The sequence below is a fragment of the Crinia signifera genome, chromosome 9 (assembly GCF_055691185.1).
Source record: "Crinia signifera chromosome 9, ASM5569118v1, whole genome shotgun sequence".
In the NCBI taxonomy this organism is placed as follows: Eukaryota; Metazoa; Chordata; class Amphibia; order Anura; family Myobatrachidae; genus Crinia; species Crinia signifera.
The window spans coordinates 24,014,875-24,086,963 of NC_139225.1; the positions used below are offsets into that span (position 1 = coordinate 24,014,875).

General features: G+C 46.6%; 2 protein-coding genes and 1 non-coding gene across 3 annotated transcripts in view; 2 read left to right on the plus strand and 1 right to left on the minus strand.

Moving 5' to 3' along the window:
* Window positions 1–438, plus strand: part of WDR5 (WD repeat domain 5) — an 18,543-nt gene extending 18,105 nt beyond the window's left edge. The window contains exon 14 of the mRNA XM_083158586.1: window positions 1–438. This exon is cut by the window's left edge and continues 1,109 nt beyond it. The gene's annotated coding sequence lies outside the window, so the exon portion shown is untranslated.
* Window positions 439–7,132: 6,694 nt separating this feature from the next.
* On the minus strand, window positions 7,133–7,261 carry LOC146040040 (U6atac minor spliceosomal RNA). The gene has a single exon (XR_014463212.1). It is a non-coding gene; the product is annotated as a U6atac minor spliceosomal RNA (small nuclear RNA).
* A 1,452-nt stretch (window positions 7,262–8,713) lies between these two features.
* Window positions 8,714–33,013, plus strand: LOC146036528 (uncharacterized). The gene is made up of 3 exons (XM_083160506.1): window positions 8,714–9,336; window positions 28,982–29,122; window positions 31,818–33,013. Exons 1-3 carry the CDS (start codon window positions 9,270–9,272, stop codon window positions 31,994–31,996), a joined length of 387 nt encoding a protein of 128 aa, XP_083016632.1. The 5' UTR covers window positions 8,714–9,269; the 3' UTR covers window positions 31,997–33,013.
* The last annotated feature ends 39,076 nt before the right edge of the window (window positions 33,014–72,089 follow it).

A 72,089-nucleotide genomic window follows, 5' to 3' on the forward strand; every position in this document is an offset into this window, starting at 1 on the left:
AGCAATTAAGTAGAAGTTGGCCCAGATTGAACACTGTAACCCGAATCTGTGTGCCCTGTATGAGCGATGCGCTAACACTTGTTCCCAATGCACCCGGTGCCACACTACACAGGAGGGCAGAAATAATTCTACCATGTGCTATTCTTCTGGTCTTACCTCTTTTCCTGGTCTCGTCCATTCTTTTCTTTTTCCAGGTTACCTGTGGGAACGGGAAGGCGACATTTTCAGCATCAAATTGTAAAGATTTCAGTGTAAAAAGCAACTGCTGTTTTTTTGTATTTTGGAAATTCATAGTATTGTGCTGCTTATGGCATGAGTCTGTATTTACTTCAGAATTTTTTTTTTTTATATATATATTTTTGTGTTTTTTTATTTCTATTTTTTTTTCTGACAACATACAGAACCATAAGCTGTAATAAAGAGGTGGGTTTTTACGTGTCTAGGTCCTACTGTGATATTGCGTTATTTCCTGTCCGGTTCCCCGCGCCGTCATTGTACTCTCCTGTAAAGACGTTTCCCATGATTCTGTGCAGCTCCAGGTTTGCAGCCAATGATCTTCATTTCAACTCTTCTGGTTCCTTTGGATGGTGTTTAATTAAAATGTACCTTTTTTGTATTGGTGCTTCAGCTGATATTTGTGTGTGATGGGATGCTTTACCCAACACCCCTGCAATGGAACCTGAGGAAGAACCTAATGCTGCCCATACACTTACGCAATGTCCCATCCCATCCGATCGCATCTTGTAGTTCCTAAAGTACCCTCTTCTAGCACCCGATGTTGCACGCCATCTACAATGGGAAGTCGGGTGCTGGAAGAGGGGTAGGTGTCGTCTGTCTGAGTAGCTTAGATCTGTGAAGGAGCGCTAGTGGGGGGGAGGGGTCAGCACCGGCGGGAGAATTTGAAAAAACTAAAACAGTTTAAAACTGTGCGACCCTCTGATTGGAGATAGTACAATGCTAAGCTACGCAGATGAAAGCCACCAGTGGTCACCCCCAGCACCCTCTCCCCAAACCCGCCACTGAAAATGCTCCCTCCGCCCCAAACCCCCCCCCCCCCCCCCCCCCCCACACACGTGGATTGCATTGGAGCGATTGCATGTGGTTAAAACCACATACGATCGCACCTGCAATTCGATACATATTATGTACAGCACATACAATCTCGACCGGTGGGCCCGCGCGTCGTGTCGCATGGGCCCTAAAATGTGCATGCAATCTAATAGATGTGGTCGAAATCAAATGATTGTATACAATATCTCATAAGGCTACATAACTACAATCCTGGGTGGAAGCCTCGTTTGTTACATCTATTCTTTGCCACATACAGGAAATCGCTATTGTACTGGCCTATGAATACACTGGACATGAATGTGTCAGTTACAATAATTCTAGACCAGGTATAATAATATGATTACACTTTATATTCGTGTAACGAGGGTTCTGCTGCACCTACCAAAGTACATGAATGGACAAAACAAATGGCAACACAATACAGGACGATGTAGGACAAGTATATGGTATGTAAACATTACTGCATCTGTAAGCATGGCACTGACATAAGCAGCAGGGCGGCAGGAACAAGACTAGGTGCCAATTTATGGAGTAGAAGATAGGCTAAGGCTAAGCAATACCCCTTTTCCACTCGCAAAAATAACCCGGGATTTTGCGCAGGGAAACGCACTCCCTCCAAAAAATCCCAGGGCCAAGTGTCCCGTCAATCCAACCCAGGATGCTTAGGTTCCAGGGCAGTGGAACCTGGTAACCCGCGTCCCATTCTCTGCAATGTAAAAGCCGCCGCTGGTAGATGCTCTCATTTCCTGACCGCGCCTCTCGATGATGCTACCTGTCTGGCAATATGCTGGGCTGGGACACTGGTTGGAAAGGGTTTGTAAGCTGTGTCGCACCTGGGCACAAAATCCCAGGTGTGACCCAGTTTGTGTAGTGGAAAAGGGAATATTAGATCACAAAAGCCCCTAGAGGGGAGAGGGCTCTGCTTGTGTGAGTGTAGAGCCTAAATGAGACTGGTAGACCGATGCATGATGCACACTGGGTAGTCCGTGTGCAGGTAACAGTGTTGGTATAAGAGACAGCTGGGTTTGATGAAGAAGTGGGTCTTGAGAGACCATTTGAAGTTCTGTAAAGAGGTGGAAAGTTCCATTGTTCCTCCCACAAATGTTGGTTGTGAGAGGAAGTAACCAGTTGGCAGTAGAGGCAGCAGTTATTAGCAGAGTGAAGAGGACGGGTGGGAGTGTAAAGGGAGATAAAGATAAGCTGTGTACACATGGCGATTTTAGCACATATCACTGGGAATATGGTCGCTGAGTGACCATATTGCCAGTGATTTGTTTGTGCGGTCGGCGATAAATCGCCGGGTGCGGGCTCCCGTGTGCAGCCCCTGATGGTCGCAGGAGCTTGCTCCTGTGATCAGCTGTTTCCCTGCTTCTTTCCCCGGTAGAGTCTCCTGTTCCATCTCTGGTCGCTGATGAACAGGAGACACTGAGCACTATATCTCCCCCGTTTGTACACAGCTTTAGAGAAGCAAGTGAGTGCAAGAAGCTTAAATTGTGTTTGGAAGGGGAGACACTGTAGGGCTGGTAGAAGAGGGGATGTGGACATAGTGTGTTTGGAGAGGAAGATGAATGCGGTAGCAGCATTGAGGACAGATTGGAGTGGAGAGTGGTGGATGTAGTGGAGGAGGTTACGTTGGTCCAGTCTGGAGATGACCATTGAGTGGATGAGGGTCTTTACAATTGCAAACATTTTAGCGGTATCCAAGTTGATCTGGTTCATACATAATATTAACCATAAACCAAACCGGCAACACTCAATAAATGAGATCAGTATGTACTAACCAAATTGACTTAATTTAAAGTTTATAGTTGTCATGTAAAAAAAACAAAAACGATGGGATCCTATTACCAGTGATAACCCGCTTTTGCAGAAATCCGCACGATCTGATTTATCACAGCTATCCAATTGCTTGCACCCGATAATTCTCCAGAAGGTTTTATTGTGAATTTATTTTTTGGGTAAAAATATCACGACTTGGTTCAAGAACCCCCTAGCCAATAATGAGGTCAAACTGATGTACAAGGTATGTGACAGCTATATGCCTTTAATTGACATGTGTATGTATGTATATATATATATATATACCGTGTTTCCCCGATAATAAGACACTGTCTTATTATTTTTTTTTTTTTTAAAAGCACCATAGGTCTTATTTTCGGGGTAGGGCTTATTTTAAGTCCTCCTTTAATTACATGTCCCCAGTCCTCCTTTAATTACATGCGCCCAGCCCACCTTTAATTACAGTACATGCCCCCAGTCCTCCTTAAATACGGTAACATGCCCCCATTCCTCCTTTGATAACATGCCCCCATTCCTCCTTTCAATAACATACAGTAGGGTAATGCTCACCAACAATAAAGAATTCTTATATGGTAACTACACCAGAGCTTCTTCTTGGCTGCGCGTCACTGCTCCCCTGGCTCCCTCTGGCTGATGCAACCGCGTGATGTGCACGGTGATGTCACACGCTGCACGCAGTGCATCCCTGGGACCGGGAGCTGTCCGGGAGTGGAAGCCAGAACGGTACCTTACAAGCAACGGGTGGAGGGGGGCTGAGGAGGGGGTTAGCGGGGGTGGAAATGGACTAGAATTTACAGTAAGGACCTCACTATGGAATTTTTAATAGGGCTTATTTTCGGGGTAGGGCTTATTTTAGACCAGTGTCCAAAATCAAGGGTAGGGCTTAATTTCGGGGTAGGGCTTATTATCGGGGAAACACGGTATATATATATATGTGTGTGTGTGTGTGTGTAAATATATATATATATATATATATATATATAAGGAAAAGATCCGGGGGGAGAGCCTTGAAGGGGTTACCCCAGGAAAGGAGGTGGCACTCAGACGTCTTTTTTTAGAAGATTTTTATAGAAGGTTGCAAAGTCAAAACATAGCATATATATATATATATATATATATATATATATATATATATATATGTAGAGATAGTTCAGAACATAGCTCTAGAACACGGGCGCATCCACCCCTATATGTGCAGAATAATGATCGCAGGGAACCTTGGTTCCTGGGACAAAGCTAGTCCTCGACTTGGTAAATCGGGTTGGTGCTTTTATGGAAAATGGGAGAGAAAACAGGCGCCGGACCGTATTCATAAGCAACACTATAGTGCGGTATATATTGTACCATGGAATCACAATACATTCAATATATATATAAGATAAACACAGTTTATTTACTAAGGTTCAAGTAACAATAAAATACAATATAATTATTAAAAATGGTATAAGGGACACAATGGGGGGGGGGGGGGTTTAGCAACAAGAGGGAGACACATTGTAAAATTCAGGCTAGCTTATTAAAAGTTTTTATAGGTACTTATGTATTATCTGGGCTCCCATGTTAAATGCACCCCATTTTTTCATACCCCTACTATCCAACTACGCATGGAGTTGATTTTATATAGTGTGGCGAGCCACCGTGCCCGAAGCGTGGCGAGGGGACGCGGTCTCATAAGAAAAACAGGAGCCCAGATATTACATAAGTACAGTTTTTTGTGATGTTAGAAAGCTCGCTGTAAGGTTTTATAACCCAAGTGGGAAACTGGGGGAACAAAGTAACAGTCCAGTGGCTCAATAGCAGAGGTTTGTGGAGGGCTCCGGCGCGTTTCGTCCAGCTGTGGACTTCTTCAATGGGAGCAGAGTAGACTACTCACACAGCTGGACGAAATGCGCCAGACCCTCCACAAACCTCTATGCTAATAGCCTTCACATGTAATCCACTGCCAGACGCTGTGGGGTGGCAGTGATACACACATACAGGGGGTCCAGGCTAGCCTTCAGCTGTGTGCAGTGGAGGGTGCGGGATTCGTGTGCTGCAAGCTCTCGCTGTCAGGGATAATACTAGAACTGCATGGCTTTGTGTTCTGACTGATGAAGATGAGAGCTCCACTCCTGAGGTCCCTGCATCAGAGTGCTGCAAGGCAGTTGGTACCGGGAGCCTGGCACCCCAGCACTTCAGAAGTGAAGCCCTAGCACTCTGTGCAGGGGAATGCAGCATAACAGCGATGTTGCCACGGGACTGGGGATACCGGCCATCAGAACAATGCACTGACTGCTGGAGTAACGCCGGAGGCTGCGGTGAGGTGACATTATAGCACCACATACATGGGGATTGCACTAGCTGGCTCCCTGTGCATCACAATTCCAGGCCCACCAGCACTGGTAACCCCCAGATTTGCTACACACTGCCAGGGCAGCAGAGAGGGGGGGATACTAATTACCTGGACTTGCTGGAGGGTCCCGTCCCTCCCGGGCAGCAGGAGCAGCACACACCTAAAGTCGAGGGGGATGAATTTTTCAAAAAATATATGCACTTGGTTGCCCGTCTCTGGAGCTCAGTTTCAAGCAGAGATGGCGATTGTGGTCCCTTAAGGCACAAAAACACCCAGTGTTTGCGCACCTTTATCCGATCCATGGAAGTGGTTTTTGGAGGAAAAACGGGTGCTGGACACGATCCCGACAGTCGGGATCCGACAGTCATTTACCCGATGTCGGGATCCTGACTGTTAAAACGCAGAAAGACGGGTGCCCAATGGCCACCTGCTATTTTCCCTCGTGGGGGTCCACGACCCCCATAGAGGGAGAAAAGAATAGGTAGCGAGCCACCGTGCCCGCAGCGTGGCGAGCCCCTAAGCGACTTTGTTGCGCACACCATGCTGTCTGAGTCCGGGCATTCGGGATCTCGACTGTCGGAACCCTATACCACACCCAGGAAAAACTTACCCCATCCCTAAACAAACCAACAACAGGCGACTCCTAACACCTGGAGGCCCAGAGGAGACCATGTTAAATGTGAATGTGGACAGCTACCATTGCAGAGTTGTGGTCTATGGCCAGTGACCAGTGTCGAACCTGCCGACACCAGTCAGGAGGTGTGTCAGCAAACGCGTCGAAGCACACGCAACAGTAAGCGTTGGGCTCGGCGCCTTGCTGCACTATTATATTCTCCCTCCACGCCGAAGAGGATAGTAGGGTATGAAATATGGCCTGTCAGCACGTCGGCTCAAAATTTTGAAGAAAAAAAAAAGCATGTCGACCTTTTTCATGTCGAACTTTTGACCATGACGATAAAAAGGCTGTCGAACTTTTGACCCTGTCGACCTTTTGACTGTCGACCTTTGGACTCTGTCGTCCTTTTGACTGTCAACCTTTTGACCCTGTTCACCTTTTGACTGTCGACCAATAGTGGTCAACCTTATGACTGTCGACTTAGAGTCAATCTATCATGAGTACGTTTTTGTGTTGATGTTAGTAGTTTTACCATTCGATGGCGGCATTCCCCCATCGAATGGTAAACATTTCATTGTGTTTGTGTTAGCATGGTGCCACCCCCCAGCCAGCCATGCTGCAGTGCTTCTGTGCAGGCGTGGCCATGCTGCAGTGCTTCTGTGCAGGCGTGGCCATGCTGCAGTGCTTCTGTGCAGGCGTGGCCATGCTGCAGTGCTTCTGTGCATGTGTGGCCATGCTGCAGTGCTTCTGTGCAGGTGTGACCATGCTGCAGTGCTTCTGTGCAGGTGTGCCCATGCTGCAGTGCTTCTGTGCAGGCGTGGCCATGCTGCAGTGCTTCTGTGCAGGCGTGGCCATGCTGCAGTGCTTCTGTGCAGGCGTGGCCATGCTGCAGTGCTTCTGTGCAGGCGTGGCCATGCTGCAGTGCTTCTGTGCAGGCGTGGCCATGCTGAAGATGTTTGCGCATGCAAAAATCATATGAATATATATATATTTTTTTAAACAAATTCTTCAGCCATCATTTGATGGTGGGCTTGCGATGTCCATCCCTATGCGCCAATTATAAAGCGCAATGGAATATGCTGGTGCTATATCAGTAACTGTTGATAAATATATTGCGGATGGTTCCAAAAGGACACCGCAGCATCGGACACAAGGAATAAAACGTGCGGCTATATTGCCTGAGTACAGTATGAAAGGATATGTTCAAATTGGCAAATGTATCAATATAAAAGTATTATATACTGGTGTGGTATATAGTGACTCTGATGATGGCGACATTCCACTGCGCTTCATGTCACCAAGATATATATTAAAAAAAAATTTGGTTAGAGATGCCACTAAGTAGGTGGCAATGCCTTAACCGTATATGTGTTGAAAGGCCACTGGGACCTCTTCCATCCTTGTCAAGGGGAGTGCTAACCTTCTCTCCTTTCATACAACACGGTCTTATAGTACGCATCTCCGGTATATATCGCTCAACCAATTTACCTCCTACTCACTTACGGCGACTCCATTATAACGTCTCATATGCCCTTATTCCCTCTAGTTGCATACCCCAACACAGCCTGTACCGATGTATTTACATATATTTGCGAGTATCACCCCAAAATATCTCCTAAAGCTGAAAAATTAAATATGCACAGAACTAACCAATGGCCTTTCAGAGGCGTGGATTTAGGTTGATGCACCCGAGCCCCGTCTCTCTTTCTCTGTGATTGTCTGGGCGGAAGCGACGCCATCTTTCGATTGGCAGGTAAGGGGCCGTGTGGACACGCGGAAGTGCGACCTCTAGTGGACACTCCAGGGTACTGATCCCTATCTGTGTGAAGGCGATTAGGCGCAGCGCGTATCTATGTTCAGACGAATTACAGACTAATACAAATCTTTGCAGGGATAACGGGGAAGAGCAGAGGATTAGGAATTGGCTTAGAGCAGAGTCTTGTGCACGGTTGCAGAATAGTAAGAGGGATTTAGGAAGGATCAGCCCTATTCAGAAGAGGGGTACTTCTGCTGGGAATATCAGTCTATCTGCTGAGTATGCACTAAAGGTCTTGAAAAGGCCTCTGACAACCATGCTGTTATTAACTTTTATAATGGACTGCGCAAAATAACCCTAAATATGTATGTGGGTTACTCACTGAACCTTGCCATACTTCTCATGTTGGTCCTGCACACACTCATATTTCAGCTCAGCTCCACCATTTATTCTTCTCTTCTGTAGCCAAATTTACTTCAGCCGCTGCTTACATTTCTCATAATACACAACCAGGGTCGCTGAGATATGGCCAGGCCTGGGTATACGTTGGGTGTGGCTGCCTGAGGATGGGGGAATGCTGGGGCTAACAGCAGTCATCCCTCCCCGCAGCCCCTAGTACTTCACTATAGATGTATCGGACCCAGAGCCTTGGCTGGGATTGCATGTGATATATCACAAGCAAAATGACCACATGCCATATATTACATGCAATCCTCCCGCCCAGAAAGCTGCCGGGGCGGTCGAAGGGTGGTCTCTCGGAGAAGTTGCAGTAGTGTATGGGGGCCATTACCCTGCACCCAGCCACCTTAACTTAACTGCTGACCCGCAGCCTAACCCTAACACCCCCCCCCCCCCCCTCTTGTAAGGGCAAAAACCTAACCAAGTGCTTATTCTAGCTCCCTGCATCCAAGGCCCGTGCAGTTCCTCTTCCCTGCCTGCGGTGTCACTCTCTGTTGTGGTGCTTCAGTGTGGTCTGTATTTCAGCACTGATATACATACCATACCCGTGCTTTTGAAAGATGCAGGTCGGGGATTGCAAAAGAAATGTGTTTGGTCATATGACGCTGAGTTGAGTTGGTTCACGTATATTTTCCGGCGCCGACGCGGAGATTCCTGGTTCCAGATATCCAGATAACAGACGGATCTCTCTCTCTCTCTCTCTCTCCGACGCAGAAATGAAAAGCATGTGGCAATGTGAAACCTTCCTAATCCCCCTAAATCGGGGATGGATTGTGTCTTGAGCTGTCATTAAGAGGAGGGGTGCAATACGCACAGCCTATTACCCTTCTGGGGGTCTGTTGTGTCCCCTCCATTGCATATATGGCTCTGAAACATTTATGTGCTTATAAAGCTATTTGCTTCTGCGATTCATACAGGCCAGGTTTTCAGGATATCCTCAGTTCATGTCATTCTGTCCCTAGCACCTGTGCGACACATCAGCTTTCTGCAGATGGCATGTAGAAATATGCAGAGAAAAAAAAAGAAAACAAATCACCAAAAACATGATGCGGCGGGAGGTTCACGCGAAAGATGATTTCCTCCCAGTCCCTCTAATCCACATGTCTTTGTAAGAAGGTTTACGTGACCTTCCAGCGCAGCCAGATTGGGCTTTATTGTGAACGCAGTCAGATGCTATGAGTGCGGAGTCCCAATCTTCTATTCCGAGGCAAATAGGGTCTCCGACTGTGTAGCCCATGGGACCCCTGATGTCACTCTCTGCAGTCCTGCTGTCCCTCACCCTTGTGCTCTCCTCCTGGGTAGGTGAGTAGGTAAATTACTTTTAATAATAAATAATGGGAGGTGTTCATCATAGGGGTGAGGGGCGCACAGGAGGGTTACGCCTTAATATGAGGGAATTACTTGACACTGTCCAGGTCACAATTTTATTTATTTTTTTAAATACCGTACAAGAGAAAAATTTCTTTGGCGCATATTTTAGCTTGTCACAAATGTACGGTTTATATATGTCCCTGCTTGGACAATGTTTGCTGTCTTTCACCATAGTGCAAGGTGAAATGGTATTCCTTTGTTAATTTGGATTATCCTTTGTGATGCTTTACTATTCATTGTGTAAAATCTAAATACATCTGTGTCGTATTTTTGGCTCGGTTCTGTTTGTGTGCTTGCTAAGCTTAGCCGTCAGGTAGGATGGCCAATCCCAGCTGGGGAAAACGGTCAATTCTGGGATTCCCGGGATTGGCCTCCTTATGGTGGAGTGGGCAGGAAGACACAGGGAAACAGGGCGGGAGGTGGTGGAGGGGGCGGCTGGCCGTGTGTGTGTGGGGGCATGCAACGGAGAGGGTGTGTGAGGGGACAGCAGATGCGGCGCAGAGGGCAGGAGGTGGCGGCTGGCCATGGGGAGGGATGCAACAGAGAGGGTGTGCGGTGACCGGTGGACAGGGTGTGCAGAGGGTGGTGGACACAGAGCACCCCTAAAATCACGCTGCTCAGCCATACAGCATGTTTTATGGGCAACGCCTGAGCGGAGCGCTGCTAGTGCTCAGTGCTACCCGGCAGGGCTGCCATCAAAAATTGTGGAGTCTGGGACTGACAAAATAGTCCGGGCCCCCCTTCCCTTTCTCGAACAGTTGGAATGACTGGTGAGACCTGTCTGCTGCACTGGTCGCACAACTCAACCTCTACATTGCTTCAAGGGAAATGTAAACTTTGTTTATGACAAGTTATACATTATAAACTCCAGTCCTGGGCCCCCTTTCTGGCTGGGCCCAGGACTGGATTTCCTGCAGTCCCCCTTTGATGGCGGCCCTGCTCCCTGGCAGTAAGGGATCAAATGTGCGTTTCAATCATATGATTCAAATCCCAGCCGAAATTCCCGAGATCCTGCCGATCCCTACTGTCACTATTATTACCATAACCCAAAGAGAGGTTTAAGTCAGTGGAGGCAAGTCATGGCGATTGTAGTGCTGTGGACAGCTGAGGCATGCTGGAGGTTCTAGAAGGGAGGGGGGGGCTTTGTATTTTGTCAGTCCAAGGCCCCACAATTTCTGACAACAGCCTTGATTGTGGATGTGCATTGTAAAATGCTTTCATTCTGCGCCCGTGTTCCTCAGTGTCCTTATCGGCTCGGGTGCAGAACGGGGTCCCGACAGTCATTTACCTGACGTCGGGATCCCGACTTTTAAAACACCGGCAGACGGGTTCCCGACGGCCACCGGCTATTTTTCCTTTGTGGGGGTCCACAACCCCCATAGAGGGAGAATAGAATAGGTGGAGAGCGTAGTGAGCCACCGTGCCCGCAAGGGGCTTTGTTGCGCTCGCCATGCTGTCTGAGTCCGGCCAGTCGGGATCCCGATGACAGGCTAATGACTGTCAGGATCCCGACTGTCGGAACCCTTTACCACACCCATCTACTCTCACCCTCAGGAGACTAGGGGTGCGTCTAGGTATGCGGAAGTGGGGGGGGGGGAGTGGCACAGTGCCCACTGGTGTAGATGCTACATCACAATCTGCCCCCAAAGGCCCCCATACACTTGTTGAACTTGTCTGAGGGACAAGTTGGACCCGATTGACCCGGAACTTCCTCCGCAGTTTCCCTGGAGTGCTGCATGAGATTTGTCACTTGATGTGCCATTTTTTACATGCAATTTGGTCCAATAAATTGAATAGATTTATCTGGCCAAATTGCATGTGTACAGATGGGAGGTCCTAGGGGATGCCAAGCGTGCTGGGAGGGTGTGGCCAAAACTGTGACATAAAAAGGTCAGGACTGTTGTCTTTGTCTGTGATGTAAACAAATGTTGGAATTAATGATAATAATAGTATGTCGTTGCCTGTACATTTCTGGTTTTAGCTAAAAATCTTTAGTTATGGTAAAATAAATTGTTTATTTTATGGTGCTGAAATCCTTATTAAATCATAAAAAAATAAATAAATATAGAACAACCACAATATACTTACCGACTGCTCCGCTCGCTGTGCTCTGACATGGCTGCGGCCTGCGGCTGGGGGAATGGGATCATTTGGTCTACAGTAAGTTGGTTGACAAGCATTAGGTCGACACCATTAGGTCGACATGGGGATAGGTCAACATGGGTCAAGGTCAACATGGTTCTAGCAGCGAGCACAGCGAGCGATGCGGTGCACTTGAAGCTGTGTCCATGTCGACTGTGTCGACATTCAGGTAAAAAAAACAGTGAAAAACCCCATGTCGACCCTTTGACTGTGGACCCAGACATTGTCGAACTAATGACCTGTCGAACTAATGACCTTTCGAACTATAACCAAGTCGACCTTTTCCCATGTCGACCTAGACCCATGTTGACCTCCTCCCATGTCGATCTAATGGTGTCGACCTCATGACTGTCGACCATCATGCTGTAGGCCAAATGATCCCAATTTCGGTGTTTTATTGTTTCTGTGTAGGGTAAATACTGGCTGCTTTATTTTAACACTGCAATATAGATATCAGTTTGAAGTACACCCCTACCCAAATCTAAAGGGCCCCCCACAATTTTGAGCCATTTTCTGAGCGATTTTAACAAATCCCTCAGAAAATGCCAGAAAAGGCATGTAAATCGCTGTGTATATATAGCCCACACAGCGATTTCCATGCGCGCCCCCGCCGTTCTGAATCTGCACAAGATTCAGAACGGCTCTGTCGGTTAATTCAGTGCAGATGCTCCTGCTCATCTCCCGCATGTGTGGTGTGGGGATGAGCAGGGCCATCTGAGCGACTGTCACTGACAGAAGACGCTGAAGCCGTCGCACCGCCCGCCTTCTTCAGTCACAAGCTGCACTGCTGCCAGGGAGAGGACGCGACGCTGGACAGACTCGCCTCGTCTGGTGCCACATTGACCCCTGCGCTTTTTGGCTTTCCAGGCAATTGCGGCGGGGTGAAGGTTCCTGGCGGTGGCGATGTGAAGGTCCCTGGTGGCAGCGGGGTGAAGGTTTCCGGCAGGGGCGGGGTGAAGGTTCCCGGTGGTGGCTGGGTGAGGGTTCCCGGCAGCGGCCAGGTGAAGGTCCTCGGGATGAGTGTTGCCCCACACAGCCACTCCCTTCTGGCAGACGCTCCGGCGGATTCTTTTGATTGCTGCTGGGACACAGGGGGGGGGGGCACCGCTCTGACCCCATCCTGCAGTATAAAAGATACAGCGGCACCTGGAGCAGCAGGACCGACACACAAACGGATTCCACTGGACAAGAGGACTGACCAGCGGTGGACCTATAGGTAAGTACAGTGTGTATGTGTGTGTCATTGTAGTATGTAATAAAGTTCTATTTTTATTATGTGTGTTTTTTTTAACTATTTGCATTGTTGTAGAACTACAAGTACCAGTTGGCCCTTTATTGCTCCGCATGATGGGACTTGTGGATCTCCAAATCCCAGCATGTGGTGCAGGCTTGCTAAGACTTGTAGTTCCACAACAATGTAGAATAGTATATTCTATTTTTAATACTACAATCAGCCCCGGGACAGCCCCAGGCTTCAGGTCGGACAGGGAGTATCCTGGAGGGGGGATGGGGGGGGACTCCTTCATGGGGGGGTCCCAACTCCGCCAGGGTCCCTTCCTGGACTGACCAGCCACAAGGATGAATGCTTTGACCAGGGGAACTTGCGTAAAAAGTTTCCCCTGGCTGTGGCATTACCCTGTTGGCTGTTTGGGCCCGGTGCTGGTTGCCAAAATACAGGGGGACCACTACTCCTTTCGCCCCCCGTATTTTGGGAACCAGGACTGGCCCTTGAGCCTGATGCTGGTTTTAGAAATCCGGGGGAACCCAAACATTTTTGGCCCCTCAATTTCTAAAACCAGGACCGGCTCTTTCAGCCCGGGGCTGGTTCGAGCCATGGGGGGGGACCCTACGTCGATTTTTTTTTATTATTATTTATTTATTCTTTCAATATTTTACATTAGACAGCATTGAACGGATCCCACTGAACCGTGCAATGCTGCCACTCCATACGTATTTGGCGACGTATATATGGCCACTAAAGTTTTGTGATGTAGTGCGTTTGTTTACGTCACACTCTGTGACAGTTGTGACAGATTTGAAATCTCCCATGCTGAATCTCCCGTTATGAATCTCTGGCACAGATCTCTCTGTATGTGGCTCATTATCTGAGAGAGTGACATCTCCCATGCTGAATCTCCCGTTATGAATCTCTGACACAGATCTCTCTGTATGTGGCTCATTATCTGAGAGAGTGACATCTCCTGTGCTGAATCTCCTGGGGCCTACATACGCAGAGATTTGTGCCAGAGATTCATAACGGGAGATTCAGCACGAGAGATTTCCCTAAAAACAGAATTTTCAGATAATGAGCCACACACACACAGATTTGTGCCAGAGATTCATAATGGCAGATTCAGCATGACAGATTTCAAATCTCTCACAGAAACTTCAGGGGAATAAAAAAAGTATTCAAAATTTAAATAAAGGGGTTGAACTAAAGCCTGGGGGAGTGTCACCTTCTTTGTCTATATATATATATATATATATATATATATATATATATATATATATATATATATATATATATATATATATATATATATATATATATATATATATATATATATATATATATATATATATATATACACACACACACATACACACACGGAATCGGTACATCTGTCAGAATGAACTTAGGTCTACAGTCATTAGGTCGACCCCATTACCCCGTTAGGTCGACTGGCAGGAAGGTCGACCTGATTTAAGGTCGACAGGACTTAAGGTCGAATTTGCATAAAGGTCGACATGAGGAAGGTCGACTGGTCATAAGGTCGACATGGGTTTTTCACTGTTTTTTGATCCGAATGTCGACACAGTCGACATGGACACAGTTGGCAATGAGAATCGGACCCTCGCATCGCCTGTCGGCACATGTCGGCTCAAAAAACAGTGAAAAACCCCATGTCGACCTTATGACCAGTCGACCTTCATGCAAATTCGACCTTAAGTCATGTCGACCTTGGCCCATGTCGACCTTAAGTCAGGTCGACCTTCCTGCCAGTCGACCTAGTGGGGTCGACCTAATGACTGTAGACCTAAGTTCATTCTAATAGATGACCGCTTCCCCTATAAAATGCAGTATTGGCGCAAATCAATGTGCGCTGGTGGCCTAGTGCACATTCACTTGGAGCGGGCACCACACAGGGAGAGCCGGATCATCTCCATTATATCTATCTATCTATATTGGTGGCAGTGGTTATATATATATATATATATATATGGAAGGCTTGTATTGGTGGCAGTGCTCATATATATATATATATATATGGCTTGTTATTGGTGGCAGTGGTTATATATATATATATATATATATATATATAAATAAATAAATAGGGGTGCCTTATCATTGGTGGCAGTGGAGCTGCAGCAGCAGGGGGACGTGTGAGCGGGCAGGCGGCTTGAAGTACCGCCAGAGGAGGACAGGTGACAGGGAGACCGGGAGTTGCTGCGGGTAGGCAGCAGATTTGTGGAGTGGGTGAGTGGCTTTTTCCCCCTGCTCCGTCTCCGTGCGGCGAGCAGGGGGAGGGGGGAGGGAGCAGGGGGAGGCGGTGGGGCGGCGGGTACTGTGCTTTCGTGCGGCGAGCAGGGGGGGGCGGCGTCCGGCGTGGCAAGGGGGGCGGCGTTGTGGGACATCAGGGCGGCGTCAATGTATGTGGCTCATTATCTGAGAGAGTGACATCTCCCATGCTGAATCTCCCGTTATGTATCTCTGACACAGATCTCTCTGTATGTGGCTCATTATCTGAGAGAGTGACATCTCCCATGCTGAATCTCCCGTTATGTATCTCTGACACAGATCTCTCTGTATGTGGCTCATATCTGAGAGAGTGACATCTCCCATGCTGAATCTCCCGTTATGTATCTCTGGCACAGATCTCTCTGTATGTGTCTCATTATCTGAGAGTGACATCTCCTGTGCTGAATCTCCTATTATGTATCTCTGACACAGATCTCTCTGTATGTGGCTCATTATCTGAGAGAGTGACATCTCCCATGCTGAATCTACCATTATGTAGCTCTGACACAGATCTCTCTGTATGTGACTCATTATCTGAGAGAGTGACATCTCCCGTGCTGAATCTCCCATTATGTATCTCTGGCACAGATCGCTCTGTATGTGGCTCATTATCTGAGAGAGTGACATCTCCCGTGCTGAATCTCCCGTTATGTATCTCTGACACAGATCTCTCTGCATGTGGCTCATTATCTGAGAGAGTGACATCTCCCGTTATGTATCTCTGACACAGATCTCTCTGCATGTGGCTCATTATCTGAGAGAGTGACACAGTGGCGTAACTATAGCACCACAGCCCCCGCGGTCGCGGGGGGGGGGGGTCGCTGCGGTGCTATAGTAATCCCCCCGTCCCCCATGCTTACCTGTCCGCGTGTCCCGGCTCCCCTTCTGGCTTCAAACAATGCTATGGAGACGGACCACAATAAAATGACCGCCCCATAAAGCAGACTGTTCTCCGAAACTGTCTGCGGTATGTGGGCGGCCATTTTATCGTGGTCCGTCTGCATAGAATTTATTGAAGCCAGGAGGGGAGCCGGGACGCGCGGACAGGTAAGACTGCGGCAATGGAGGGAGGGGGCACAGGGGGCAGGCACGGGGGGGCGGCCAGACGGGCTGGGAGGGGGGGCGCCTCCCTCTCATTAACGGCGGGGGGGCGCCCCAAACAAAGCTACGCCGCTGGAGTGACATCTCCCATGCTGAATCTCCTGTTATGTGTCTCTGACACAGATCTCTCTGTATGTGGCTCATTATCTGAGAGAGTGACATCTCTCATGCTGAATCTCCCGTTATGTATCTCTGACACAGATCTCTCTGTATGTGGCTCATTATCTGAGAGAGTGAAATCTCCCATGCTGAATCTCCCGTTATGTATCTCTGACACAGATCTCGCTGTATGTGGCTCATTGTCTGAGAGAGTGAAATCTCTCATGCTGAATCTCCCGTTATGTATCTCTGGCACAGATCTCTCTGTATGTGGCTCATTATCTGAGAGAGTGACATCTCCCATGCTGAATCTCCCGTTATGTATCTCTGACACAGATCTCTCTGTATGTGGCTCATTATCTGAGAGAGTGATATCTCCCATGCTGAATCTCCCGTTATGTATCTCTGACACAGATCTCTCTGTATGTGGCTCATTATCTGAGAGAGTGAAATCTCTCGTGCTGAATCTCCCGTTATGTATCTCTGACTCAGATCTCTCTGTATGTGGTTCATTATCTGAGAGAGTGAAATCTCTCGTGCTGAATCTCCCGTTATGTATCTCTGACACAGATCTCTCTGTATGTGGCTCATTATCTGAGAGAGTGACATCTCCCATGCTGAATCTCCCGTTATGTATCTCTGACACAGATCTCTCTGTATGTGGCTCATTATCTGAGAGAGTGACATCTCTCATGCTGAATCTCCCGTTATGAATCTCTGACACAGATCTCTCTGTATGTGGTTCATTATCTGAGAGAGTGAAATCTCTCGTGCTGAATCTCCCGTTATGTATCTCTGACACAGATCTCTCTGTATGTGGCTCATTATCTGAGAGAGTGACATCTCCCATGCTGAATCTCCCGTTATGTATCTCTGACACAGATCTCTCTGTATGTGGCTCATTATCTGAGAGAGTGACATCTCTCATGCTGAATCTCCCGTTATGAATCTCTGGCACAGATCTCTCTGTATGTGGCTCATTATCTGAGAGAGTGACATCTCCCATGCTGAATCTCCCATTATGTATCTCTGACACAGATCTCTCTGTATGTGGCTCATTATCTGAGAGAGTGACATCTCTCATGCTGAATCTCCCGTTATGTATCTCTGACACAGATCTCTCTGTATGCGGCTCATTATCTGAGAGAGTGGCATCTCCCGTGCTGAATCTCCCATTATGTATCTCTGACACAGATCTCTCTGTATGCGGCTCATTATCTGAGAGAGTGACATCTCCCGTGCTGAATCTCCCATTATGTATCTCTGACACAGATCTCTCTGTATGTGGCTCATTATCTGAGAGAGTGAAATCTCTCATGCTGAATCTCCCGTTATGTATCTCTGACACAGATCTCTCTGTATGTGGCTCATTATCTGAGAGAGTGAAATCTCCTGTGCTGAATCTCCCGTTATGTATCTCTGACACAGATCTCTCTGTATGCGGCTCATTATCTGAGAGAGTGACATCTCCCGTGCTGAATCTCCCATTATGTATCTCTGACACAGATCTCTCTGTATGTGGCTCATTATCTGAGAGAGTGAAATCTCTCATGCTGAATCTCCCGTTATGTATCTCTGACACAGATCTCTCTGTATGTGGCTCATTATCTGAGAGAGTGAAATCTCTCATGCTGAATCTCCCGTTATGTATCTCTGACACAGATCTCTCTGTATGTGGCTCATTATCTGAGAGAGTGAAATCTCCCGTGCTGAATCTCCCGTTATGTATCTCTGACACAGATCTCTCTGTATGTGGCTCATTATCTGAGAGAGTGACATCTCCCGTGCTGAATCTCCCGTTATGTATCTCTGACACAGATCTCTCTGTATGTGGCTCATTATCTGAGAGAGTGACATCTCTCATGCTGAATCTACCGTTATGAATCTCTGACACTAATGTCTCTGTATGTGGCTCATTATCTGACAGAGTGATATCTCCCATGCTGAATCTCCCGTTATGTATCTCTGACACAGATCTTTCTGTATGTGGCTCATTGTCTGAGATAGTGAAATCTCTCATGCTGAATCTCCCGTTATGTATCTCTGGCACAGATCTCTCTGTATGTGGCTCATTATCTGAGAGAGTGACATCTCCCATGCTGAATCTCCCGTTATGTATCTCTGACACAGATCTCTCTGTATGTGGCTCATTATCTGAGAGAGTGATATCTCCCATGCTGAATCTCCCGTTATGTATCTCTGGCACAGATCTCTCTGTGGCTCATTATCTGAGAGAGTGACATCTCCCATGCTGAATCTCCCGTTATGTATCTCTGACACAGATCTCTCTGTATGTGGCTCATTATCTGAGAGAGTGAAATCTCTCGTGCTGAATCTCCCGTTATGTATCTCTGACACAGATCTCTCTGTATGTGGTTCATTATCTGAGAGAGTGAAATCTCTCGTGCTGAATCTCCCGTTATGTATCTCTGACACAGATCTCTCTGTATGTGGCTCATTATCTGAGAGAGTGACATCTACCATGCTGAATCTCCCGTTATGTATCTCTGACACAGATCTCTCTGTATGTGGCTCATTATCTGAGAGAGTGACATCTCTCATGCTGAATCTCCCGTTATGAATCTCTGACACAGATCTCTCTGTATGTGGTTCATTATCTGAGAGAGTGAAATCTCTCGTGCTGAATCTCCCGTTATGTATCTCTGACACAGATCTCTCTGTATGTGGCTCATTATCTGAGAGAGTGACATCTCTCATGCTGAATCTCCCGTTATGAATCTCTGGCACAGATCTCTCTGTATGTGGCTCATTATCTGAGAGAGTGACATCTCCCATGCTGAATCTCCCATTATGTATCTCTGACACAGATCTCTCTGTATGTGGCTCATTATCTGAGAGAGTGACATCTCTCATGCTGAATCTCCCGTTATGTATCTCTGACACAGATCTCTCTGTATGCGGCTCATTATCTGAGAGAGTGGCATCTCCCGTGCTGAATCTCCCATTATGTATCTCTGACACAGATCTCTCTGTATGTGGCTCATTATCTGAGAGAGTGAAATCTCTCATGCTGAATCTCCCGTTATGTATCTCTGACACAGATCTCTCTGTATGTGGCTCATTATCTGAGAGAGTGAAATCTCCCGTGCTGAATCTCCCGTTATGTATCTCTGACACAGATCTCTCTGTATGTGGCTCATTATCTGAGAGAGTGACATCTCCCGTGCTGAATCTCCCGTTATGTATCTCTGACACAGATCTCTCTGTATGTGGCTCATTATCTGAGAGAGTGACATCTCTCATGCTGAATCTACCGTTATGAATCTCTGACACTAATGTCTCTGTATGTGGCTCATTATCTGACAGAGTGATATCTCCCATGCTGAATCTCCCGTTATGTATCTCTGACACAGATCTTTCTGTATGTGGCTCATTGTCTGAGAGAGTGAAATCTCTCATGCTGAATCTCCCGTTATGTATCTCTGGCACAGATCTCTCTGTATGTGGCTCATTATCTGAGAGAGTGACATCTCCCATGCTGAATCTCCCGTTATGTATCTCTGACACAGATCTCTCTGTATGTGGCTCATTATCTGAGAGAGTGAAATCTCCCGTGCTGAATCTCCCGTTATGTATCTCTGACACAGATCTCTCTGTATGTGGCTCATTATCTGAGAGAGTGACATCTCCCGTGCTGAATCTCCCGTTATGTATCTCTGACACAGATCTCTCTGTATGTGGCTCATTATCTGAGAGAGTGACATCTCTCATGCTGAATCTACCGTTATGAATCTCTGACACTAATGTCTCTGTATGTGGCTCATTATCTGACAGAGTGATATCTCCCATGCTGAATCTCCCGTTATGTATCTCTGACACAGATCTTTCTGTATGTGGCTCATTGTCTGAGAGAGTGAAATCTCTCATGCTGAATCTCCCGTTATGTATCTCTGGCACAGATCTCTCTGTATGTGGCTCATTATCTGAGAGAGTGACATCTCCCATGCTGAATCTCCCGTTATGTATCTCTGACACAGATCTCTCTGTATGTGGCTCATTATCTGAGAGAGTGAAATCTCTCGTGCTGAATCTCCCGTTATGTATCTCTGACACAGACCTCTCTGTATGTGGTTCATTATCTGAGAGAGTGAAATCTCTTGTGCTGAATCTCCCGTTATGTATCTCTGACACAGATCTCTCTGTATGTGGCTCATTATCTGAGAGAGTGAAATCTCTCGTGCTGAATCTCCCGTTATGTATCTCTGACACAGATCTCTCTGTATGTGGCTCATTATCTGAGAGAGTGACATCTCCCATGCTGAATCTCCCGTTATGTATCTCTGACACAGATCTCTCTGTATGTGGCTCATTATCTGAGAGTGACATCTCTCATGCTGAATCTCCCGTTATGAATCTCTGACACAGATCTCTCTGTATGTGGTTCATTATCTGAGAGAGTGACATCTCCCATGCTGAATCTCCCGTTATGTATCTCTGACACAGATCTCTCTGTATGTGGCTCATTATCTGGGAGAGTGACATCTCCTGTGCTGAATCTCCCGTTATGTATCTCTGACACAGATCTCTCTGTATGTGGCTCATTATCTGGGAGAGTGACATCTCCCATGCTGAATCTCCAGTTATGTATCTCTGACACAGATCTCTCTGTATGTGGCTCATTATCTGAGAGAGTGACATCTCTCATGCCGAATCTCCCGTTATGAATCTCTGGCACAGATCTCTCTGTATGTGGCTCATTATCTGAGAGAGTGACATCTCCCATGCTGAATCTCCCGTTATGTATCTCTGACACAGATCTCTCTGTATGTGGCTCATTATCTGAGAGAGTGACATGTCTCATGCTGAATCTCCCGTTATGTATCTCTGACACAGATCTCTCTGTATGCGGCTCATTATCTGAGAGAGTGGTATCTCTCATGCTGAATCTCCCGTTATGTATCTCTGACACAGATCTCTCTGTATGTGGCTCATTATCTAAGAGAGTGACATCTCTCATGCTGAATCTCCCGTTATGTATCTCTGACACAGATCTCTCTGTATGCGGCTCATTATCTGAGAGAGTGACATCTCTCATGCTGAATCTCCCGTTATGTATCTCTGACACAGATCTCTCTGTATGCGGCTCATTATCTGAGAGAGTGGTATCTCCCATGCTGAATCTCCAGTTATGTATCTCTGACACAGATCTCTCTGTATGTGGCTCATTATCTGAGAGAGTGACATCTCTCATGCTGAATCTCCCGTTATGTATCTCTGGCACAGATCTCTCTGTATGTGGCTCATTATCTGAGAGAGTGACATCTCCCATGCTGAATCTCCCGTTATGAATCTCTGACACAGATCTGTAGACACCCAAAAGGAGGAGTTACCTTATAGATGCGGTGGGGGCCGTGCCTCCCCAACCTCACGGATCTCAGTCTGGAGTCTTCTCTTGATACAGGAATGGGCACAGAACACTCGACCACTGGGTTAGGTTGACCTTTTATTTTCAAAGCAGTCACTATGGACGTCAACCTCTTTCAGTTAACAACTTAACAATATTATCACAACAAGTGAACAAATTGTAATAACATTCAAGTAAACGGACATGTTTTACAGTGCAGTAAACATTCAAGTAAAAGGAAATGTTTTACCATAATGTCAGGCAATACAGAGAAGGAAACGTTTTACCAGCATACTAAACAGTGCAGACAAGGAAATGCTTTACCATAATACTAGGCATTACTCCTATAATCAATCAGTACTTCTGACCTCTATTTACTGTAGATTCTTTGCATGCATATAACCTAGGGTTACCGGTAACCATTACCCTAACTAAAGTCCCGGATTGCAGGTCCTAATAACCTGACCCGTGCACAGGGGTTTCGGTGGGGCCCAAGCGGTGCTCCTATCTGAAGATGGATCCGATATGATATCCCGGCGGTCGGGATCCCGGCGGTCGGAATCCCGACACTGGAATCCCGACCGCCGAAATCCCGACAAGGGGGGGACATGGATCGCCCCCCCTTGCGGGCTCGCTGCGCTCGCCACGCAGCGGGCCCGGTGCCTCGCTACGCTCGGCACGCTATTATATTCTCCCTCTATGGGTGTCGTGGACAACCACGGAGGGAGAAAGTTTCGGGATTTCGGCGGTCGGGATTCCAGTGTCGGGATTCCGACCGCCGGGATCCCGACCGCCGGGAAATTAACCGCATCCCCTGAAGATGGGCCAGGAGAAAAACAATATAAGAAGGGCTCTTGGTTTGCTGTAAGCGGGGTCGCTTTACTAGGGCGTGGGTGAATCCCACTTGGAGTCCTGGAAGGGTTAGATCACTCTCAAGTGTTGGTAAGGAGGCCTTTGGGCCCTTATAGTTACCCTGTTTCCTTACCCAGGCGTCCGGCTGGGATCAGTAAGTCTTCACCAGTGCTGTGTACCCTCCTGGGAGTGCTAGTGTGGGCGCCTAGACGTTGCCACAATCAGCTACACAGGACTACTGGCCACTGGCCTGCACTGTGGCTCTCTATGCGGCCTCAATGGGTACAACCCTGTCATGCGCTAGGGGTGTCCATGGGTCCCTGACCCTATAATGTGCCTGGCGGGCGATATAATAGGGGTGGTAGGCAGGGGCACAGTGTGCAGTAAGGTACCTGTATCGGCTGCAGGTGCTGGTTCCAACCAGTCTCGATCTCCCGGACTCTGTCACCGCTGATCTGTCCCTGGTGACTGCATCAATGGTGCCTCTGCTGTCCAGGCTCTGCTGCTGCTTACACCATGCTGCTGGGCTCTGGCTACTATGCTCTGTGCTACCCACGTGCTGGCTGCTGGGCTCTGGCTGCTGGGCTCTGTACTGCCCACGTGCTGGCTGCTGGGCTGGCACTTAATATTTACTGCAGGGCTCTGGCAGCTTGACACTGTGACTGCTGTGTTCTCTTGTACAGTTTGCACGCTGCCTGACTGGCTCCTTCTCTCACAGGCTGGGCTGCCACTCATTACTGGAGCTCTGTGCTGCTCAAGTGTCTTTCAGGCTGCATGGAGAAGTCTCCTCTCTCTGTGCTAGCTGCTAACTTCCTCAGTCACCTCTGACCTCTCTCTTCCTGTCACACTCCAGCCTGTCTGTGTTTAACTCTTTAGGTCTGAGCTGTGCCTAGTGCTGGGGTATATTAACCCCTGGTTAACTGGAATGCACGGCACCTATTATTCCACAGTTATGGGGTGTTACATCCGCCCATACTTTTTTATGTGCGTGTCCTCACGCCACGCTCTCGGAGACATAAGTCCGAACCTTTCAAAGTTCTGAATCCGTAAAGTCTCTTTCGCAGTCCGAATACTACCGACAGTTATAACAGTGTCAACATAAATGAACAACCTATACATATATACATAAATATATAACATCAGAACGGCATGAGATTATTACAGCTGGAGCTTATTCTCGGTACCGGGCTGGAGTCCTCTACAGGTTCTGTGGTCAGTATAGCCGGGATGGACGGTATGCTCCACCCTACGTTCAACAGCAGTTCCTGCGGGCCCCTGGGCATGCTCCCGGGGGCGACGGTAGGGAACTCCGTCTGTCGAGAGCATGACTTAGACTGGTTGCAATGTACCCAGTGCAGTCGAGTCCTGTCCGGTTCTCCACTTTGGTGGACTTTGATTGCTGCCGTCGGGCTCTTGGTGACCACGTAGGGCTCGGCCTCCCATTTATGGTGAAATCTACGCTGGGGATGACTGTTAACGATAGGGGTGGGGTGATTCCACTCCTCTGCTGCGACCGGCTTCTCTCCTCTATTGTCGGGTACGAGGTTCACTCTTGAGCGTAGATGCCGTGAGACTGGGCTGAGGGAAATCGGTGCCTCCATCTGTCCACTTTGGCACCAATGGGCACGCCTGCGGAAAGGACGCCTGTCGGGGCCCTGCCAGTTTCTTCTCTCTGGCACCCCACCTGGACCAGTCACGTTCACCGCTTTGGCACCCTGTTCCTCCTCCACCACATCGAACTCCACCGTCTCGCCTTCTCTGAGACTGCACAGAAGTCTCCGCGAGTGGCTCTTCTTTAGGGCTGTCCGATGGACAAAAATGTCATCCCTTGTGTCGTTCCGGTTGATGAAGCCATATCCCCTTCGGATGTTAAACCACTTGACCGTCCCTTGGGTACGCGGGGCCAGCACTCTCTTCTCCACTTGGCTCCCCTGGACGCAGATTATGTGCCGTTGGGTGATCTCCCCAGTCTGGTCTTGGTTAACTGGTTCCTGCTTTAACGCTGCAATCAGCTCTTCAGGGCAATTCCTTAGTATGTTCATGCCCAGGATGATGGGAGCAACTCTCCCTTCCCCGCAGGTGATCACTAAATAACCCTGCCTGGGTAAGCGGGTTCGTCCAATCTGCAAATCTGCCTCCCAGTACCCGTTGCAGACGACCTCTCGGCCATTGGCAGCGACCACCTTCACTTGTGTGGGGGGCTGTCTAAACGGTACTTTTCCCCAATACTTTTGGAGAGTGGGTAACTGTATCATGGATACCTGTGACCCGGTGTCGATCATGGCCACTGTCTCTATCCCGTTGATCACTACTGGGATCCTCGGGCATTGTCCTACATATTGGGCCCACCATTCCTCCGGGTCTGAGTCTACTCCCGGTGTTCTCCCCGAGGTTCGGCCCTCATCCTCGGGGCATTGCAGTTTAAATGGTCGGACGAGGGGCAGTTTCTCTCGACGTGCCTGGCCTCCTGACAGTGTCGACACATGGGCTGGCCTTGATGGTCGAATGGGTCTGAGGCTCGCCTCCCATATTCTCGGGGTGGGTCCCATCGATTCCGGTTCGACTGCTGTCCTTCCATCTTCCATCTGGCCTCCCCGCGGTTAGCCGCGGTTTGCTGTGTCAGCTGGCGTATGTCTCGCTCCATTGCAGCCATCACGAGGGTCAGGTCTTCCACCTGGCGCTGGAGGGATTGGTCTGGATTTCCCGCTGGCGGTTGGCAACTCTGGATGGTCCGGTCTTTTAATCGGCCGACTTGTTCAGAGCTCGTGGCCACAGATCCTCGATCCCCCGCCATCTCCGGATATTCTGCTTCGGGGTCAGTGTGATTCCCAATGGTCAGGATGGCGGTGTTCTTAAAGTCGGCAAAGGACTTTCCCGGCATCTGCATCTTTAGGATTCGTAGCTGGGTCTTGATGATGGGGTTCGACGCTCCCTCCACGAACTGGAGAGTGAGAGCCTCGTCACTGTTACGAACCTCATCTTTGTCGGCCGCTTGGATGAGCTTCAGGGCCTTCTGTAGGCTAAGGGCGAAGTCCCGGAGGGTTTCGCCTGGTCGCTGTTTCCGACCGTAGAGTTGCATCTTCAACTCTGGGAGGGTGGCGGTCTCGAAGATCGTGGCAAGCCGGTTCAAGATCTGGTCGGTGTCCTTCTTTTGGTCATCATCCCACGATTCGACCTCGCTAAGGGCAGAGCCCGTGAGTTGGCCGATTAGGATCTGTACCCTCTGTTCTTCGCTCGGGGTGTAGAGCTGGGCCATGGACTTCATCTGGTTCCTGAATGCCGTGAACGCGGCGCCCTTGTTGGGGTCCCCACTGTAAGTCAGCATCCATGGGGCCCCAAAGTAATAGGGTAGCGTGATGGGAGCATGAGGGAGGGCTGCTGGAGCAGGTACTGCCACTGGAGGGGCAGCCTGTTGGTCGCCGTTGGGGGGCACACCGGGTTGTCCACCCCCAACCTGTACTGCGTCCATCCTGGTATCAGATTATACTCCGCGTCGACTATATCCTGTTCGTGACGCCAGAAAACTGTAGACACCCAAAAGGAGGAGTTACCTTATAGATGCGGTGGGGGCCGTGCCTCCCCAACCTCACGGATCTCAGTCTGGAGTCTTCTCTTGATACAGGAATGGGCACAGAACACTCGACCACTGGGTTAGGTTGACCTTTTATTTTCAAAGCAGTCACTATGGACGTCAACCTCTTTCAGTTAACAACTTAACAATATTATCACAACAAGTGAACAAATTGTAATAACATTCAAGTAAACGGACATGTTTTACAGTGCAGTAAACATTCAAGTAAAAGGAAATGTTTTACCATAATGTCAGGCAATACAGAGAAGGAAACGTTTTACCAGCATACTAAACAGTGCAGACAAGGAAATGCTTTACCATAATACTAGGCATTACTCCTATAATCAATCAGTACTTCTGACCTCTATTTACTGTAGATTCTTTGCATGCATATAACCTAGGGTTACCGGTAACCATTACCCTAACTAAAGTCCCGGATTGCAGGTCCTAATAACCTGACCCGTGCACAGGGGTTTCGGTGGGGCCCAAGCGGTGCTCCTATCTGAAGATGGGCCAGGGGAAAAACAATATAAGAAGGGCTCTTGGTTTGCTGTAAGCGGGGTCGCTTTACTAGGGCGTGGGTGAATCCCACTTGGAGTCCTGGAAGGGTTAGATCACTCTCAAGTGTTGGTAAGGAGGCCTTTGGGCCCTTATAGTTACCCTGTTTCCTTACCCAGGCGTCCGGCTGGGATCAGTAAGTCTTCACCAGTGCTGTGTACCCTCCTGGGAGTGCTAGTGTGGGCGCCTAGACGTTGCCACAATCAGCTACACAGGACTACTGGCCACTGGCCTGCACTGTGGCTCTCTATGCGGCCTCAATGGGTACAACCCTGTCATGCGCTAGGGGTGTCCATGGGTCCCTGACCCTATAATGTGCCTGGCGGGCGATATAATAGGGGTGGTAGGCAGGGGCACAGTGTGCAGTAAGGTACCTGTATCGGCTGCAGGTGCTGGTTCCAACCAGTCTCGATCTCCCGGACTCTGTCACCGCTGATCTGTCCCTGGTGACTGCATCAATGGTGCCTCTGCTGTCCAGGCTCTGCTGCTGCTTACACCATGCTGCTGGGCTCTGGCTACTATGCTCTGTGCTACCCACGTGCTGGCTGCTGGGCTCTGGCTGCTGGGCTCTGTACTGCCCACGTGCTGGCTGCTGGGCTGGCACTTAATATTTACTGCAGGGCTCTGGCAGCTTGACACTGTGACTGCTGTGTTCTCTTGTACAGTTTGCACGCTGCCTGACTGGCTCCTTCTCTCACAGGCTGGGCTGCCACTCATTACTGGAGCTCTGTGCTGCTCAAGTGTCTTTCAGGCTGCATGGAGAAGTCTCCTCTCTCTGTGCTAGCTGCTAACTTCCTCAGTCACCTCTGACCTCTCTCTTCCTGTCACACTCCAGCCTGTCTGTGTTTAACTCTTTAGGTCTGAGCTGTGCCTAGTGCTGGGGTATATTAACCCCTGGTTAACTGGAATGCACGGCACCTATTATTCCACAGTTATGGGGTGTTACAGATCTCTCTGTATGTGGCTCATTATCTGAGAGAGTGAAATCTCCCGTGCTGAATCTCCCGTTATGTATCTCTGACACAGATCTCTCTGTATGTGGCTCATTATCTGAGAGAGTGACATCTCCCGTGCTGAATCTCCCGTTATGTATCTCTGACACAGATCTCTCTGTATGTGGCTCATTATCTGAGAGAGTGACATCTCTCATGCTGAATCTCCCGTTATGTATCTCTGACACAGATCTCTCTGTATGTGGCTCATTATCTGAGAGAGTGACATCTCCCGTGCTGAATCTCCCGTTATGTATCTCTGACACAGATCTCTCTGTATGTGGCTCATTATCTGAGAGAGTGACATCTCCCGTGCTGAATCTCCCGTTATGTATCTCTGACACAGATCTCTCTGTATGTGGCTCATTATCTGAGAGAGTGACATCTCCCATGCTGAATCTCCCGTTATGTATCTCTGACACAGATCTCTCTGTGTGTGGCTCATTATCTGAGAGAGTGACATCTCCCATGCTGAATCTCCCGTTATGTATCTCTGGCACAGATCTCTCTGTATGTGGCTCATTATCTGAGAGAGTGACATCTCCCATGCTGAATCTCCCGTTATGTATCTCTGACACAGATCTCTCTGTGTGTGGCTCATTATCTGAGAGAGTGACATCTCCCATGCTGAATCTCCCGTTATGTATCTCTGACACAGATCTCTCTGTATGTGGCTCATTATCTGAGAGAGTGACATCTCCCGTGCTGAATCTCCCGTTATGAATCTCTGACACAGATCTCTCTGTATGTGGCTCATTATCTGAGAGAGTGACATCTCCCATGCTGAATCTCCCGTTATGTATCTCTGACACAGATCTCTCTGTATGTGGCTCATTATCTGAGAGAGTGACATCTTCCATGCTGAATCTCCCGTTATGTATCTCTGACACAGATCTCTCTGTATGTGGCTCATTATCTGAGAGAGTGACATCTTCCGTGCTGAATCTCCCGTTATGAATCTCTGGCACAAATCTCTGCGTATGTAGGGCCCTTAACTCTCTCTGCACATGTTGCATCAGCCCCACCTGCAGTGCATATGATTTTGTCCATTAGAGAGTGATTGTGCCTTTCCGAGTGAATCAGAATAACCCCCAAGACCATTCGGCGCTGGATCCCCCGCCACCACTTGTGCTGTGGTGGCATTGTTAGTTACCCCTCTGATTGTGCAGTCACTTCTTCCCAAAAAGCCGAAGCCTCATTGGTTACTCTGAGTCTGTGCTGCCTGGGCAGGTGAATATATAGGGTGTAAATCTTATCTAGCACAACCTCAGGGTTTTGAAGATCGACAAAGTAATAAGAATAATTCTGGAATGTTTAAGTTCTGTCCGAGTAATATCTGCTGTTTTCACCGATACCTGTGACATTTCCTCTTGTAGTTAGCGGCCTCCAGTGTTACAGCTGCAACATCATCTCCGGAGCCAAGTACATCGATAAGGGCTGTACGAGCCCAGAGACCATCACCTGCTCCCACTCGCACAAGGGCTTCAAGCAGCGATTCTGCATCAAGATTGAAAGCGGTAATCAGAATATTCAGTATCTGTTATTATTACCTGTTACTTCTATGGTGCTAAAGGGGGCCTGACAAGCAGCTAAATTCAGACCTAATCGCAAGGAACATTTTACAGCAAATGGACAAAATCATGCTGCACTGCAGGTGGGGCAGATGTAACGTGTTCACAGAGAGAGGAAGATTTGGGTGGGGTGTGATCAAACCGAAATCTAAATTACAGTGCAAGAATAACGCAGCCAGTATTTACCCTGCACAGAAACAAAATAACTCACCCAAATCTGACTCTCTCTCCACTTGTTACATCTGCCCCACCTGCAGTGCAGCATCGTTTTGTCCATTTGCTAACAAAGTGTGGCCTGTGATCAGCTCTGAATTAGTGGGTAAGCATAAACAGTGTACAGATGACAAGAGGAACAAGAATGCAAAATATATAAAGCGCGGGATTGGCAACCAATCAGATTATACTTACATAGCTCCCAATGTTCTAGATGTCCCAGACTCCTCTAAGTGACAAAGCCCCAAAAGGGGTATGGCCTCTGCAAAAGGGGTGTGGCTTCACAGGAATGATGCGATCGCAAGCTGCACCTTCCATTTTCTGTCACTAAGCCCCCGCCCTTCTCTTCTGTCAATACACACTATGCAGATATGTTCACACCCTTCCAGACGCCCCCTCACTGCGGCAGGACACAGTGAATGGGTCAGTGGGAGAGTCCCCCAACTTGTAAGAGTTGGGAGGTATGTACTTGGGCTGGAGAAGCTGGAAGTGCGAGAGTTTGTCTGAGAATGGGCGTAATTTTAAAGTGGCAATAGTGTACACGGCAAAACCAACCTGAATTTTCCTTTCAAATGATTGCCGCTTTAAAAAGATGGCAGTTTTTGGAGAAAATCCTGCTGGGGCAAGAGGGCCCTGCTCGTGAGATCTCACGGCACCATCAATAGTCATACATGGCCTCAATATGTTTTATTGTCTGAGATGTTCACGTTTCCTTGAGTGCTTTGTCTATCCATCTAGTTATCTATATATAAAATGCTAACTACTCCTTCTCTATGAGGTGAAGTACCACCACTGACCACTAGAGGCCACTCGATGGACCAAATGACTCCTTTGTGTGCTAAAACATGACAGAAAGTGAAAGCAATTTTTGCAGGGACTGTTCTGTTTCAAACTTGCTGGATATGGCGAGAGGGAGCTGTGAAGACAGAGGTTGGAGGTAGGAGCAGGGGTATGGGTCATTGGGTCGACCAACTTTAGGTCAACATGCATTGGGTCCACTGAAGATCGACACCTAAAATAGGTCTGAAGGTTGACACAAGCATTAGGTTAACAATGGGAAGGTCAACATGAGTTTTTCATGTTTTTTTGCTCTAAATGTCAACACAGTCGACATGAACACCATCTAAGTGTACCGCGAACCCTCGCATGGCTCGCTGCGCAAGCCAGGCTTCGGGCGCACTTATTTAGTCTCCCACCACCCCCGTAGTGGATGGTAGGGCATGAAATACCGCCTGTCGGCACATGTCGGCTCAGGAAAAAAAGGAGAAAAGCTCATGTCAACATTCTGACTGTCGACCTTCCAATTGTCGACCTAATGCTTGTGTCGACATTCCGACCCTGTTGACCTTACCCATGTCGACCTATTTTAGGTTTTACCTAAGGCCTGTGGACCTTCAGTAGTCGACCCAATACATGTCAACCTTAATAGGGTGACCATATACCCGGAGCATATAGGGACTGGGGGTAGGGTGGCGCGTTTGTGGGCTAAAAACTGTCACTGCTCAAAGTGCCATTAAAAACTGTTACAGCTCAAAGTAAAAGTACATTGCGGACTCCGTCATCGTGACGGGTTTTTATCTAGCAGTGTAATAAGCAGCACCTACAATACAGGCGTGTCCAAACTGTGGCCCTCCAGCTGTTGTGAAACTACACATCCCAGCATGCCTTGCCATAGGTTTAGCATTCCCTAATAGCAAAACTGTGGCAAGGCATGATGGGACTTGTAGTTTCACAACAGCTGGAGGGCTGCAGGTTGGACATGCCTGGTTTGTCAATCTTTTCCGCTTGATATGTAACATGCTGACAATTCTTATTATAGTATCCCGCGCCATGCACCGATTACTGTGGAAGTATATAAAAATCTATTATTTCACTCAGCATCCGTATACTTCTACATTACTGTATGTTACTTCTAGTGACAATCAGATTTTGCTTATGTACCCCTGGCGACATCAGATATTATCTGTATACTCATGGATTCTGATATTATTTCCAGGGTTTTATTAATGCCCGCAGACTGCTAATTAAAAAAAAAAACTGCTTTTCCATACACTATCTTTTGTAGAACTACTAGTCCCAGCATACTGCCACTTTGTCCACAGTCTATCAATCTCCAATATACAGGCAGCTCGACCTTGCCCTCTACTGGTGGCTCTTGGTAATGACTGTTCTTCCATCTTGGACAGATGTCTATGCATTATCATACTGATTGTAAGCCAGTGGCCGTATGGTGGCTATAAAATGTCCCTTTAATCAGGGACACATATGAATTACACAGGTTCTCTGGCTGGATGACTTCAAATCTGCATCAGCCACAGAACCTGTGTAACTGTATAAATCCCTGATTAAATCTGATGCATTGGCCATCAAACAGCGGTACTCTCATTCTAGGGAGTAGTGTGTATCTAATGTTGTTTTCTCTTTGTAGTGGTGCTGGGGAAGCTTCTGACCAGTGGTTGCGCCACGTCCCGTCACTGTCAGCAGCAGGAGCTGCCGGGTGTCCGGATCCACTGCTGTGACACTGACCTGTGTAACCGTGCCCCACGTCTCACCCTCCACCGCCTGGCCCTCCTCACCCTCTGCCTCTTCTGGGTTGTCGTCCTATGATACTGTCCGTATGGAAACATTCATCTGCCCCATTCTCCGGACTCTGGACGTGGGTATGACATTTCGATGGGCGGGCAGAAATTGGATTTTGGGATATGGGGAATGGATTCACATAACATACCAGGCGGTTCCGGAACTCTACGGGGATCTTATTTCTTACGTCACCAGATGCTTTCAATCTATTGGCTGTACTGTCGGAACCGCACCTAGACGGGCAAATCGCCATATTACATTTGGGTCTTTATAAGGAGGACGTCTAATTTCAGGGTGTTGTCCTGTGAAAACCCACCCAAAACATGTGATAATTTTCATCATTCTGAGGGAATATGGGTAATAAAGTGGGCGGAGCTAATTTATTGGGTATAAGTATAAAGACACCTTTTAAAATACAAATCATTCAGTTAATTGAACCAATATATATAAGAAGGCTAACACAAGTAATACAAATTTGCCTACTTAAAATCATCACGCTGGGTACTAAGACTTTAAAATGATAACATTGTACCATTTTGCCTAAAATCACCTGTTGAGTACTGAGAAACACACTGTGAACTGATCATCCTTTTCAATGTATGCAACCACGGAAACAAATGCAGGACTGTGTCCATAGTTACAGATAATAATGGCTACAGTTGCTAACAGTGTTTATATAGATTTCAGCAGATTATTTCAGGTAAAAAACTTTATTCAACAACAGGAGATCCTGTAGATCACAGTACACAGCATAGTGACTTTAAGTAGGCAAAATTATCCTTGGGGTGAATTACCCCTTAATAGAAGTCAACAAATATTCTGGAAAGGTGATTTCTAAAGTGACTTTGGGTACTTGTGTATTATCACGACGCCCACAATTTCCATCGTAGGGCATTGTACAACGAAAAATCGCGTTGCATCGCACTGTGATTGGACACGATTTTTAATTGTACATGCACCCAGATGCCTGATTCCTATGTCAAATGCCCCCCCAGACCCGATTTTTGATTGTACACCCACCCTGATGGGTAATGACTATGTTAAATGCCCCCCCCCCATTGTTAACGCCACCCTACTATCAACGCCAACCCGAAGCGTGGCGAGTGCAGCGAGCCCGCGAGGGGCATCGGTACACGTCCTCCGACCTTTTCATACACCCACTATCCACGTCGGCTTGGAGGTGATTATAGATAGTGTGACGAGCGCAGCGAGCCACCGTGCCCGAAGCGTGGCGAGGGGACGCAGATGACTTCACATATATTCTGCGTCCCCTCGCGGGGCTCACTGCGCTCGCCACGCTTTGGGCTCGGTGGCTCGCTGCACTCGCCACACTATATGAAATCAACTCCACGCCAACGTGGATAGTGGGGGTATGAAAAGGTCGGAGGACGCGTACCGCCGCCCCTCGCTGCGCTCGGTACGCTTCGGGTTGGCGTTGATAGTGGGGTGGCGTTAACAATGGGGGGGCATTTAACATACTCATTACCCATCAGGGTGGGTATACAATTAAAAATTGGGCATTTAACATGGGAATAAACCCAAATCGGGCATGATCGCGTCGCATCGCATGCCATTATAATGGCATGCGATGCGACACGATATTAAAATTGTATACTCAGCCTGGGGAAAGGCTCAAGGCGTGATAATACACAAGTACCTGACTTTGTATCTATCTATCTATATATCTATCTATCTATCTATCTATCTATCTATCTATCTATCTTGTGTGCACACTCACTCACACACACACACACACATACAGTACATATCTATTACCTACACACAGTGCGGATTAACCTAGTAAACTCTATTCTTGATAAGATAGTGACATCATTCCTGCCTTGCTGATGTCACTTCTTCCTGGTGAATTGATTGGCTATGTTATGAATGTTTATTTGGCCTGTATCATATAATATATATTTATTCATACAGGATTTATACGTAATATCTAGCGCAGAATTACCTATAGGTATATCCTGTTGTTGACTGGTAATAAAACATTTAATTCATACAAAACTTAATCTCTGGTGCTATTATTTCCTTTTATTGAGAAAATAAGTTCTTAATGTTTTTCTACTTTGTCACGTGGAGTTTGTGACAATATTTGGGGACAATATATGACTATAGGGGAACACTATTTGGCCAAGATGGAAGAATTGTTTAATTTTAAACATGTTTAATATTCCCAATCCCCCAATCCGGCTCATTTCTCACTAATGTATGGGGGCGATGAGGTGACACTGAGACATATTGAGCTGAACGGAGACCCGTTCCATGCCGCTGCTGGGTCGCTAGCTTCCTCGCTTACCTCAATATCTCCTGCATCCCTGCGCACTGCTGCCGCTGGGTCGCTTGCTCCCCTGGTCACCGCCGCCGCCAGGACTCCTGCGCTGCCACCGCAACTTCTGCTGCCTGGGTCATTGCTGCTGCCAGCCTCCTCTTCTCTGGGTCATCGCTGCAGCCAGGCCTCCTCCTCCCCTGGTTATCGCCGCCGCCAGGACTCCTGTGCTGCCGCCGTACCTCCTATTCTCCAGGTCATCGCTGCCGAGGACCTCCTGTCTCCGGGTCATCGCTGCAGCCAGCGATGACTGGGTACTGCTGGGTATCCTGCAGTGCACCCGCGTACTGGTACCCGGAAGCAAGAAGAAAGGTAAGGTGGGGAGGAGCCCCGGCTGCTGGCGTGTAGGGGTGCACTCAGCATAATTTTCAAAAGAGAATGAAAAAATAAAAGTTCAAGAGGGTGCAGGGGATAGCCTGCTGGGTCCTCGGGCCCCCCAAACCACCGGGCCCCATAGCAGTTGCACCCCCTGCGCCCTCTATAGTTACGCCACTGGGTGTGATGCGTGGTTATAGACTTACCTAAATTATGGGCATTCTAAAAGAATATAACAGGAAGCAGACAGTGTACATGTAAATCAAAACTCCACGTTGCCCCATGAGGAACCCCTGAAACATTGTTCCTTTCTGACCACTAGGCCACCAACACAAAGCCTTGGTGAGATGTCCTTAAATACTGCCTGGTAGTTTATTATGAAGCTACATCTGTTCTATTGCTCAGGCACCTCATTTATTATGTTCCAACAACCAGGTCCTGACCTATGAAGCCTCCACGAAGGTGTCCAACCTGCCTTACTCAGCACTGCCCCCAGTGGCAGTAACTTGAGACTGCAAGTTCCAGACACAACAATTAGTTTGTGACAAGCAGAAAGAATGGCTGTCTGGACATGGCTGTTCTCTATTTACAACCGGAGAAGAACCTTTCTACACACCAGACCAGACCTAGGTTGCTTTTATTCTCTTCTATGGCATGTCAGGACCTTAGCTGTGTCATTAGGAACTGTTCAGTATGTCCGAAGAAGTCTATATGAGGAATGTCTAATTAAATGTTTACATCACCTATTTACCTGCTTTAATATGATATATTTTCCACAATTGTTTAGGTTTGCCAGTGGGGGTGCAGTTCATCGTATATTTAATTTATTTACAGTTTCTTATATAGCGCACACTAATTCTGCAGCGCTTTACAGAGTATATTTTAAACATTCACATCAGTCCCTGCCCCAGTGGAGCTTACAATTTATATTCCCTACCACATGTACACGCACACAGACATTCTAGGGTTAATTTGTTGGGAGCCAATTAGCCTGCCAGTATATTTTTGGATTCTTGGAGGAAACCGGAGTACCCGGAGGAAACCCACTCAAGAACGGGGAGAATTGAACCCATGACCTCAGCGCTGTGAGGCAGTAACGCTAAACATTACACCATCCGTACTGCCCGTACTTGTATATTAACAATGTTACTGTTGTGTACTAGGGGTGGTTCAATAAATAAGGAAATAAGTCCTCTCAATTTGTAAAATGATTCAACTCATACTCAATAGAATGGTCTTGGTAGATTTTATAGCAAGATTTTGTCCATTGATATATATTTATTTAGCATCTTCTAAATATAATAGATAGGATCTGATTGGTTTCCCATAGGAACATCCCATGTGAAATAGAAATCGCATCTTAGTAAATTCCCCCCCTATGTTTCTAAATAAAACATGCGTACATGTAAAACAGGAACACTAATAGGTATGGAAATATATTCCCAGGTGCAACCAAGATAAACAGCTGAAATCGATATTAAGGAATTAATATAATATTTTTGGTTTTACAGTATATTATTTTGTTGTCATTTTTTTGGTCAGATTTGGTGTCTTTTTTTAGTTTTTTTCATGTGAAAAATGTCACTGGATCCTCTTCTTGATGATGTTGCAGCAGATGTACTTAAACCTTTATCGTCCAGTTATGAGGTAGTTATTATTACCTTTCATGTATCTCTTACATACAAATATAATGTTTGGTACTTGTGAGTTATCTGGGCGTCCGATTTTGGTACTAGATCGCATGCGATATCGCATGCGATATCGCATGCGATTTGCGATTTGCATGCGATTTAGCATGCGATTTGCATAAGATTTGCTATTCATTTCATTACCCCACTATCCCCAAAGTGTGTCTATCAACGTGAACCCGAAGCGTGGCGAGCGCAGCGAGCCCGCGAGGGGCGGCGGTACGTGTCCTCCGACCTTTTCATGCCCTACTATCCACTAGGGCGTGGAGTGAGAATAGAATAGTGTGGCAAGCGCAGCGAGCCACCGAGCCCGAAGCGTGGCGAGCGCAGCGAGCCCCGCGAGGGGACGCGGACACCTTCACAGGTATCCGCGTGCCCTTGCGGGCTTCACAGGTGTCCGCGTCCCCTCGCGGGGCTCGCTGCGCTCGCCACGCTTCGGGCTCGGTGGCTCGCTGCGCTCGCCACACTATTCTATTCTCACTCCACGCCCTAGTGGATAGTAGGGCATGAAAAGGTCGGAGGACGCGTACCGCCGCCCCTCGCGGGCTCGCTGCGCTCGCCACGCTTCGGGTTCACGTTGATAGACACACTTTGGGGATAGTGGGGTAATGAAATGAATAGCAAATCTTATGCAAATCGCATGCTAAATCGCATGCAAATCGTAAATCGCATGCGATATCGCATGCGATATCGCATGCAAATCGCATGCAAATCGCATGCAAATCGTAAGTACCCAAATCGGACGCCCAGATAACTCACAAGTACCTAATGTTTCTCTACCTAATTCTTGACCACCTATCAGCACTTTCCATCCATTGCATAGTTACCTCCCCTCCTGCATTCTGCAGGAGACTCCCTGAAATAACAGCAATCTCCCTCTCTCCCATATTAGTCTACCAATCTCCCTCATGTCATCTAGCCCACATTACACTCTTTATCAATTCAAAACACCAGCATATGCGCTAGTATGACAGGAAAGGCTGTGCCTCACCCCACCGCACACCACTTGTTACATCATAGTTACCTCCCCTCCTGCATTGTGCAGGAGACTTCCTGAAATAGCAGCAATCTCCATCTCTCCCTCATTAGTCTAGCAATCTCCCTTATGTCACCTAGCCCACATTACACTGTTATATTTTTGGGGAAAAATGAATGAGAGACAGATACATTTACACTGAACCATCAGCGCCATTTCCCAGCACTTTACCAAGTATAGTAGCTCTTACTAACTGCTTTGGGGCTAGGGTTACCACCTAGTCCCTTTAATTCCGGACACATGTTAATTACACAGGTTCTGTGGCAGTTTAAAATCAGGTGAAGTGGAGTCTTGAAGTCAGCCAGCCACAGAACCTGTGTAATTAATATGTGTCCGGAAATTAAAGGGACTAGGTGGTAACCCTATTTGGGGCTCATCTACATTTGGATATAAGTAATTTTTGCAAGATTCCTCTCAGATGTAGCAGTACACACCCACACTCTCTCTGCACATGTTTCATCTGCCCCACCTGCAGTGCACATGGTTTTGCCCCTTTTGAGAACAAATTTGTACAGCGATCGGATCTGAATAAGGGCCTATATGCCACTTATACTCTGCACTACATCGCTACACTATAGACACCCTATTCTCCACACTACATCACTACACTATATGCACCTTATACTCTGCACTACATCATTACACTTAATATTCCTTATACTCCGCACTGCATCACTACACTAAATGTCCCCTATACTCCGCACTGCATCACTACACTAAATGTCCCCTATACTCCGCACTGCATCACTACACTAAATGCCCCCCCCCCCTACACTCCGCACTACATCACTACACTAAATCATAGTTGCCTTTTACCTGGGGGTCAGCACAGACAAAAGGTCAACGTACAATTTGTCAACACATGAACATGTCGGCATGAGTTTTTCATGTTTTTTGTGTGTCAATGTGTAGATTAACCCCTTCCTGACACAGCCAGTTTTTGCCTTCCTGACAGAGCCCTTTTTTTCAAATCTGACATGTCTCACTTAAGTGGGGATAACTTTTTTTTGCTTTTACTTATCCCAGTGATTTTGAGATTGTTTTCTCGTGACACATTGTACTTCAAATTAGTGGTAAATTTGGGTCGATACAGTCTGTGTTTTTTTGTGAAAAATACCAAAATGTCGTAAAAAATTGGAAAATTTAGCAATTTGCAAAATGTTAAATTTTCTGCTTGTGAGACAAATAATCATACCACTCAAAATAGTTAATAACTAACATAGACCATATGTCTACTTTATGTTTCCATCATTATTTCAACTTCCTTTTAATTTTTTTGGACACTAGGAGGCTTACAATATGAATAGCAAATTCTCAAATTTTCAAGAAAATTTCAAACACTGATTTTTTTAGGGACCAGTTCAGTTCTGATGTGACTTTGAGGGACTTGTATGTGAGACACCCCCATAAATGATGCCATTTCAAAAACTGCACCCCTCACAGTATTCAAAACAGCATTTTGGAAGTTTGTTAACCCTTTAGGTGTTTCACAGGAATTAAAACAAAGTGTAGGTGAAATTTCAAAATTTCATTTTTTTTGCAGATTTGCAATTTTAATACATTTTTCTAAGGAACACAGTAGATTTTACTAGAGAAATGTGACTAAAAATTGATTCCCCCAATTCTTTTGTTTTCATAAATATCCTATATGTGGCCCTAGTGTGCACGTTGACCAAACCACAGGCTTCATAATAGAAGGAGCACCTACTTGATTTTGGAGCCTCCTTTTTATGAGATTATTTTTTAGGCACCATGTAGGTTTCTAGGCACCATAAGATGCTAAAATTTAGGAACCCCCCCACAAGTGACCCCATTTTGCAAACTACACCCCTCAGAAAATTCATCTAGGGGTATAGTGTACATTTCAAACCCCCAGGGGTTTCACCAATTGTGGTACAACTGGGCAGTGAAAATGAAAAATTAATTTTTTTACACAAAAATGCAGTTCTGGCTCAAAATTTTTCATTTTCACAAGGAATGAAGGAGACAAAGCACCCCAAAATCTGTGCCCCAATTTCTCCCGAGTACGGCAATGCTTCACATGTGACCAAAAAATACCATTTGGGTGCATGGCAGGACTCAGAAGGGAAGGAGTGATTTTTGGATTTTGCAGCTCAGATTCTGGTGGAATGTTGGTGGGTGCTATGTCGCATTAGCAAGACCCCCCAAGCACCAATACAGTGGAACCCCCCCACAAGTGACCCCATTTTGCAAACTACACCCCTCAGGGAATTCATCTAGGGGTATAGTGTACATTTCAAACCCACAGGGGTTTCACCAATTTTGATACAACTGGGCTGTGCAAATGAAAAATTACATTTTTTACACAAAAATGCAGTTCTGGCTCCAAATTTTTCATTTTCACAAGGAATGAAGGAGACAAAGCACCCCAAAATCTGTGCCCCAATTTCTCCCGAGTACGGCAATGCCTCACATGTGACCAAAAAATACCATTTGGGTGCATGGCAGGACTCAGAAGGGAAGGAGTGATTTTTGGATTTTGCAGCTCAGATTCTGGTGGAATGTTGGTGGGTGCTATGTCGCATTAGCAAGACCCCCCAAGCACCAATACAGTGGAACCCCCCCACAACTGACCCCATTTTGCAAACTACACCCCTCAGGGAATTCATCTAGGGGTATAGTGTACATTTCAAACCCCCAGGGGTTTCACCAATTTTGATACAACTGGGCTGTGCAAATGAAAAATTACATTTTTTACACAAAAATGCAGTTCTGGCTCCAAATTTTTCATTTTCACAAGGAATGAAGGAGACAAAGCACCCCAAAATCTGTGCCCCAATTTCTCCTGAGTACGGCAATGCCTCACATGTGACCAAAAAATACCATTTGGGTGCATGGCAGGACTCAGAAGGGAAGGAGTGATTTTTGGATTTTGCAGCTCAGATTCTGGTGGAATGTTGGTGGGTGCTATGTCGCATTAGCAAGACCCCCCAAGCACCAATACAGTGGAACCCCCCCACAAGTGACCCCATTTTGCAAACTACACCCCTCAGGGAATTCATCTAGGGGTATAGTGTACATTTCAAACCCACAGGGGTTTCACCAATTTTGATACAACTGGGCTGTGCAAATGAAAAATTACATTTTTTACACAAAAATGCAGTTCTGGCTCCAAATTTTTCATTTTCACAAGGAATGAAGGAGACAAAGCACCCCAAAATCTGTGCCCCAATTTCTCCCGAGTACGGCAATGCCTCACATGTGACCAAAAAATACCATTTGGGTGCATGGCAGGACTCAGAAGGGAAGGAGTGATTTTTGGATTTTGCAGCTCAGATTCTGGTGGAATGTTGGTGGTTGCTATGTCGCATTAGCAAGACCCCCCAAGCACCAATACAGTGGAACCCCCCCACAACTGACCCCATTTTGCAAACTACACCCCTCAGGGAATTCATCTAGGGGTATAGTGTACATTTCAAACCCCCAGGGGTTTCACCAATTTTGATACAACTGGGCTGTGCAAATGAAAAATTAAATTTTTTACACAAAAATGCAGTTCTGGCTCAAAATTTTTCATTTTTACAAGGTATGAAGGAGAAAAAGCACCCCAAAATCTGTGCCCCAATTTCTCCCGAGTACGGCAATGCCTCATGTGTGACCAAAAAATGGCATGACTCAGAAGGGAAGGAGTGATATTTGGGGTTTGCAGCACAGATTCTGGTGGAATGTTGGTGGGTGCTATGTCGCATTAGCAAGACCCCCGAAGCACCAATACAGTGGAACCCCCCCACAAGTGACCCCATTTTGCAAACTACACCCCTCAGGGAATTCAACTAGGGGTATAGTGTACATTTCAAACCCCCAGGGGTTTCACCAATTTTGATACAACTGGGCTGTGCAAATGAAAAATTACATTTTTTACACAAAAAGGCAGTTCTGGCTCAAAATTTGTCATTTTCACAAGGTATGAAGGAGAAAAAGCACCCCAAAATCTGTGCCCCAATTTCTCCCGAGTACGGCAATGCCTCACATGTGACCAAAAAAGACCATTTGGGTGCATGGCAGGACTCAGAAGGGAAGGAGTGATTTTTGGATTTTGCAGCTCAGATTCTGGTGGAATGTTGGTGGGTGCTATGTCGCATTAGCAAGACCCCCGAAGCACCAATACAGTGGAACCCCCCCACAAGTGACCCCATTTTGCAAACTACACCCCTCAGGGAATTCAACTAGGGGTATAGTGTACATTTCAAACCCCCAGGGGTTTCACCAATTTTGATACAACTGGGCTGTGCAAATGAAAAATTACATTTTTTACACAAAAATGCAGTTCTGGCTCAAAATTTTTCATTTTCACAAGGTATGAAGGAGAAAAAGCACCCCAAAATCTGTGCCCCAATTTCTCCCGAGTATGGCAATGCCTCATATGTGACCAAAAAATACCAGTTGGGTGCATGGCAGGACTCAGAAGGGAAGGAGTGATTTTTGGATTTTGCAGCTCAGATTCTGGTGGAATGAATGGTGGGTGCACCCCCAAAAAGTTGCTGATCAGTTAATTTATACTGATCAGCACAAAAGGGGGGGCAGCAGGGGGGGCAGCAGTCAGTTGCACAGGCAGCACAACCTTTGGTGCAACTGACAGGTATATATATATATATATATATATATATATATATATATATATATATATAAAAAAAAAAAACCTGTACCCCCAAAAAGTTGCTGATCAGCACAGATATACTGATCAGCACAAAAGGGGGGGGGGCAGCAGACACAAAATATAGCACTCTCTGTCACTATCTGTCACTATCTCTCACTATCTGTCACTATCTGTCACTCTATGACACTGCAGCAGCACACAGGAAGTGACAAGATCCAGGAAGCATCCAGCTGCTGGCAGCACGCTACCAGCGGTGATCAGGTAAGTATCAGGCAAGGATCAGGTATGTATATCATGACAGATTGGTCGGTGACCGCTCTGCACGCAATTCCAGACCGGAATTGCGTCTGCAGCGCAGTCACCGTTAGTTTAAATCACGCGCCATGGCTGTGATTGGTCCGTCGGACCAATCACAGCCTTGGGGGCAGGTGGGGTGAGGTGTGGTCATCACCGGTGACCCCCTCACACCCGGCGGTGATTGATCCCTGTGTTACCGAGCGTCAGATTTGCGTCTGATTCGCCGGTAACACAGGAAAACGCTGCGATTGGTTGTTCACATTGAACAGCCAATCGCAGCGATCGCCGACGGGGGGGAGCCCCCCTGGGCATGCTGGGACATGTCTGCTGTCAGGGACAGCAGACATCGTCCCTCTGTCACCGCGTCCCTAGACGCGGTGACAGTTTAAAGTCATGACGTATATATACGTCATGTGTCGGGAAGTACATCCCGGCCATGACGTATATATACGTCAAATGTCGGGAAGGGGTTAAAATTACACACACATACCTGCAATTTCTATGGGCGTTCCAGGGAGGTAATAAGGGGGAGTGGCTCATCAGTTGCGGACGTGTCACACAGTCAGCGTCATGTATCAAGTTTGGAGCGAGAGGATGTAGATCAGTTGCTCAAAGCAGCCAACCAGCTTTCAGGTAACATTTATCTACTACAGATTGAGCTGATTGGTTCCGTATTCGGCCCTGGCACGCCTGCTGACCATGTGCCATGTGGTGTATGCGTCAGTGGAGCCAACAGAAAGGAAAGAGTAGCCTAGTGCTAACAATATTTCTGACACACAGTCCCAATGGGTCGGTGTCTAGGCACGCCGACGCAAACTGCTTGATGTTGGCATTTCAACATTTCCCAAAAACACTTTGCCTTGGTCGTTATCTGCTTAGTGGCCCCGAGGAACTACTTACTTTGGTTTATAGTTCTATGCCCCCCACCCCTCCCCCAACACACACTCGCACCACCACCCACCACCGCACACGCTAACTCCATCCAGCCGCGGTGTATACATAAATCCCCGTAACAATATTCTACACTTTGTGTATGAATTGCCGTGTCCTGGTAATTGGCAACGCTTTACTCTACGGCAGACCATAATAACGCCTTTTAGTGTGATTGCCTCTTGAAATGGCGGCCATTGTTGTCGTGACTCGATGGAAGGTAAGCGGAGATGGGAAAAGTGACTCATTATACAGCACTAGCCGAGCGATATATTGTCAGGCAAATGTGAGCACTGAGGAGCAGAGAAGACATCAATATATTATATTCTCCGGGAACAAGAGACAGCTCTTGCGCTGCCATTATCCGCCACTATCTCTCAGTGGGAAGCGGTCATCTATTAGAATGAACTTAGGTCTACAGTCATTAGGTTGACCCCACTAGGTCGACTGGCAGGAAGGTCGACCTGACTTAAGGTCGACATGGGCCAAGGTCGACATGACTTAAGGCCGAATTTGCATAAATGTCGACATGAGGAAGGTCGACTGGTCATAAGGTCGACATGGGGTTTTTCACTGTTTTTTGAGCCGACATGTGCCGACAGGCGGTATTTCATGCTTAAAGCTGTGGCGAGCGAAGCCACCGTGCCCGATGCATTGCGAGCAAAGCGAGGGTCCGATTCTCATTGCCAACTGTGTCCATGTCGACTGTGTCGACATTCGGATAAAAAAACAGTGAAAAACCCATGTCGACCTTATGACCAGTCGACCTTCCTTATGTCAACCTTTATGCAAATTCGACCTTAAATCATGTCGACCTTGGCCCATGTCGACCTTAAATCAGGTCAACCTTCCAGCCAGTCGACCTAATGGGGTCGACCTAATGACTGTAGACCTAAGTTCATTCTGACAGATGTACCGATTCCCTCTCAGTGTACCCGGCAACCTCCGACCGGCAGTGTGGTGATTTAGACTGCAACCAGCTAGGAGTGACGACTTTCCTGTGTCAACCTTTTGCTTGTGTCAGCCTTTTGACCATGTTGACCTAGACCACATTGACCTTTTTCGTGTCTGTCGACCAACAGGGGTCGATTGACTGTAGACCTAATTACTTTTGACCTACTGATCTACACTCAGTCAACATTAAGGTCAACAGAATCAGAACATCCATATTTCAGCATTCTGGTGTCAACATGTTAAATATCGTCATTCTGAATTGTTGACATTTTTTTAACCAAGGTATGTCGACCCAACGTCCATGTTGATATTCTGATTATCGACATTCAGAACCTGTCGACATTATGGGACCAAATGTAATAGGGTGAGAGAATCAGAACGTGAGAGATCTTGGGAGAGTTTCCCCAATTTTTTTTAAAGCGCCAATCATTTACACTGAAAAACCAGGTGGATGTTACGATGCAAATGATTGCCGCTTTAAAAAATGGGAAAACTCTATTACATTGGCCTATAGTGTCTATAAGAATAAACTCTCTATAAGAGATGGCAGAGCCGGCCCTAGCCTAAATGACGCCCTAGGCAAGATTTTGGCTGGTGCCCCCTAGCACCGCCACTAGTTCCGCCTCTGACCCTGCTCCCCTTTCCCAGCACCATCAACCCTCATCATAGCAGTCATCATTTTGGTGCTCCTACCCGCAATATTTAAATACAAACAGTGCACACATTCGGTGCGCAGCCCAAACAGGGGTGTGTTCTTGCTGGGAAGGGGCATGGCCACCCAATAGTACCCCCAATTCAAATTATGCCACACAGTAGTGCCACTTTATTCACATTATATCATGCGATGGTGTCCCTTATTCACGTTACATCACACAGTAGTACCACTTTACCTTATGTACATTACTCCTCACATTATACCCTTAGAAAAAAAATCCTGAGAAAATATTGTATTTTAAGCACCTCCACGGCCACACTGCCACCCAGCACAAGCAGTGTGTGCTGGGCAGAGGAGAAGAGCTGCAGCTGCTGCTGTCACTTAAGGGGAGGGGACCCGGGGCCCCCACTGGGCCCTTCCATCAGACTTTGGCCTGGGTAATTTGTACCCCCTACCCCTTTCTCTCGGCACCCCTGATAATACCACACAGTAATGCCCCTTACACATGACACACATTATTAATGTCCTTATAACCATAATGCCCCTTACATATATGCCAACCTTTATTAATGCCCTTCATACACATAATGACACACATAATGCCCCTTACACATATGTTGCACATTATTAATGCATTTATACATGACACACATAATGCCCCTTACACATATGCCGAACACTATTGCACAACCAACCCACCCACAGACAGCACTCGCACAGCCGCTAATGCTGGCCACACATCAGAAAGATATCGTTCCAACCTTCCAACTTTTGGCTGGTTGGAATGATAATCTTTCTAGTGTGTGGGAGCAAACGATTATCAGCTGTTTGCTCCCACACGGCTAAAAACGCTGATAAACGGAAAAAAACGGTCGTTCCAACTAGCTGGGAAAAATCAAACCTGTTTGATTTTTCCCAGCTGATCGCCCTGATGTGTGGGGGAACTGTCCTCCAACTGCCCGATAAGTAGGCGGACACTGACCAGCAGTGTCCACCTACTTGTGTCACCAGTGGAGTCCAGTGCCAGCAGCAGCAGGAGGAGAGGTGCCAGTGTCAGTGACACTGGCACCGGCACCCGCAATCAATCCTGCCTGGCCCTCTGTCCCCCATCAGGTAGCAATGGCAAGGGGCTCGCTACAGCATGCGGCACCGCTGAGGAAACCTGGTTCTTGTCACAGCGGGGTGGCTTCGGGGGAGAAGAGACACAGCCCGAGAGCACTGGATTGCTGTGGACTCACTTGCCCGCGCCGCATGTCCTCAGAGCATTGGAGTACCGTCCGCCGCAGCTTCTGCTGCTGTTATACTGTTAAAGGAGAGCCGGCTGATCCCCTCCAGGCTGTTCTCCCCCTTCGGTCACTTAACTCCGCTGGTGCTCTCCCTGTCTCTGCCGGGAGTCGAGGTCTAATCACTGTGCCGCCGCTGGTCCTTTCTGCCGGGTGCCCTGTTCTCATCCCCGGCCCTGCTGGGCTCTCATAACTGCGCAGCCACTGGTCCTCTCCCTGCCGCTGCTGGGCACAAGACTCCAGCGGTGTCCCTAAGGTGAGGGCTGCTGGCGGGGGTTTTGCAGTAGTATACTCGCTGCTATACCTCCCAGCAGGTAACTCCGGCATGCGAGCATTAACTACCTGACCCCCCCTTCTCTCACCCCTCTCTGCCTGACTTTCCCCCTTCTCTCACCTCAACCGACAACTTCCACCGGTCCCCGACATTTACCCGTTCCCCGGCAGCGGAACACCCTCCCCTCCTTATCCATCTGGCGCTGCTTCTTCCATCCCTCACCTCCAGTCTCTCACCTCCAGCCTCCCCCATCCCTCACCTCCAGCCTCCCCCCGTGTGCCATGCAATGAGCAGCCTCCTGCAGTCAGAGTCCCCCTCTCCCCCCAGTGTAAGGTACATACTGTATTCTACTGATACTTTGTCATAACCATGTGTTTTAGTGACACAACAGAAAATGCCCAAACTATGTATGATATAAAGACAGGCTCTATGTATCGCTGGTACCATAACTCCAATATACTGTATGGTGTAAAGAAACGTTCTATGTATTGCTGGTGTCAAAACTCCAATATATGGTATAAAGACAGATTATGTGTATAACTGTATCCTCAGTATAAGGTGTAAATACTCCTCTGATGTAAGGACAGGTTCTATGTGACATAGCTCCTTTGGCATGAGGGCAAGTTCTGGAAGTTCCTCTAAATATTGCATTTCAGCTGCAGTTTCTATAGATAAAATTATACAGTATTGGAGAATGTTTCATCTCATTGGTAGCAAAATATCTGAATCAGGACTTGTAATACAAAAATGATGAACCGCCATAGTCGTGTATTAATTAAATATAGAGAGGAAAGATTCTGCTTGAGCTCATTCGCTATGTGTGCTGGTCTTACAGTGTTGTTCCCAGTGAGTAAGGAGTCTACACAACATTACTAATGCAGTAATATATCCAAATAGAGTGTGTAACTCACATCATGTCAGGTAGAGAAAATGAGAAGCAATCATATTATCTGTGTCTTCTTACTGTATCCACAAAAATGATCTGCTAATATTAAGATTATTAAATATCCCTGTATGTGTAATAAGCCCTTCTGTCCTATTATCAGCCTCTGCCTTGTTATACTCAGCATATATATATATATATATATATATATATATATATATATATATATATATATATATATATATATATATATATATATATATATATATATATATATATAGGACAGACAGTGGTATGTCTAATTATGGCACCTTTAAGGATAATCCACATAAGCAAAGGCAACTGGAGAATTCTGCTGGACAAGTACTGCAGGTCACCATCCTGCGCAGTGCACTATTATTATTAATAAGAAGTAGAAGACTGTAACTAACACAAATGACTGCATGCCTAATATAGTATCTCTGTATGCATCTTTTTCTTATTAGATTATAAGGCTGTGAGGAGAGTCTGTTAGTGTAATGGTTAATAATTTTGCCTTACAGCACTGAGGTCTTATTTATTAACAGTTTCTTATATAGCGCACACATATTCCGCAGTGCTTTACACAGAATAGTTGAACATTCACATCAGCCCCTGCCCCAGTGGAGCTTACAATCTATATTCCCTACCACATGTACATACACACACGCAGACATTCTAGGGTTAATTTTTGTTGGAAGCCAATTAGCCTACCAGTATATTTTTGGATTGTGGGAGGAAACCGGAGTACCCAGAGTAAACCCACGCAAGTAGGCGGAGAATATACAAACACCTCACAGTTAGGGCCATGGTGGGTATTGAACCCATGACCATGATAAATTTTGATTCTCTATGGGTTAAACTTCATGGTCTTGTGTTTACAGAGAGTTAACTGTCCACATTTACATGCACATAACCTGACCCAGGTTCAGTGTAAACAGAGCAGACCCTGGTCCGACCTAGGTCAAAGTGCTGTGGAGTATGAAGCTGGGTCCATCCCTGGATACTCCTGTGTTTGAAGACCAGGGTTCGACCAGGGATTTTGGTGTAAAAGGGGTATTAGAAGGGCTAAAATGAGCAATATCTTTTAAAAGGTAAACAAGTGTGTATGGGGCTTATGTTGCAACACTGAGAAATATTGTTACAAATTATTTGCATTTAACAATTTTAATAGATACATGTAACTTTGAGATTGTCTAGTGTGTGAAGCAGAGTTTTCATTTACTTTCTCTTTTCACATGCTGTCTACTACATAAAGGTGGAATTAAACCGTTTTATTTAAATAAATGTAAAAAATAAATAAAAAAAACACAGAAGTAGGCCGAACCTGTCCACCTACTTCTGTGACATCAGAAGTTGGACAGAAGTTGGCTGGACTAAAAAAAAAAAAAAAAGTTTACTGGTTGAAAGAAAAGTTGGTTAGATGTGTGGGGAACTGTTTTAGTTGGACTGTCAAGTTGGATGGTTGGAGGTTTTAAAAAAGTTGGTCGGAAGTTGGTCTGATGTGTGGCCAGCATTACACTGTGACCTCTGCCTCTGCTTGGATTCAGATGTTTCCTCATACATCTTGACTCAATAAGCCATGCAGCTCCTGGCCAGTTCTGCTAAGGTTGGGTGCATTTTTTGCTGAACATTCGTCTTATTTGCATTGTTATGACCAGCACACACAGGGAGCTTCCGATGATTAAAATGCAGATACAGCCTCACTCACACACAGAATATAGGCATGCTACATATCATTTTAATCAGTGGAAGCTGCTGATGCCCCTTAGGCATTCCAAATGCCCTAGGCAATTGCCTAGTTTGCCTATGCCTAAGGCCGGCTCTGAGAGATGCACTAAACTTATGTAACTTCCTGGATAACTGGACAGTGGCCCTTATAACACTCCCGCCTTGACTTTAAAGTGTTTTACACTGCCCCCAAATGGTTTGGGCGCGTGGCCTAATCGCGGGAGGTGGCCACGCCCCCCACAATTATGCCACACCCCCAAAATTTTGCCAAGGCCCGGCAGCCCTGTAGTTACCTACCTAGTTCCGGAAAATCAGGTCCCCCTCCTGGCCCCATGTAAGAGTCGGCAAGCCTCCCGAATTTAGCAACCCCTTCCCACATTGGCCCCCACCCCTCTTTTGGGAGGGGACAAGGCTAAAATGACGCATGTCGCGGCCAAAGAGCCATGAATCACAGAATTTACAGGGCTGGGGCTTAATAGGGGTGGGGCTTAATAGGGGTGGGGCTTAATGCTGACAATCCCCACCCCCAGAATAGCTGCAGAGAGTCTCCTCTTCAGGCTTCTCCTGGAGATGAGACTCCAAAGGTAAGCAAGTATACGGATACATCGCTGTGTGCTGAGCGATCCTGCCGAGCGTTCTAGCATCAACAAATCTCCCCATGTGTAGGCCCCATTACACTGCTTGCACAGTGGTGGTGTATGGAGAGGAGTATTGTCTATATTTTCACATCACTCTTTCCTTTTATTCTACATTTTCGCAGTGTTGAAAACAAATCTGTTCCTCACACAGCCGCTGGTTTTCCCATTTATTTAATTGGCACTCAACAGCACAGCTCTCCCTCTAATTGATGGCAATGCTGTATTTCAAATGATAACTCAATGAATCTATATTTGTGACTGATTAGATTGATTTGTCGCTGCCCCGGCACAGCTGCCCTCACTATTTGTAACTTTTCACAAATATGTAGCAGAGATACATATTTCAAGCAGAGTATACACTGGCAGATATATCTGCAGATACATCTGTCGTCGGATCGGTCAGCGTGTTCTCCATACACACTGCTGATCCATCCTGTCTGAGCTGTCAATCAATGGCGGCTACTGTTCGGGTGTACAGGCAGTTAGCAGATCACCCATACACACAACACGATTTTCCGCTATATCTTTAGATCAGCGGTTCTCAAACTGTAAAGTCCGGACCCCAAAGTGGGGTCGAGACTCCATGTTGCTGACCATCAGGCTGATGACTTTTCTAATCTCAGTCAGTGAGTCAAGAAGTCTGAAAAATCCGTTCAGTTGTCTGTTATTTTAGACTCCTCCCATCATGTTGTGCCTAAATAATGCTGGCATGTATGTGCTGTCTGCTGACTACACATGTGATGTGATGGGTTATGGTATATCAGACTCCTCCCATCACTGTGCCTCCACACTGCTGCCATGTATGTGCTGACTACACATGTGATGTGATGACCTTCTGCAGTAACTTGCTGGGGTCCTGTCACATACCTCCCAACTTTAGTAGTTCATCAGTCGGGACGCTGCTGCTGCATGCCGGAGGCGCGCCAAAATTTTCGGGGGCGTGGCCTAATTTGGGGCGTGGTCTATACTCGCGGCTCCCACGCGAGGCCACGCCCCCATTTTGCCGCTATGGGGGCATGACCCAGAGGCTCTGTGAGCCTTTAGCCATGCCCCCAGCCCCCTGGCTGCGGGAATAGATGCTGTGCGCATGCGCACAGCATTTATTCCCCGCTGCTTAGCAGCTGACAGGGGGTACTCCCAACAGCCCCCCCACACCGCGGGACACTGCCGCCCGCGGGTGGGACAGCGGGACAGGCCCTGACAATCGGGACTGTCCGGATAAAATCGGGACTGTTGGGAGGTATGCTGTCATTATTTTTATTCTCTGATGGGGTTACAGAGCAAAATAGTTTGAGGACCCCTGCTTTAGATATATTGGCAGGGCCAGATTATGCCTTCGGGGGGCCCGGGTCACTTTAGACAGGGGGCCCCCTCCCACTTGTCATAACTGGCTGCAAACTGCACAGGAGAATATTACACTGTCAAAACACAGAGTAAAGGCAGTATAAACTTGGTCAACTGCAAGGGGGGGGGGGGGCTCAGCACTGCCTCTGATTAAAAACCCTCCCATGACAAGGCCGCTGCTGCTGTCCTCCATGGGCCTGAGAAGCATATGATGAGCTCCACCAAGCAGATCTCAGCACAAGCCTCTCAACCTCTGACCTCTTGTGCAAAGTCTCATGGGACTCTCAACTCCCAGTAATGCACTGCACACTTGTGCAGCCAGTGTACCTTGGCTCCTGATGCTCAGCACGATTAGTCACATTGGCAGATTGGTGAAGCTGCAGCACTACCCAACTCCCATGCGCAAAACCTTTAGCTTAAATATATATATATATATATATATATTTGAAAAAAAAATACATGCAAACCACAGTACCCTAATACGGCCCTGTACACATGTTGGATCGATAGATCGGCCAATGTGTATCTTTCCCATTATTATGAATTCCATTATATGTGTGGTTATGTGTGTGTTTTCTTTTACTGTAGAAAGAGGGCTTGGTTGAATTTACGGGTGAGGATGTCCCTAAGACCTAGGCACTACATTTAAGCTTTTAGCCCCACTTTGATAAATGCACGTTGGGAAGAATTGTTTATGTTACTTTCTACCATTGTAACCATGTGTTTTCTACCATGTGTCAGCCAGATGTTCATCCAGTAGGAAGTTCTGATTATTGTGAATGGGAGGCTTCCTAGAGCAAACCTACTTGTCTTACCAGTAAATCACCACAAGATGGCAGTCTTCCATTACCTTTCTTCATACTACAATCGGGCTTACTCGGTAAGGAATCGGAAGAGACTGCTAAGTGGGCCCAAGAGTCCATTGAACTTTTTAACCTTTGCCCTGTAAGTGCTCCTTTAGCCTGAGGGTGGGGGAAGGGTTGGGATCTGGTCTCCATGCACCCCCCTCCCTTGCCAGAGTTTCTTCCTGCTGGATTCTATTATCACCCTGAGGATGGGAGTGATGCAAGGAATGTGATTGATGCTGGTATGTAACTGGGGAATTCCTGCATTACTGCAAGCTGCACACTCCTGAGTAATATCCCTTTACAGAGATTTATTCCCTGCCCTGCAGCTGGCAGTGCAGCATTTACAGCACAGATAAACCCAAATTATGGAAACATTTATTTAGAAACTCACAGTAATAGCTCCTCGGACATAGATGTGACAGTGATAAATAGGCATTAGCTGGCTCTGTTTACTCGCTGTGTTCATGTCTTTGTTTGGGGGAACTGCAGCCTATCTCACAGTCTTTGTGGAAATTCACACCCGTAGGGGTTTGCTGCTTCAGAAGCGCTAGGATAACCCTAAACCCCCATACTAAGCCCACGGGCATCAAAGTTTCAGGTGGCATTGAAAGGGGCTTGCATACTTGCATACTGTACCCCACAAAATGTATAAAAGTCAAAATGAGCCAAAATAAGCCCCCGTCTATGGCCACTCCTACTCTTTGGTTGAAGCTCCGCCCCTTTTGAGGTATGCAAATTGGAACTATTCAACCTACATCATAGCAGTTATGAGTCTGGGCTAATTCTAAAGTAGAGAAGTAATATGTTGGCTCGGAGTGGAAAATCGTGCTGGGATTTGTGGTTCGACAGCTGCTTTATGCGATCTTTATTTTAGAGAGAAATTTGTGTTGATAGTGAACGGGTGTGACTGCTAATGGGACATGGCATTTCGGGCACCTAGTTATTACCTGGGGGTTTACACTCTGACAAAAATCTGGCCCTTCCCACACAGCACTGGCTCCACCCACACATCACTGGTCACACCTCCTCTACAGCAACTTATTCTGTAAAGCGCTCTCTGGTACTGCAGCTTCTTCTGCTCAGCTCTCCCAGGTACAGCAGCTTCTTATGCGCATCAGCTATAGAGCAGCTATTCTCTGCAGCTCTCCCTAGTTCAGCTACTTCTTCTACTCAACTCTCCCTGGTACAGCAGTTTCTTCCACAAAGCTCTCTCTGGAACTGCAGCATCTTCTGCTTAGCTCTCCCTAACACAACAGCTTCTTTTGCATAGCAGCTTCTTCCACACAACTCTATCTGGTAAATCATCTATTCTCTGCAGCTCTCCCTGATACAGTATTTTTATCTGTGCAGCTCTCCCTGGTACAACAGTATCTTCTGCACAGCCTTCTCTGGTACAACTGCTATTCTCTGCAGCTCTCTCTTGTACAGAAGCTTCTTCTGTGCAGCTCTCCCTGGTGCAGCAGCTTATTCGGCGCAACAGCTTCTTCCACACCGCTCACTCTGGTACAACAGCTATTCTCTCCAGCTCTCCGTGGTAAAGCAACTTCTTCTGCACAGCTCTCCTGGTACAGCAGCTTCTTCTGCACAGCTGTCGCTGTACAGCAGCTTCTTCTGTACAGCTCTCTGGTACAGCAGCTATTTGCTGCAGCTCCCCCTGATACCGCAACTTCTTCTGCACTGCTCTCTCTGGTACAGTATCTAATCACTGCAGCTCTCCCTGATAAAGCATCTTCTTCTGCGCAGCTCTCCCTGGTACAGCAGCTTCTTCTGCGCAGCTCTCCCTGGTACAGCAGCTTCTTCTGCGCAGCCCTCTCTGGTACAGCAGCTACTTCCACACAACTCTCTCAGCTGTTTCTGTTAACACATATTAAGTCTCCTAAAGGCATAATATACCCTGTTTTACCATTATATCTAATATCCAGTCCTTGATAACCTTACACTTCAAACAGGTAACTGAACCAGGCCATAACAGTGGCATTTCCAACAGCTCTATCCTTGGGCCGGACTTCAATCTGTAGAACAGCTGGATGTGTTTTAGTGAGCAGAGGGCTGTGACAGGAGAGAATAAACCCAGTTGATGTGACATGTCTGCTATTGCCTCACCCTACAGAGGGGAATGAGATAAAACAGAGGAGGCAGCTCTCTAATCCTTAACACTTGCAAACGCCACATTATTCCAGCTCCGGTTCTTCCGCTTTCAGTGCAATTTTAGTCTTTGATGTCGCTGCAAAGTAAAAAGTCACTTAGAGCCTCACTTAGTGGTGGGCACAAATGTTCAACTAATCGCAACTTTATGCAAATGCTGCCTTCAGCGTCTGTGCATGCTGAAAAACCGCCTGGTATATGAATATGCAAACACTTAATTGACACGCCCATAAGGCGGAGCATCCCTGTGCTGCAGTTTAACCTACTTCCGGTCCCCGCCCAGGAACGTCCTTAATTTGTGGGTAATGCCCTGAGCCACATCAAGTTGTGACAGACTATCAGGGATGTAGCAGTTGTGGCCCTGGCATGGTGGGCACACATGGCACAATTCCCCACAGTTACTCCAATAATCAGGGAGTACTATGAAGGGTAAGAAACACAGAAGCAACAAGATAATATTGTGATCCGTCACAATGTAATATAAAGTTTGTTATAATCGTCATAACATCATTACCCCCTAAGAAGTGCCATGTGATACATTGTTTTAAGGCACTAATTACTATATGGGGGCATATTTATTTGGGATGTGGTCAGGATCCTAACAGTCAGAGTACTTACAGCAGTATCCTGACGGTCTGAATCCTGATGGTATGTACAGGGGTGTTATTAAACCTCTGCACAATTGCATAGGACCCCTAGAGCCACTAGGGAGGGTCTTTTCAATATAACAATCATCTGTTGTTCCCTTAGTAGTTATACACCGGTACTTAGGATTCTGCTGAGTCCTAAACCTCCAAGCAGTAGTGTCAACACTGGGGTTTCTTGTGTTCCCGTCTGTGACCGTGGTGGGCATGCAGTGTGATTATAATGACTGGGGCGCTCCTATCATTTGCTACCAGTCATTCCAGTGTCACATGTAGGACCAGGAAATACTGCGCCTGCTCTTAGTGCTTAAGTAATAACAGGAGATATCGGCCATGCCCCCCCCCCGCACAACATACATTCGGGTGTTGCGGCTGCATTTATATATCATTTGCAACTCATACAAAGGACTCGACCATAATAAATATAGCATGATTAATTAGGCACCGTGTAGTGACTGTGATCCCCGCAGACATGACCGGTGATGTATGCTTCTGTACGCCTCTCAAGGGCGCTAATAATTTTGTTTATCTTTGTGCCAGAGCCATAATGCTCACTCGGTGACTAAGGCCCGCTGGAAATAGAAGACTTTTTTTGTTTTGCCGGAAAATTAATGGGGACTGGGAAGCAAAAAGGCCAAAACATTTTCCGGTGCCTAGAAGAGATGCAGAACTGTGCTCTGCAAATCCCGGAGATTTGGGACGGAGTGTTAGCTGATCCTGACTGTTCTGCAGTTACGCCCTCGCTAGTTTGGGATTTCATTCCTGGGCAAAAATGTTGGCGTTTTGTCAACAATCTTTCGTTTCTCATTATTTTTTTCCCATAAGTTGCAGTCCAGAGATCCTAGGAGCTTAGGCCGGGAGCTGTGTTGTGGGCCTGAACGGAGGGGCCTGATAAACCGAGATTTTATTTTCCAGAAGCGCAAACCGGACGTGCCTCGTCGCCATCTGTCTGTTAATACGATAATGCTGAGATGAAGTTATCACTTGTGGCATTGTGGATTGATGAAAATGAAAGAACACATTATGGGCCGATTCGTAGAGCTGCGAATTCGGCCCCTCTGTTGATGTTCATAGGTGCTCAAAGTGCAAACCCTCTCTGTGAGTGCCTTCAGTGTCAACTGTGGGCTGGACGTTCCAAGACGTTGAGAGCTCTCTCAACCAATCAGCAGCTGCCCATTCTTTTGAATGTTTTTTTTTATTTTTTTTATTCTCCTGCCCCTCCCCCCCTGCAGCTCCTTGGAAGTTTTACGATAAATTGCTAAATCGTCGGTGAGTCCTCCCGGGGAGCTGCCAGGGGAGCTCAAGAGGAATTGCGTCCAACTTGTCCTCAGGACAAGTCGGCCTAATGTATGGGGGGCCTAAAATCCATACATACGATTTTGCACGTGCACAGTATGGTAACGCGCCATATTAATATCGATCTCTCTCCGATTCAGTATCTAGCTGTATCAACGTGTAGTTGTGCGTCTACAAATGTCGGCACTGGCAAATAACCGTCCTAGTATCAGGGTGTGGATAGAAAGTCTCTAGGGTGACAGTTAACAGGTCGACACCAAAGGTTGACATGCACAAAGTCGACTTTAACATATGGTCAACTTGCAGAAGGTTGGTATGGAAAAGGTTGACACATAAAAAGGACAACATGAGTTTTGTGTCAACATCGACACCTGAGCATGCACACCCCCAATTAGTGCAGTGCTTACCCCAGCATGGCCGAGCGCAACATGGATGTTCAACTATAAGAAAGTCCCAGAAAATGGAAACAATCGTGAAAAACCTCATGTTGACCATATGTCGCCCTTTGTTGAAAAATTGCCATGTCGACCTTTTGCATGTATCAACCTTTTGTCAATGTCGACCTTGTGCATTTTGACCTCTGCCATAGTTTATGTGTGGGGTCTGGGAGAAGCCACAGAGCTTGTGAGAATGGACGAACTTGGGTGGGGAACGATTCCCCCGGGAATAAGAATGTAGACAACGTCTTATCCGCTAACTATAGATAAACGTGGTTTGGTTTCAGAGATCATCGTATGATAATATTGGGGATATTACAAACATGGGGCCTAATTCATTCCTGTCCGCTAGGATGCGTATACTCACAGCACAGTGAACAGGTAAGGGCCGCACACCGCCCCGACGCAAACACATCCCCTAACATACGGACGGCCGGACGAAAAATCATTTGATGGTCGCTGACTATCGAATGATCTTTTTTTCTCAGTTCGTGGAATAAAGTAAGTCTATACTATACTCTTATACTAGACAGAGATGGCTGTCATGTGACCTCAGCCGCCCGCCCAACACACCTGTATTGGGACGCCCATAAAACAATTGCCATTCCCCAGCTACCGCCCCCCTGCCCACTCCCGGACCTCCCTGTCTGGAGCCAGCGGCTCGGTGAGTGTGAAACTTGCCAAAGCCGTTTGCTCCCAGGATTTGTTCATGCACATGAACAAACCCCCCAACATCCAAGAGGGGGGCAAATTCGTACCCGAACGAAAGGCTCTGAATCGGCCCCATAGGGTGCTTATGTAAACTTCCCATAAAAAAAAACCTAATGGAAATAGTTCTTTATAACTTGGACCTATACATTGTAAGATTGCGAGCAGGGCCCTCCTACCTCCATGTCGGTTTGTTTCTACCCAATTTGTTTTATCACTGTTGTCTCCAATTGTAAAGTGCAACGGACTATGCTGCGCTATATAAGACACTGTAAATAAATAAATCATATAAACAAATGTAATCACGTGGCTCCCACCGTTCATAAAGAGAACTAGGATTCGATTTTGGTTTAGTTTTTTTTTTATTTTATAAAAAATATATAAATATAAATATTCACACAGATTCATCACATAAATCAAAACATGTAGAAATACAAAAAAATCAATGTATATCTTTCAAAATCAAACAATAAGATTTATCTACGTAAGGGTGGGGGAGGAGGGAGGAACAAACACATGAGGATGAAGATGAAAAAGTAAGACAGATCTAATTAAAAGGAATGACCCAAAGAATTGTCTAAAGGCCCACACACACTCGGTCCATTATTGACAATGGTAAAATCGTCAATCATCAATAAATCTGTAAAAATCGGCTGATTTATCGGACGATCGGATAGAAATCGGACAATCGGTCAAAAAAGGTTGAAACAAAGAACATAAAGTATAAAATAAAAATAAAGCAAGAAATAAACCATCTAATAGAATGATTTGACAAAACATATCTATGTCGAATTCGAAATACGTCTTAGTAATTTCCAGTTAGTATCTTCATATAATTTTACGGATATGATTTTGAGGCGTCTCATCAAGAGTATTAATAAACGGATCCTAATTTTGATAACATTTTTGGACTCCTTTTTAAGTCTTGGGATAGTGGAATGTCTATCAAAATACAGAATTTGTACGAATTATTGTTTAACTTCGTATAGGGAAGGTGATGACGTGTTAGTCCAATTTACTAGTATAATTTTCTTAGCAATTGTTAGAATAACTACTAACAGGCGAATCCGAAGTTTCTTCTCATGACTTTCTTTGTGTTACTCAACCCTTGGTTGAAATTTTTGATTCATCTAGATCAGGTATGTCCAAACTATGGCCCTCCAGGTGTTGTGAAACTAAAAGTCCCATCATGCCTTGCCACAGTTTTGCTATTAGGAAATGCTTAAACTATGGCAATGCATGCTGGGATGTGTAGTTTCACAACAGCTGGAGGGTCACAGTTTGGACATGCCTGATCTAGATGTTTCATCATTGATATCGGATTGTTACCAGCTTTACAAGGCAGCAACGAATAGTGACCTTCAGGTAGAGATTACGGATAAGACATTGCATGACAACTGGTTCAAGTGTCTGGAACGCCACCTGTGCCATCAGAACCTACATGGTGGTAAACCCACGTAAAATACAGCGGATGGTAAAAATGTTCTGTCCTTCACAGTATTTAAGGCTGTACTGAAATTGACACTTACCTTCTTCATTTAGGTAAGTGCCAACTGTGTGGTTTATACCGACTTGGATGCATTGGTGGCCCAAATCACAGAAAACCTGTAATCGCCTGATGAAGTTGACTTTGAGTATGCCATGAAACGCGTAGTGGGCCACTAAACGCGTTACAGCTACATTTTCACCGTTTTCATGCTGTTATCTCACTGAAACCTCATATACCGGTGCCCAATTTTCTAACCATTTGTCTGGCTTGTGAAATACACATTTGCAAATGACTTGGTCAAAATTCGCAGAAAAGCCCATAATCCTTCTATTTCTATATTTACACGTGTTGGAATTTCCTGCAGTCTTGCTTCCTCCTCTCTATCCATCTGCAACATTGCAGCGCACTATCCCAGATGAGTTCCAAATAGAATTAATTTTTGCTTTTCCGCGACAGCTGAAGAATACGTGTGGGTTTTTTTTGTGCCTCAGATCCTGGATAATGTCCGTCACCCCACTCTTCGCACATAATATCTGACAAAACCCCTTTCACAGTAATTTATGGGTTTGTTAAAAGTGTCCATGGAGGAAACGTCGTAAATAATCTCCAGAAACGAGGAGACGTTGGATGGAGTTGTATAGAGATGCTCCTTAGGCCCCATTTAGCTGACTGGGCTACTGTCTCCTCTCTCCCGCGCACTAGCCTTTCCTGGGCCTGCGATTCATGCTCTGCCAAAGGGACCGCTGTACAGAGCCATCGGAATGCAGCTATGCTGGGAATAGCCCAGTTGACTTATATCCGAGTTCCAGCATCACATAGTTACTGTTAGAAAGAACAAAAAAATATAAATATAAACAGACTTGGCTGCGAGTTCTGCGACCCGTTATAGAACAAAGGTGTTTTATATGGTTCTTCCCCTAACACACCCCCCCCCCCCCCCCCAGTGGGAAAACTGCTGTAGTTTTTGAGTGGAGGACAGAGCCGGAGCGGTCATGTGATTTTATTCTGTTTTGACGCCATAAAAAAATGCAGCAGCCCTATAGGAACAGGTATTGCACATGGTCAGAATATTTGCCTTCATTTGAAGAGGATGCCCAGGTACAACGCAGAAGGTAGCCGGTGCAGCTGTGATGTCACCAAAGTATATATGACGACTGTGCAGTGTCTTCTGCTAAATGCTGCACACTGAGAGGAGCAAATCTTGGCCGGACATTGGGCCTGATTGGACGCAGGGGCGGCTGTGTCTTCTGTGCATCTGCATCTTTAGGCCATTTGTAAAGAACTTAGATACTCACTTGCATTTCTGTTGCATCACCAGTCACAACATCGAAACATGCACCCCCCATATTTACCCCATCTGTGTATGCCCTTCTTTGTGAGTGAGTGTGTGTCTGTGTACACGGACCTGCGTCGCACCTTTTATCTCCAAGGAGCACCCACTAAAATCCACCGCGCGTCCAATTCTGTGCTGCATCTCTATGCACAAACAATTTGGATGAATGCTTATTGTTGCTCAAACAAATACACTGAAAACATCGTCCGTTTGCCATCGCCGCCCTCTGCCTTGGAGCATTTAATGCATGTTGTTCCCATTTTGGAAATAACTAGATTGCATTTTACAGAATGAGGTGTCTGCGGGCTGCTTATTCTCTCTGCCCTAGTCAGGGTAGTACAACTGATTAGCATAGCAGCCTGCACCACGCCTTCCTCACCCATGGTCTGCAGTGTCCCACTGGTGGGAAAAGTTGCGGTTCACAATCACTGCCCCGGAAAATATAGACTCTGGTGTCAGCGTGCCTAAAAAATGTGTCAGACATCCCAATTTTGTAAAACTCTCGCCGCCGTTGTCACATATGACTGTAAGCAAACCATGCTGCGGCTTACGGGGCACTGCGACCGCCGTTGCATCTACCGGAAAGGCGAAGTGCTGATCTGGAAAAATGCGTAGAAGAATACCGCGGAACAACCCTCATACTAAAGTTTTTCAAAGCTCACAACGGGATAGAGGGTTACTGTTCCCCCACCACCTGCGTACTTGGATACATCACGGACGGTGTAATGGTTAGCAATACCGCCTCACAGCACTGATGTTCGATACCACTATGGCCCTAACTGTACGGAGTTTGTATATTCTCCCTGTGCTTGCGTGGGTTTCCTCTGGGTACTCCTGTTTCCTCCCACAATCCAAAATATACTGGTAGGTCAATTGGCTTCCAACAAAAATGAACCCTAGAATGTCTGTGTGCGCGTGTACATGTTGTAGGGAATATAGATTGTAAGCTCCACTGGGGCAGGGACTGATGTCAATGTTCAACTATACTCTGTACAGCGCTGCGGAATATGTGTGCGCTATATAAGAAACTGGTAATAAATATGTCAGGCCTTGTAGTTTAGGGAAGAGCCCCATTTGTCCTGCCTGCTATCTCGCTAATCAATATATCAACAGAACAGATCTATAACGTCCCCTCAAGCAGCAAAAGGTCTGTGCACATGATGGATAGCCCCCAGCAGCACCCCCTCCCCTACAAGTCCTGTGTACTCAGTGCAAGCAATAAACCAGCCAAGAAGGAAACTCTCCATCCTCCAACCTTCTCCTGATGCCCAGCTCTCAGGCTCCCTGTAATCACCAGGATTTATCAGCCGTTATTCCAGTTTATCTCTTCACCATGCCCCCTCCACCGCCTCCTCCCACCGTCATTACTCATTCATTATTGTCTTGTTCTGGCACAAGGGAGAGCTTCCCTACAGTAACTCTGGCCTGGGACTGTGGCTCAACCACAAGCTGTGAGTTTGCCTTTAGACGACGGAGGTCTGTGCTTCCTTCCCGAAATCTGTGGGGAACTCACCCTTGGGTTTACTTGGCTAATCTTCAGAAGCAGTCGGGAGGTTCCAGAAAATTGGGTGTTGCTCTAGCCCCCCCAGGGAAGCATACCGGATCCGTTCTCCAGTGTCTGTACCAAGCTGCCACTGCTACCCCCCTACAGCCATCCGCAGAAGTGGTCAGTTGGGAGGCTTGTGACGTGATTCACACTGAATTCCATTATTGTAGTCCCGTCCCCTCTCTTCGTGTATTGTAGAGCGGGAGGCTGCAATGATGCAATCAAGAGTCCATGACCCTATACTGCCCACCTAGAATGACGTCATGTTGTCTGTTGTGTCGCTCTGGTAAGTCACCGGTCTCTGCACTCACCCGCCATAAGGCTTCCCATTAGCTGATAATGGCATGGCAGGGGCAAACGCAGGATTTTCAGAAGGGGGTTTTCAGAGGGGCGGAGCAAAGCACAGAGATGGACACTTAGGTAAGCTCTCACGGGCAGGGCTCTCTCCTCATGTGCCTTTCTTAGAATATATAAACCTTTGCCACCCTGATAATTGCTTCAGTGTCCTGTCCCCTGGTGCAACTATCCATATTAACCATGTACTTGTCCTAAACTGTCTTGTACTGTAATTTGTTATGTGTTTTTGATTATAACACTGCTCTGTAAAGCGCTGCGGAATCTGTGTGCGCTATATAAGAAACTGTTAATAAATAAATAAATAAATTAGGTGACCCAGTATATGCCGGGTCAGTTAAAGTATACATATACATAACAGCAGTTTAGACCCCTGGGCATAGCAATATATTGGGGCCCCTACCAATCCTTAAGCGGTAGGGGTGGGGGGTGCTATGAGCGGAAGCCTTGATGTCCCGTGGGTAGTAGGGGTATTATATCAACCGCTCAGCATGCAGGGCTCAGTCATTTCCACTAATTACCCCTTTACTGCACAGATGGTGGGAGAAGGGGGCATTGGGCTGAATGAAGGTGTCCCAATACATAACTTCCAGGGTGGTAGAGGATGTTTAATACAAAGAGGAGGGGTGTATAGTGGAGTGGACTTATTATTCATAATCTTATGGTGGGAGGACAGCTTGCTTGACTGCAGATATCTCCAGTTCCCGGAACTACATTTCTTAGCTTTTAATGGAACTAAAAACTAGAGAATCCCACCTACCAAATGGTACTGGGGACTAGGGGATCAGAGTTCAGGAAGCAGAGCAATCTGCCAACGAGTATATAAAACTACATACCAGGTGTGTGGAGCTGGAGCAGTAACCAGCTGCTGGAAGGCTAATATCTCTGGTTCTGGGAACAGTAGAGACAAGCTTCTAGTGTCCATCAAAGGGGGAGAGTCCCAGCTTTTGGAATATACCCTCAGAAAAACTCTAAGTGAGACAGAACCTGAAATATCTGACTGGGAGAGCAATTAACAGGCTTGGATGGGGACCACTGCTTTGAAGTCAGATATCTCCGGTTCCCCAGGGCCAATTTTTAAAATTCTTGTACCCATGGAAAGAGGGGACCCTCAGCTTTCAGACTTCTGGGTACTCAGAAACCCCCCTGCGTGCGCTACTGCATGGGGCCTACAAACATCCTGGGCCTAGCGCGTGCTTCAAGAGCACCAAGCTTGTGAATGGTGAAGTTGTAAAACGATGGGTGGAATGGCAGTAGGAAAGTAGGAAAGGATGACATGCAGGTTTCATGAAGTAGGAGCTGCCAACAGCAGGGCCTGCAAAGGAAGTAGAACGGGTTCCATGGTGTCGGGAAGCGGGAAAGTTCCTCATTGGCCTCTTAATGACCATTATGATGGAGGAATCTGTGAAAACAGAGGTTGATTCCGACGCTAGAAAATCATTGTGCCAAATTGATTTTTTTTTATCTAGGAACATTTACTGGAACATTTACTGGAAGCTGTATGTATAAGCACGCAGGGCCGCCATCTGTGGGGGCTCCAGGTCTGGCAGCGAGGGGGCCCATCCCTGTATTGGTACTCCATGCAGGCACTCATGGAGAAAGCACTGGCACATTCAAAAAAAATTAGCCAATCAGGAGTTACTACAGGTGGGGGGGGGGGGGGACATTTACCGAAACGCTTGTTTTCTCTTTTCCTCTCTTATTGATTAGTCTCAATTAAATATGCTCTATTTAATTCTTGTTCATATAGTTCGCAGACAATAACAGCCGGCACCACGTCCAGATATTTTTATTTGTTACCAGTTATTTCTATAGCGCACACATATTCCACAGCGCTGTACAGAGAATATTATTACCAGTTATTATATAGCGCACACATATTCCACAGCGCTGTACAGAGATTATTATTACCAGTTATTTATATAGCGCACACATATTCCACAGCGCTGTACAGAGAATATTATTACCAGTTATTATATAGCGCACACATATTCCACAGCGCTGTACAGAGAATATTATTACCAGTTATTTATATAGCGCACACATATTCCGCAGTGCTGTACAGAGAATATTATTACCAGTTATTATATAGCGCACACATATTCTGCAGCGCTGTACAGAGAATATTATTACCAGTTATTTATATAGCGCACACATATTCCGCAGTGCTGTACAGAAAATATTGGAACTTTCAGTCCCTTCCCCAGTTTAGCTTAAAAGATTGTAAGCTTGCGAGCAGGGCCCTCCTACCTTTTGACTGTCTGTAAATACCCTGTTTGTTGTATCACTGTCTCCTTTTGTAAAGCGCAACGGAATATGCTGCGCTATATAAGAAACTGTTAATAAACAAAATAAATAAATATTCCCTACCACATGTACACGCACACACAGACATTCTAGGGTGAATTTTGTTAACCTACCAGTATATGTTTGGATTGTGGGAGGAAACCGGAGTACCCATAGGAAACCCACTCGAGCACGGGGAGAATATACAAACTCCGCACAGTTATGCCATGGTGGGAATCAAACCCATGACTTCAGTGCTGTGAGGCAGTAATGCTAACCATTACACCAGGCATGTCCAAACTGTGGCCCTCCAGCTGTTGTGAAACTACACATCCCAGCATGCCTTGCCATAGTTATAGCATTCACTAATAACAAAACCGTAGCAAGGCATGATGGACATGCCTGCATTACACCATCCGTGATGACCATATAGATATAGGAAGACACAAGTACTATAAAAAATAACAAACACGCTGTCACATATCATTTATTATCACCCAAAGTGGAAAAGAACAATTTCACCACCATATACACTGATCGTGTCTTGCCAGACCAATGAGGACCCCCCCCCAAAAAAAAATTGGTGTCCTGTCTCTTTAACGACTGTGAACTGGTTAACAGTGCAAACATTTTTGCTGACCCATTTTCTGTAAAACTTAAACAATTGGATAAGAATGCCTTTTTCTATTTGTCCTACATAACAAACCGACTGGATCTCGCATTACGCAATGTCCTTTGAAGTACCTTCATTTAAATGCAAGAATTCTCCACAAGCTTGTGAAGCGCCCGTCCCTCTGGAAGGAATAAGTATTGATCACTGGGAGCGGGGGATAGATGGATAAACCCTCGCACCGGGCGCTGCGCAGGAGACGTCATGCGCCCGCCTGTCATTTTTTTGACAGGTGGGAAGATGACATTCCGCTTAAAATAACACGGTTCTTAAAAAAGTCAGCACATGCGGAAGGTGCCGTGTGACATTGAGTAATCCGCAGGAAGGGCACAGCCGTTGTAAGAGAGAGATGGATTGAGGATTGGAGAGAGATTAAGTGGAGAGAGATAAAGGTCATTACGCAGACTGGCGTATAGCTACAAATCCATTCGCAATTCACGCACCATCAAATTATTATTTTTTGTGTGTGTATGCAGAACCTAGAACCTACCCATAGAAACAGGCTGATCGGGGCCGGAGCTGATGTCGCACACCCTCATTGAGAACACCTGGACACGCCTGCATTTTTTTCTGACACACCTAAAAAACATTTTGGTGACACCCACAAATGGTTTCTTCCTTTCAATCAACTTGCGAATGGCTTTCAATTAGAAAAGACGCTGGATTTTTTCCCTGACTAGCCTTGCGCATGCTGGATACAGTTGGTCACCACATCATGCAGTGTGAGGGACAGAGCAGAGCTGCTGCACATGCCCAGTGTACCAGCTTCTTCTACCACATTTACTGTATGTGTGGATCTGAGCCCTCAAACATTGCAATGGACCAGAGAGCAGCTGTCAGGAGGAAGAGACAGGAGCCTTCCCATGAAGTGGGAGATTGTGAGCTTAGATAGTGCAGTACAGGTTCTATTCTGTTTGTGTATTTATTATTGTATGTTTAACCTTTTCCTGACCACTTATCTTATTTAATTGTTTGGTATCCAGTGTATAAAAAGACCAATTTTCAGGGTTGTTACCGCTCCCCCAGACTCCCGTATTTATTCCACTGCGCTGCAGAGTGGGAGATTTTGGATTAAATTTGTAAACCCCCCTCTAAAAATACTGCATTTGCCACTAGGTCAGGCTAGAATGCCCCCCAGACCCCCCCCCCCTCGGGCCGCGCATCACCAACGCCACCCCCCACCCCCGCTCCTGGGCCGGTTTCGAGTCCCAATCCACCCCTGGCCAGAGAACCTGTGTAATTAATATGTGTCCGGAATTAAAGAGGTGAGGTGGTCACCCTACGGATACCGTATGCCAAGCACCTCGATGTTTCTCTATGTGAGATTACAGTATAATTACTTGTGCATCTGCATTATTATCTGTTATTATGGTGACTCATATTCAGGATGTGGAGGTCAGTTCAGATCACGGAGTCGAATGCTTTTTTCCTCTCTTAGGGGGAAATTTACCAAGATGAGATGTTGCCCATAGCAACCAATCAGATTCTACTTGTTATTTATTTAGCACCTTCTAGAAGATAATAGATAGAGGGCCAGGTTCTCTAAATAAAATGGAGAGTGATAAACAGCCAGCCAATCAGCTCCCACCTGCCATGTCAGACTGTGTTTGAAAAATGTCAGACAGGAGCTGATTGGCTGGCTTTTTATTACTCTCCATTTTATCACTTTTGAAGCTTAGAGAATCTGGCCCAGAATCTGATTGGTTGCTATGGGCAACATCCTTTCTTCAATAGAACTTAGTAAATTTACCCCTTAGCCCTTACTTAGGTATATAGATGAATTTCTAGGACTCTACTGCCCCAATCGGCTCCTAACTATCATTCCACATATTGGGTTTGAAAAATGACAGTTAGGGCTGATTGACCATGGATAACGTACCAGCTACATTATAGGGCTCAATAAGTTTGTCTATTGGGGGACTTATGAGTCGCCATCGAGTTTTGCCCTCAATGGCGATAGTATCAAACTATGTGATGGATAACTATAGATAGTGTTAGGTCGTCCATTTTCTGTGACTGACTGATCCCTGGGACAATCAGAATGTGAGGGGGAGGAGTTAGGGGGCGGAGCTATGCTCAATGTCCCAGCACTTTGTAAAAAAACAAAAACAACAAAAACATCGGTGCTGCTGTGCCATCGATGTAGGTAAACCATCTGGTTCTCCCACATCGATGGCGATTTGATTGAATCATCGATGGTTGAAGGCCATCCCTATGACGATGTATTTCTTCTTGTGAGTAACTTATCCTGGTGTTTGTATATTACACCAATCGGAGATGGGCCTGACCCCCGAGTCCTGAAGAATGTAGATCCATTTCTGTAATTGTCCCCCCCCCCCACGTTTCTCTATAGGTTGTACCCTGACTGGCGTATGAATATGTATAGAAATGGCGTCTCCTGCTGAAAGTATTCCTGGGAGTGACGGATTCTTCGTGAGGTTTCTTAGCAACCCTGGAAAATGTTTGGGAGGGCCTTATTTTTTTTTTTTTTTGCCTGGTAAACACATAGTCATACAGTTCATTTAATCAGAATCCTGGCAACTGGGCTGAGTATGACCTAATTTTATTCATCTTTATTTCATGTAAAGCAAAGGTTTTTTTTTTCTCTTCCTCCTTCCTAAAGACGTACATAAAGATTTAATTCTCTGAAAGTCTCCGCTCTCCAGACGTTTATTAAACTAAAATAAACTCTTAAAAACCCGTAATGGCGTGTTATTAACTATTCTGCAAATTAGTGGTAAAGAACAAAGACTCGTCTCGCGGAGAACACAAATTATAGGACATTAGTTGATTACCATAGTAATTAACTCCTAGCTAGAATGGCGCTGAGCACTTAATTAAGAGATCGCCGTTCTCAAACATGACTAACAATGTCTGTGACTTATTACTGGGTACTTCACTGATAAATAAATGATGTTCCGCGCGACGTACTCGCATTGTATTATTTCTCTTTGGGCTATAAACAGTTTGTCCCAAAGGTCTTTGCTTGTTAAATATTTTGATTGTGGAGATTTAGTTGATGAATTTTTTAAAGCCGCTTCAAGACTTTACTGAGAGCTGAGGCAACCGCGACGCGGCGGTTAACGCACCACTTTCTCGGTCATGTGTGAAGGGCATATGGTGACAGCGACCCTGCCTTATTCCCACAATATCTGTGCAGCAGCGCATGGCCACAATGATGGTAATAACGGCTTGTGTCATACTTCCTATGCTTCGTTCGTGAAAAGTGCGGATGTCAGATAATTGCGCTAGATTTGTGATCACACGCAGACGCTCACGTGCCTAGGGTGGCCACTTTTCACAGATTGCCAGTCACGGGGTGTGTGGCCAAAATATTAGTAGTTACAACCATTTTATTTGCCCAAATTCAGGGCATTTTGTTACTAGAAATATGGATTTATGACATCAGATTTGCGGTTATCTTTCCTTGCGGTTATCCTTCCATAAGTCAGACACATCAGTCTTATAACACTTGCTTGACATTATTAACATAACGAAGCAGCACACATTTTGTGAAGAAAGTTAGATTTAATTGTTGCCCCTTTATATGCCATAAGCACCAGACCCTTTTATATGTCATCGGAGCCCTCACATTCCCCTTTATATGCCATTTGCACTACATGACCCTTTATATACCGTCAGAGCCCACACATGTTCTGTATATGCCATCAGCACCATATTTGCCATCAAAGTTCCCACATGCTACTGTTAAATGCTTCCTGCTCCACATGCACCTCATTTGCCATCAGAGCCTTCCACTATTTTACTGGCACAAATGTGGCCATTTTAGGATTACTCACTCTGGACTGCAGAAATTGATGATTTCCATCCATTCTATTAGTAGTAGGAGCAGGACACCATCCTAGTATAAGGAGCGGGGTCCCCAGCAGCACAGAGTATATAAGGAGACAAGGGATGTGACAGCAAGAACAGGGATACATGTGACAGGGGCAGTGACATGATGTGAGGAGTGGAATGGAGGTAGCAGGAATTCACAGACTGGGTGTTATATAGTGGGAGGAGCATGGTCCCCAGCAGCACAGAGTATATAAGGAGATGAGTGATGTGTCAGTGAGGACAGGGCTGCATATGACAGGGGCAGTGACATGATGTGAGGAGGGGAATGGAGGCAGCAGGAATCCACAGACAGAGTTATAAAGTGGGAGGAGTAGGGTATCCAGCAGCACAGAGTATATCAGGAATGCTTTGCGTCAGTGAGGTAAGGGTTGCATGTGCCAGGGGCATGAAGATGATGTGAGGAGGGGAATGGAGGTAGCAGTAAGTCACAGACTGGGTGTTATATAGTGGGAGGAGCAGAGTCCCCAGCAGCACAGAATATATCAGGAGATGAGGGATGTCAGTAAGGGCAGGGCTGCATTTGGCAGGGGCAGTGACATGATGTGAGGAGGGGAATGGAAGCAGCAGGAAGCCACAGACTGAGAGTTTATTGTTGGGAGGAGCTGGGTCCCCAGCAGCACAGAGTATAGCAGGAGATAAGTGATGTGTCAGTGAGGATAGGGCTGTGCTTGATTGGCAGTGATATGATGTGAGGAGGGGAATGAGGGGCAGCAGGATGCCCCAGATTAAGGGCGGGATGCTCTAAACCAGAAATGCGGTAAAAACCCGTTATCGCGCTCTGCGCTGATGGACTCCCGGGTCTCAGACCCGGAAGTCCAGTGCCGTGGCCGCATCGCAAGAGACAGCTCTTATCGCAACAGCTGTCCCTTGTGTTAATGACCGCATATGTTAGAGCATATGCGGTCATTAACAATGCGGTACCTGGCAAAGGGGGGGCGTTAGAGGGCAGCGGATGTTAGAACATCCCGCCCTAACCATGATATAGTGGGAGGAGCAGGGTTCCAAGCAGCACAGAGTATATCAGGAGGTTTATAATGTGTTAGGGGACAAACCTTATATAATGTACATTATTGCGTTAGTATAATAGTAAGCTGTCCATAAAAATAAAGTTTTATTGCTTTGGATACTAGTGCAAAAAATAGTCCCTTTGCAGTTAAATAGTCCACAGCGAACACCCCCCCCCCCCCCCCTCGAACAGCGCAGGGTAACCCTGATGAGGGATAGCGGTGGGGATGGACACATTTCTGTGTGACACATGTAGTCAGCTTGCCTACACGTGATATGTGTGAAGCCACATCTGCTGCTGAGTGCCAGCGAGTGAGTGCTTTGTGGGTGAGTGTTTCATACAGCGCTAGGCCGGATTGCGACCGTACTCCCAGGGCCCACACCGCCACGTCTTCCCCCGGCCTCCACAATTCATAAATTCATCACGATTTTCCCAGGATGTCATTTTTGGCAAATGATCCCGGTGCATAGCTCTCGCTAATGGAGCAGTGGCAGCCTGACCCCAGGATATCCAGAGGCCAAATGAAAACACAGAGCAGGGTTCAAGGCTGGGGCTGTGAACTCCTGCATTTATGGGGAGGTTATACCGGGGTCAGGAAGCCATTGTGACATGAGCACTCGTTTCTGTTTCAATCCTTTCATGTAAAAGGGGAGAAAAGAAGGATAATAGTAAAAGGTCGTCTTGCAAGGGTCTCACAGGCTGTGAGGAAAGGCGCAGAATAGCGCAGGGATCGCGGCAAAACGTGTGAGCAAAAGACCTTCCATTAACCCCGGCAATCTAGAGGCGCCATGGGAGTCCCCTCCCCAAAATCTGTCCTGTACTTTATAAAACGGATTCTCATAATAACCACACACACATATATATATCTATCCTGCGTGTGTCTATAAATGGCGTGTGTGCTGCAGAGAAGGACTACACGGGGCTTCATTGCGGAGGGTTACCCTGTAAAAGTCTATGGCCTTTTTTTACGCATTGTACTGTAGAAGGATCTGATCAGATCCCTCCCCGCACCTCGTGCAGCTGCCACGTCATTCTGTGCATCAGCAGAGGGACTCCTGGGGCTGAAACCCAGAAGTGTGGCTCAGTGGCTTTACAATGCCACCGCAGACAAATCAGTGGCAGTGTGTAAGGGGGAGCCGTGCAGATGGGGCACATGGTCTCTGTAGATTGCATACGGTCTTGACAGTCTCATGGAGTTGCTGCCTTGGAGGAGTCTAGAAGTCCTACTGGGCCTCTAGTGTCTTTCAGGGAAGCAGAGCGCATAAAGCGCTACCCAGAAGTGCCGGATTTCAAGAGCACCGGTGCGCTACGAGCACGTAACCCCTGGCAATGAGCATGTAACCCCTGGCAATGAGTATCATGTATCCCCCTGGCAGTGAGCAAAAAACCCCTGCCAACGAGCAAGAAACCCCTGGTGATGAGCATGAAACCCCAGGCAACAAGCATATAATCCCCGGCAAAGAGCATGAAAACACTGGCAACAAGCATGTAACCCCTGGCAACCAGTAAGAAACCCCTGGCAATGAGCGTGTAGTTTAAGAAATATATAATTAATGTACCGAATATAGGAGGGGGTTGGTATAAAAATATAAAAACTCTGACGAGCAGGGCCCTCCTGTGATTTTCTTAGAATATATCTCTGCCACCCTGATAATTGTATCAGTACACTAAATTGCCTTGTACTTTAATTCGCTCATCTATGTATTGCCAGGTGCTGCGGAACCCTTGTGGCGCCAAATAAATAAATGATAATAATATATATTTTTACAAGATATCCCACACAGTAGGTTCCACATCCAGTCCTGGCCTGGTCCCGGTTGCATCTCTTGCAGGAATTCCCCAGATTAGCTGTATCCAGACCAGGCAATGTGCGTTGCAAGGAGGCATGATGAAGTGTGAGCCTACTGGCGCCAGGGGCTGGTAGATGATGCTGTGTACAGGGCGCATGTACCTTTCACCGGCAGAACATCATCATCATCAGGACTAGGCAATGAGCAGAGCTGCAGAGCGGGGCGCATAGCTTGCCAATGCCCTAAAAATGCCCATCTGGCAGTGAACAGTGGGCATTTGTAGAAACAGAATGCACTGTGCAATGCCTAATAATATTGACATTCCATTGGCCACCCCTGACCTCGTCATCCTCCTCCTGATTCTTATAGCAGTACTAGGAAGCCCGCTCGAAGCAAAAGCTTCGAAAGCTAGTCTGCTACTTTCTGTCAGATGGCAGTGTTTCGGAGGCTTACGGACACTAGACATATATAGAGATGATATAACATGTCAGTGTCATTGTCATTGTCCTAAAGGCCGCAAGGGTCATCCATCGCGTCCGACCACAGATCTTCCTCTGATTTACTCTTTCAGCAATGGTCGCTATAAACAGCTCAGTTTGGAAATAACACAGTGCTAAGTGTAGTAAAACAATAAATTATGACACAAAAGAGGAGTTTACAGGCGCTCTGTGGCCATTGGGGGTTAATGGCTAAGTGCCGGCTGAATCC

What these genes read in the sequence shown, in the direction of transcription:
- LOC146036528 (XM_083160506.1), top strand. Translation starts at nt 9,270, where the DNA reads ATGGGACCCCTGATGTCACTCTCTGCAGTCCTGCTGTCCCTCACCCTT. An exon ending in TGTGCTCTCCTCCTGGGTAG is followed by an intron (nt 9,337 to 28,981) that starts GTGAGTAGGTAA and finishes TTCCTCTTGTAG; the next exon opens with TTAGCGGCCTCCAGTGTTAC. An exon ending in CTGCATCAAGATTGAAAGCG is followed by an intron (nt 29,123 to 31,817) that starts GTAATCAGAATA and finishes TTCTCTTTGTAG; the next exon opens with TGGTGCTGGGGAAGCTTCTG.